The 72,089-nt window shown below is 36.1% G+C and overlaps 4 protein-coding genes and 1 non-coding gene across 5 annotated transcripts; 2 read left to right on the forward strand and 3 right to left on the reverse strand.

Annotated features, from left to right (window-relative positions):
* Positions 1-4,473: 4,473 nt before the first annotated feature.
* On the forward strand, positions 4,474-6,378 carry LOC131644824 (GDSL esterase/lipase At1g29670-like). Its single transcript, XM_058915419.1, has 5 exons — positions 4,474-4,775; positions 4,852-4,976; positions 5,096-5,341; positions 5,520-5,763; positions 5,987-6,378. Exons 1-5 carry the CDS (start codon positions 4,526-4,528, stop codon positions 6,259-6,261), a joined length of 1,140 nt encoding a protein of 379 aa, XP_058771402.1. The 5' UTR covers positions 4,474-4,525; the 3' UTR covers positions 6,262-6,378.
* An 876-nt stretch (positions 6,379-7,254) lies between these two features.
* LOC131593808 (uncharacterized) lies at positions 7,255-8,391 on the reverse strand. Its single transcript, XM_058866204.1, has 3 exons — positions 8,289-8,391; positions 7,402-7,797; positions 7,255-7,311 (listed from the first exon to the last, which is right to left on the reverse strand). Exons 1-3 carry the CDS (start codon positions 8,352-8,354, stop codon positions 7,255-7,257), a joined length of 519 nt encoding a protein of 172 aa, XP_058722187.1. The 5' UTR covers positions 8,355-8,391.
* Positions 8,392-8,500: 109 nt separating this feature from the next.
* LOC131593824 (uncharacterized) lies at positions 8,501-51,275 on the reverse strand. Its single transcript, XM_058866205.1, has 7 exons — positions 50,838-51,275; positions 50,688-50,765; positions 49,231-49,359; positions 10,423-10,977; positions 9,032-9,553; positions 8,748-8,951; positions 8,501-8,647 (listed from the first exon to the last, which is right to left on the reverse strand). The coding sequence occupies exons 4-7, from the start codon at positions 10,972-10,974 to the stop codon at positions 8,501-8,503; spliced, it is 1,425 nt and encodes a 474-aa protein (XP_058722188.1). The 5' UTR covers positions 10,975-10,977; positions 49,231-49,359; positions 50,688-50,765; positions 50,838-51,275.
* LOC131593840 (uncharacterized) lies at positions 11,423-14,274 on the reverse strand. The gene is made up of 2 exons (XM_058866206.1): positions 12,257-14,274; positions 11,423-12,176 (listed from the first exon to the last, which is right to left on the reverse strand). The coding sequence occupies exons 1-2, from the start codon at positions 14,272-14,274 to the stop codon at positions 11,423-11,425; spliced, it is 2,772 nt and encodes a 923-aa protein (XP_058722189.1).
* Positions 42,411-42,517, forward strand: LOC131645367 (small nucleolar RNA R71). The gene has a single exon (XR_009296995.1). It is a non-coding gene; the product is annotated as a small nucleolar RNA R71 (small nucleolar RNA).
* Positions 51,276-72,089: the final 20,814 nt, after the last annotated feature.

Consider the following 72,089-nt stretch of genomic DNA (forward strand, 5'->3'; position numbering starts at 1 on the left):
GACAAATATATGATGGAGTGTGAAAAACTATAGAAAATTTCTTTATCCACCTCCCTATGGGGTCACCCCCAGCGAAAACCCCACTTTACCCCTGCTTCGGAAATGCATTTCCGAAATATTTTTTTTTCTAAATTTTTCCAGACTTCGGATGTTCATTTCAAAAAAAATCCCAAAAATTGGGATTTTGAATAATTCGGAGATGCATCTCCGAAAAAACAAAAAAAAATCTAAAAATCCAAAAAATTAATTTTAGGATATTAATTAATTCATATATCATAAATTTGATATAATTTATGAGTAATGAATAATAATAATTATATATTTTAATATAATTTATGAGTTATGAATAATTATTATTATATATTTCTATTCTGATTCATATTTTAAATTTAAAATAATTTTAATTAAAAAAACTAAAATAATTTCACTTACAAAATGAGTTATAATTTTTTATTTATATATTTATATATTTATAATAATTATCATGTATTTACAAAAAAAATTAAAAAATGAGTGTTTTAATTTATATATTTATATAATAATTATTATATATTTATAAAAATTATTATTTATTTATATATTTATATATTTATATAATAATTATTATATATTAATTATAAATATATTTATATATTTATATAATAATTATAAAAATTAAAAAAATGAGTGTTTTAATTCATAATAATTATTATATATTTATATATTAATTATTATATATTTATATATTATATGTTTATATATTATATATTATATATTTATATATTTCTATTCTAATTCATAAATAAAAATGAGTTATAATTTTTTATTTAGTTTAAAAAAAGATTTTGTCTTAATTTTATTCTATATAATTCAAAATTTACTTATGGAATTAAAATGTTTTTGATTTATATAAGTTAGTAAAATAATTTTTAACTTTAAAATTGTTTATTTTCCGTATACCCCCTACAGGTGTTTATTGTAAGTCCCTCATCCCTAAACTTGTAATAGCATAGGTCTTTACTTTCCGCCTTTACTTTCCTGCAATACTTATCTGCGTGTGATAGTAAATTAGTGTGTGAAAAGACATAAATCTCAATCGTAGATCACTAACTAAAAGATAAAATATTCAAATCTAACACACTCGCACTCACTCACCTCTAGGATACGCCCCTCTTGGTTGCCTTACGAATAAAGGTCGTGTCTCTCGAATATAGAGGTATCTAAAGCAAACGTCTCTCGATAAAAAAATCATCAAAGATCATGGTCTCTCAATGACCCTCGAATTGTTGCCTACGAATGCATGATCTAGTCCCTCAATTTAGATGATTTGTCCCTTCGAATTTGCTAAAGGTTCCTCTACTTGTTGCCTTCAATGACCTCCGATGACCCTTCGACTGTCCCGCACGTCCAATAAAAAGGAGCTACCTGCCCACAAATGGTACGGTTAGTCCTAGGAAATTTAAAAAGCATAGAAAAGACAAAGTATAAGGTAGTGCTCCTAGTTAGCTTACTCAACACAAAGAAATTGTTTTTTCACACCTCTTTCAAAAAACAAAGGCTACGCTTTAAGCTAAAGTCCTTTTCTCTTCAAAAATCTCTTTTTCTAACAAACAATAAACAAACATGAGCTAAGCAAACTAAGAGCCCAAAGAGAATTGTGGATGAAAAGGGTGTTTACACTTTCCCTTTTCATAACTTACCCCCCGAGCCTGTGTCTTTTAAAAAAGGTCTTTTTCTGTTCTTTTTACTTTTTCTGAAATTGGACAAAATAAAAGTCGGTGGCGACTCTTGCTTAACCGCGTCATTTTAAAAGTCAGTTCTCCTACCGTATTACAGCTCTGAAATGTTTATATTTAAGAGAAAGCACGAGACAAATGAATTTCATGCTCACTACAACAAATAACGCTTTTAACCTCGGTGATTAAAAAACTGAGGGGTATAGTTATATGCACAAGAGATGGAACCCAGCAGCTGCACTTTTATTATTTTTAAAACTAGGGTATCTTTTATCTCGATTTATTCAAAATATCGAGAGGTATTATTATTATTATTATTTTAAAGTTGTTACATTGTTTACCAAGAATATTACATTGTTTATCCAATATTACATTGTTTACACGAAATATTAAAATTAAAATAAAGTCAAATTCTCTAGAGTTCAAGATAAAAATAAAATTCCCTAGGAATCTAAATAAAAGTAAAATTCCCTCGAGATCTAGACATTAGATCTTCGAATTATTGAATCTTGGAGAAGATCTTTTATTGGATCTTAAATACAATTGTTTCTGAAAAAATGGTAATATAATTAATATAAGAAATCAAATCATTTTTGGTTCGAATAAATATTTAAGAAAATAAAATTGGAACTCATAAAATTTTCTCCTCTAGCAGTCCATCATAGAGAACTTTTATAAGCGTCCTTAGGTTTCAAGCACTTCATATGTTTCATTTAGGTTAAATTTTCAATGTTCAGTATGCTTTTTTATAATGGATGTCACTTAGATTTCACACACATCACTAATGACAACGTCTTGAGTATTGATAACCATTAAATGGACAACAAAGATTTGTTAATACTGATGTATATGGTAAAGAAAAAATGCTTAACTATCACCTGAGTCATGACAAATCACCAAGGTGAATGCACATTTTATTTTATTTTTACATTATTTTCACATATTATTAAAAATACATTGTATGCAACAAATCTTCGATGATATTAAAATTTATATGCTAGGGATCTCATGCAAGATGCTAGAGATCTATTTCCAAGGCCAATGATAATTTTTATTTTCTGCACTTACAATCCATCCCAAAGATATGTTGTAGCGATGGTAAATATTTCCTCTCTTTAGGGCGGTTTCATATTATTAAGGATTAAGGTAAAATCTATTTAACGAGTTTTTTATAGTAAAATATTATTGTTATTATCCCCTAAGTTTAAATATAAAATCGAGGTAAATTATCATCTCCTTTAAACTATCACCTCGGTTTTTGATTAAAATCAAGGTGAATAATTGGTTTTTAAATATTACGTTGTTTTTATAGAATATTAAGATAATTTTTTTACAATAATTCTTTTCAAAGGTTAAGCTCCTTGCTTTGGGCAAGTTGAAGCTCCCTTCTCTATTTAAGTTCCAACTTCTAAAAGAATCTTGCTTGAATATTAGAATTTTGCATTCAAATTCACCTTTTTTAACAGTCTTTTGTTTGAAAGAGAGGAGTACACAAGAAATGTCGTACTATTTCTTTGGTTGAAAATGTACAACAAATTTTTGAAGCAAGATTGATTTTCGGCACGTGTAATCTATCAAATGACCAAAAATACAACAACAATAACAACAACATCAACACCATTATGTGAGATAGATTGCAACGGCGGAATTTATTTTCTAGATAGAAGAACATTGAAAATTTTTCTGTCTTACAGTCTATCCTAAAGAATGATGCATGCGGGTTTGGGGCGGCTTCATATAAGTAAGGATTAGGTTTAAATCTGTTTTGCGAGTGCTTTTATAGTGAAATCTGAATATTTGATCCCTCGGTTATTTCGACAAACCGAAGGGTTAGTTCATTTAGTTTACACTTATAAACAAATAAAAACATAAATTGCAAAAGTTGGGATTCGAAGCGTGTCCAGATTTATTTTTCCCCTCGGTTTTTAATTTTTATACTAAAATTAAGCATCACACGCCTATGCATAATACCTAATTTTTTTCCTAGCTGAGGTGGAAGCTTCGTCATGAAATGTATTATTTATAGCAGTGGCTATAGCAAGAGCAATAGGTGGTTGTGCAGTATATTATAGGTAATGCATTAAATTCGAAACAATTCTTGGTGATGGAGAATAAAAAGAGAAAAATAAACAAGAAGATCACTAAATTAAGGGATGTTTGTAACCCCCATAATGTAACGCGATTTTTGTAGTCAAACGGGATGTGGGTTCTAAGTGACGTGGCGTGTCATGGTAGCGTCTGTAAGAGGAAGTAGATGGCAAAGACCAAAAATATAGATGAAAAAATTTAAGAGAACAATTATTCTAAGGAAATTGTTATAAAATCTAAAATTAAATGATGAAATATTTCAAAGGATCGCAAACATATTTAACCTAATTGATAACCAATACAATATAAAAGTATTTTTTAGTTTTTAAAATAGAAATTTAAATAATAAAGAAAATTAAAAATTGACTAAAAAATAAAAAAATGATAATTGCATAAATAATTAGATTAAAAATTCCAGAAATGATATTAAATAAAAATACGAAAAGTACTATAATCATTGAATGAGAAAGACATAATGGTCGGTCAATTTATAAAAGGTGCGGTACAATAATAGAAAAATGATGACGTTAGACATTACATGTCACACACGCCACATAAGAACAAAAATAGTATATCCACGTGTTTTTAACGAGGTACTTTTGCAACCAAAAAATATCTTTAAATTATTGATGAATAGTGTGTAAAGTAAATATAATGTTTAAGTATTTATGTAATTTTATTATTTCCTAGATTCAGTAACTTCATTAGATTTTTTCTTTGAAATGGAATCTATGTTCAAGACATGGTTAGTGATGTTTATTCTTATCTTGTCTACGAGCTATTTGCATTATTGTGTCAATGGGAAATCCCAAGTTCCTTGTGTTTTTATCTTTGGAGACTCTTTATCTGATAGTGGTAACAACAACAATATTCCTACTTCTCCAAAATCTAATTACAAACCTTATGGTATGGACTTTCCGATCGGCCCAACCGGAAGATTTACCAACGGTCGAACTGCGATCGACATAATAAGTAACATTATTCCAACTTAACTTTATTACGAAATTTTTTCAGCTCAAACTAAAGAAATATTTTTCAATGATTGCAGCTCAACTTTTGGGATTTGAGATGTTTATTCCACCGTTTGCAAACACTAGTGGTTCAGACATACTCAAAGGTGTCAACTATGCATCCGGCGGGGCTGGAATTCGCAACGAGACAAGCATGGCTATGGTATGCTATACATCAAAAAGGCTAATAATTTCTTTGATTATTTAACCTGTTCTTCAATTGGTTTTTAATAGATGACCACATGATTTATGTTATATTACATTATGTCCATGTGTATATAGGGTTTTGTTATCAGCTTGGGATTACAGTTAACAAATCACAGAGCTATAGTTTCTCAAATTGCTAGCAGACTTGGAAGTATTGACAAAGCTCAACAACACCTCAACAAATGCTTGTATTATGTGAATATTGGAAGTAATGATTACATAAACAATTACTTTCTTCCCCAACTCTATTCAACTAGCCACATTTATACTCCTCAGCAGTATGCAGAAGCTCTAATTCAAGAGTTATCTTTGAATTTACAGGTACATTCCACCTCAATATCTCTTTGCTTCAATTTTTTCATAAATTCATTTAAATAATAATAATAATAATAATAATAATAATAATAATAATAATAATAATAATATGATGGTGGTTTATAATAACATCTAATATGTATTACATATAATATGATGGTGGTTTATAATAACGCCATAACAGGTTCTACATGACATTGGAGCAAGGAAATATGTATTAGTTGCGTTGGGCCTCTTGGGCTGCATTCCAAATGCCATCTTGAATCATGGAACAAATGGAGTTTGTGTTGAAGAGGAGAATGCTCCTCCATTCATTTTCAATGGCGAGCTTAAATCTCTAGTGGATCAACTCAATAATAAGTTCTCTGCCGACTCAAAATTTATCTTCATAAACAGTACATTCGAATCAGATGGCCAGAATTCGGGCGGTAATATCTTTAGTTTTTATTTCTTCTAAAATTTTGGTATATATATATGTACTGGTTTAGTAACTGATATATTTTAGTTTCGGTAGTCAACAACAATTTGATGGATCGATTATTAGTCATTATATAGCAATTTTTCGTACACACTATTATTTAAAACAATTTATTGTATTTGATTGAGGATATAGAATGTATATAACGATGCAGCATTTTCCATGGATTTCAGGTTTTGTTGTTTCAAATGCCCCTTGTTGTCCAGTAAGGTTGACTGGAGGGTGTATTCCCGATGAAAAACCATGCAATAATAGGAATGAGTATGTGTTTTGGGATGAGTTCCATCCCACTGAGGCTTGGAACCTACTCACTGCAAGAAGGTCTTATAATTCACTTAATTCAGGCTTCACTTTTCCAATGGATATAAAGCAGCTTGTTGAACAAGAAATTAAGATGGAAGTGGAATCCACAAATGAAACCACATCAAAGCTTAGTGCCTCTAGTTAAACAAGCTCGAGTTATTAGTATGCATTCATTATATTTCCTACATGCATTTGAAACAATCTTTTCATATTATATCATTATTGTAAACTATATTAAATTCAGCTAAGTGTAATTGGCTTTGACGGCTTAATCTTGTTTTGCTCTGTGTTCGATAACCATATTGATAACTTTAGCATTTCTAATAGTATGAAGTGGTCGCCCTCCAAGTAAACTACAACATTTTAACTATACGAGAACGGGAAAAAACTGTTGTAAAATATTTAAAAACCGTTGCCTTTACATACGGGAACGGTTTTTTGGCTGTTCCAGACCGAGGTGTTGTTGTTGCCTTTCGGAACGGTTTTTTATTCAATAGCAACGCCCTTTTCAGAACCGTTGTTGTATTTTTCTTTTGGGAACGGCCTCATACAACAACGGTTATACTCCGTTGTCAAATAAAAACCGTTGTCGTATTGATTTTAATAAAGAACGGTTATTTTATGGAATACAGCAACAGTTTTACCCGTACTAGATTTGAAACCGTTCTAATAGATAAATATCTGAATTTCTTCTTCAAAGGCTACGACAACGCTTTTACTACTACAGCAACTGTTTAAAACCATTGCAAGAAATTGTTTTTTTTTTTTTACAAAAATGATTTTATTTTGTAAACCTGATAATAACATCACTCATAATGTTTTTTGATATATTAATATTCACATACAAATTTTAAAATGATCTTTCATTTTAAAAAAAAAAACATAATAAATAACATAATTCATTATATATATATATATATATATATATATATATATATATATATATATATATATATATATATTAAACTCAATAATTGATTCAAAATGAACAAAACAACTTCAAATTAGATATCACAATGTCAACCATTAATTCACAATCAACAAAACATCTTGAAATATATTCTATTCTCAATCATCATTCATAATCAAAATGACATATTCAATCTATAAAAACAAAGTGAAACATCTACATCCACATCTAAGTCTCTTCATCTTCGAATGATTGAAAATCTTCATTGATATTATCATTCATGACCTGCAAAATAAAATTATATAATTTAAATAAGATTATTATCTGAAGGCTCTAAAATTACAATGTAATTAACGAATAAAAATTCAATCTTACTTGATCATTAGTTGGAGCATGTGTTGATGTAGAAGAACGTAAAACACTGTTAGCATCAGTTGCAGGAGTTGATATCAAAGCTGCCAGAGCATCTATATTCAAATCTGAGGCATTTTGACTCAAAACGGTCTTAAGAAGAAGCTGAATTTTTCTATCTGTTTCCTCTTTGTCTTGACGACGTTTCTCCTCCATCTCCTGTATCCTATCATTAAATTGTCTAACCTCAGCAGCATGCTCTGTTTTAAGTTTTGCAATTTCTTCATTTCTTTTCAAGAGAGTCGGTGTTGTGGTTCTTCCGTAGCAACGCATTCTCCCAGGTTTTTGTTTGCCTAATACGCTTTCAAAAGCCTCTGATGAAGTTTTTCCATGATTTTCAATCAAGTCTTGAAGCTTTGTCTAACATACATAATATAGTAGTAGTAAATAAAAGGTAAATAATAGAGCAATCAAAACACTAACAGTATGTTCAACATACATAAATATTGTTAAATATTGTTAAATATTATTAGCATACATAATATACTTTCAAAAAATATTATCTTCACAAATTGATATGTAGAACAATAGTATTCAACAAACAAGAAACTTGTTAAAAATTGTTATATAGCATTAATATATTCTAAATAAGCTTGTTAAATAAGCTTGAGTAACATACTACATTCTAAATGTATGTAGAACAATATTTTGCCTTCTATAACAATACTACATTCTAATTAATATCTATTGTTTCACCATGCCATATTTTTTGTTTCAAGTGACCAAAATAGATTAAAGGCAATAAGTTTCAATAACAAATTGATTTGCAAACATAACGTTAGTAGTACACCGGGAAATAAACGAACTAAGGTTAGTAGACACAACAATAACACTTAATAACGATAACTTACAATTGCATGATTGGTTTCTTGATCCAACTCCTTTCCTTTTTTACTTTGTCGTGTAGCAATGAACATTTCAGCTTGAGTCGGAGGTTCTTTATCTTCATTACTTTCACGCTAAACCAAATAAAACAAAAGTATGAGAATATTAATTAAATGGTGACTTCTAGGGTGAGCTATATTAATCAAAAGTATGATCCAATTTCCAAAAGGGTTTCCTTTTAAAATAAAAGGAAGATGGGAGACAAATGAAAGAATAATTTAAAATACAATATCATTTTTTCTCTTATAACAGCAAAGCCTTTATTCCCCATTCGATGTCTCCATTTCAATTGAGCTATATTTTGGGCATTTTGATGACTGACTTCCTACATTCATTGTTATAGAAATTTACTTTAATTTCAAGTATTGAACACAAAAGAAAACTCATTCAACAGTCTATTATTCACAAAAAAAGAAGAAGCTTACTTTAGTGTTTTCATCTCTCCAATACTCCAACAGCTTTTTAAAATCTTCTTCTGGTACTTCTTGTGGACGATTTTTTAGCTGCTCGCGCATGGTTTTATACTTACTAAAATGGTTCTTTTTAAGCAAGCATTTGTACCGCCTCCAAGCATCATTTACAATAGCAATTACAGCTTTCCTTCCTTCCTTTGGGACAATGTATTTTTCCTGCAAAAAATATATATTTAGAAAGATATATACATTAAAATATGCTAACAAACACAAAATCAAATAAAAAAGTTAATTACATTGACAAAATCCCACACAGGATCTATTTTGCATTCCTCCCAATATTTGGCCAAAGCAATCCAACTAGTGAAAGTGAGAGGACAAAAATATGAACTTCTTCCTAGTGTCCCCAAAAAACTACTGAGTTCAGACACTGTCTTGTCATCTGGCCCAATTGGTTGTCCTTCTTCATTCAAGGTGATCTCTTGTCTATCTTTGAATTCTCGTGCATGAATTTTCCGACATAAAGTCTTTCCTCGTTTTTTTATTAATCCCGAGGATGAAGCACCTAATGTATTACCTTCAGCTTTATTTACATTTGTTCCCTCAACTTCCTCACCATCATGGTTGCAACCATTCTCCATATTTTCTTCCATTTCATTTTCTTCTATATCTTCATCGTCAAATTCCTCTACTCCATTTTGTTCCTTATTTTTATCGAGATATTCATTAAGTGGCATGGCTGGACACTTTGGAATACTTTTTTTCTTCTCAAAGGCTTGATGAGACTTGTTCATAGTGTTGTTGAGGCCTTGCTGAATCTGAATTAAAAGAATAATGAACTATATATCAACCAATACTAATTGAAAATAATTTAGATTGTTGCAAGGAACTAGGTTAGATAGTTTAGCCAGGATGCAATTACAAATTAAAGCTTCAAAGTACCCTGATCTTCTTTAGTTGTAATCCTATCAATCACTTTCTTTTTGGTTAAAAAAGAAGAAATATTTATTACCCGATTGGAAGGGACACTCTTACTACTAATAATTGTTTTCTCTGAAATAATGCTCTCACTAGTAGTTTTCTTATAGAGTAAGAAGGAAATTAGGGCAAAAGAAAAGATTCGAAGAGACTTTCCCAACCATAAGCATTCTTAGAAACATAGGATACAACTTAGTAGAAAGAAGGGTAATAAGCTTAAGAAATTAATTTCCAACGACTTTTTGTTTCAGAAATTACAGACATGTTTTGAATTGTTATCAATATCCCCCTCTTCAAGGGAGACATATCCCTTCCTTAGCCCTTTTGGATGAAAAATCAATGTTAACAGAAGAAGTTTTTAAAACAAGATATGTTACTGTGCTTAAGGAAAGTAAAAAAATTGGGAAAGAAAGAAAATAAAGAAAACACTAGGATCCAAGAAATGACAAGCAGTATTATCAAATAGCGGCGGCGTGGCTGCTATGACGGATATACATGATGGTTTTTGGGCTCGCTGTGATGGTAAATATCAGCCTATATTGTGAGTTTTTCCGTCATAATCCACTATAGCGGCACCGCAAAGTGGCTTGTATGCGGGATTTTGGCTCTCCGCCATGGACTGCCCACAATTTTTGGGATTGCAATATTAAAGCTATATTGCATTTAAGAAAACATAGATTAAAGCTATAAGCATTCCTTAATAACTTACCTCTTTAGTTTGCTCATTGGTGTTCTTTGAGACTCGTGATTCAATCGAACCTTTAACTTGATGATCCATTGCAGACTTCAATTTCTTCTTTGTATTATTGTTCAGAACATGCTCTTTTCTCATCTTTGTGGCTTCTACTTCTAGTTGCCTCTTGTTATTATTCTCTTTTGTGGCTTCTACTTCTAGTTGTCTCTTGTTATTATTTAGAATATGCACTTTGCTCAGCTTGGCAACTTTATTAGAAACTTCTACTTCTGATTTGCTTGATTCACTAGTTTTCTTAGAGGCATCTACTTCCAACCGATTCTTATTATTTTTCTGAACAGACACTTTGCTCAATTCAACCATTTTCTTAGAGACTTCTACTTTTGATTGCTTTCGATGGTCCAACTTTTGAATGTTTCCAACATTGGTGTTTGTATGATTGCTTCCTTGATTTGTTGTGTTGTCTTTTAAAGCCTTTTCATTTTCAACCTTGATTTTCATCTTCCGCTTTAAATCTATGCTAGATTTAGCTTGGAAATCAAACACAAAATCATTCTTTTTTGCCATTTCCTGTAATAGAAACAATCAGACAATAAATTTTTTATTACTTTTCATTATAATTGCAAAACAGCATGTCAAAAATGTTGATTATTTAAAAATTATAACTATTAGTCATTTTGATGTATAAACCATGCAACAATAAACATGAAAGGGTTCTGTTAACCATAGGCATGTTCAATACTTAAATAAGCATAAGCATAAAATAGAAAAAGCAGCATGTAAACACCCTAAAACAGAACTATACATGATGTAAAACTTACTACAAGCTTATAAATTGATTTTCATTTCTGAAATTGAAGGAATCCAATACAATTTTATAAAAACAGTTCAAAACTCCTTTGGATAGCAAATGATGCTCATACCTAGATCTCATATTTGTAAACAAATACATATCTAATACATGGATGTATTAATACCTTAATATCATTGAAACACATAACATAAATAAAAATTGTCATGAATTTGAATCATCATCAGATTCTATTACATCTGGCACAGGTATGAAATTATCAACAATTGTGGGTGGAATGTCATTCCTAACAAATTCAGCATCACAAATTTCATCGCTCGAAGCAAGATTCACTGCATGATCTGATGGATCACAATTATACGGCTCATGGGGATTGGAATTTGGTTGTTCATTCATGTTAAAAAAATCCCTCGGAATAGACTTCATAACATAATGTTTATTTGAATCAAAAGGATCTTGAATGTAAAAGCATTGGTGCACTTGAGAAGCCAATACAAAAGGATCATCCACGTAACATCTCTTGTTGAAGTAAACACAGGTCATTCCATATTTTTCCTTTTCAACTTCAAACCAATCACATCTAAATAACACAAACTTCAACTTCCCATAATAGTCTACCTTAATTATTTCAGTAATCAATCCATAGTAAGTTATTGATTGTATTATTGGATTCTCATCTTTGGTACTTGAAAAACTTTCAGTTATTGCCGCTAGTGTCACACCACTGTTTTGTGTTTTACGCCTAGCATCACGTCCTTTTGTATGAAACCTATATCCATTAATCACATAGCCAGAAAAACTCCGTGCAATGTTATTTGGTCCTCTGGAGAGCTTCCTAAGGTTTCCAGATACATCACTTAACATTGCACGCTTCTTAAACCATTCAACAAAATCTAAACCTTGACTCTTTGCTTTGCTCCACCCCTTTCTCTTATTGGAATTTTCATTTTCATGCTCACTACAATTAAAATTACACTGTTAAAGTTATTGTAAAACAATTATTTTATGTAATTGGAACCTACAAGTATATTCATTTACCTTATAAATTTTTGGACATCTTCATGATTGAATAAGATATAACGATGGGCTAAACTCCTTGATTTGCAATCCAAAGAAATTGCTTCACCCTTTCTCTTTCCTCCAATAGGATGACCAACATTAAGACAAGATCTTGGAATTTCATCTTCAACCTCATGAGGATCACATTTATCACTATTCCTTGTCATTTTGGTGAATTTTGTTTCAACACCACTATGCAAATACCGAGAGCAAAATGTCAAACATTCTTCAACCAAATAACCTTCAGCAATAGAACCCTCAGGACGACTTTTATTACGAACATAACCCTTCAATTTTCCTAGATATCTTTCTGGAAAGTACATCCACCGAAATTGAACAGGTCCTCCCATTCTTACCTCATTCACTAGATGTATTGGCAAATGAACCATTATATCAAAGAAACTCGGGGGGAAAATTGTCTCGAATTGGCAAAGTGTTTCTGCAATCTCAGATTGCAAGATATCCAAGTCTCCCACCTCAATCACCTTTTGACACAAACAACGAAAAAATGAACAAAGACGAATTAATGGGTGTGCAACATGGCTTGCCATTGTGCTTCTTACAGCCACTTGAAGCAAGTAATGCAACATGAAATGTGCATCGTGGTTCTTGTATCCACTAACTTTCTTATCAGCAAGTTGAACACATCTTGAAATGTTTGAAGCACATCCATCTGGTATTTTTGCATTTTTCAATACAGAACAAAAAGTAGTTTTTTCCTTTGGAGTCATGGAAAAGCATGCTTTTGCAAACACTGACTTTTTACCTTGATCTACCTCTTTGGGGTGAAGTTTCTTTCTAATACCCATCTCTTGCAAGTCTAAACGTGCATTTTTATGATCTTTTGTCTTTCCTGGGATATCCAACAAAGTCCCAATTATACTATCAAATATATTTTTCTCTATGTGCATCACATCAAGGTTGTGGCGTAAAGTATTATGCTTCCAATACGGTAACTCAAAAAATATTGAGTTCTTCTTCCATGGACCATTATTAATTTTCTTTTGCAACTTCCCAAAAGCATTATTGACATCCTTTAGTTTCTCCGATATTTGTTCCCAAGTTAACAACTCTGGTGGTGGCCTATCTTCTATGTTCCCATTGAAATTCCGAGTATTTGACCTATATTTATGATCCTCAGGCAAAAAAACACGATGATCCATATAACACACCTTTTTACTATTCTTTAAATATATTGAATTAGTGTCATAATTACAACAAGGGCATGCTAGTTTCCCTTTTGTACTCCACCCACTCAACATAGCATACCCAGGAAAGTCACTAATAGTCCACAAGAGAGCTGCCCGCATTTGGAAAGTTTGACTTAGTGATGCATCATATGTTTCTACACCCAAATCCCATAAAACTTTCAACTCCTCTATCAAAGGTTGAAGGTACACATCAATATTATTCCCGGGTGAAAATGGTCCAGGGATTAATAAAGACAACATAGAATACTCAGCCTTCATGCACCACCAAGGTGGAAAGTTATATGGTATTAATACCACGGGCCAAGTACTATAAGACAAATTCATGGTTCGAAATGGATTAAATCCGTCACTGGCCAATCCGAGTCTTATATTACGTGGCTCGTCAGCAAATTCAGAATGACATTTATCAAACTCTTTCCATGCTTCTCTATCTGCAGGGTGCCTCAACTTTCCATCTTTTGAACGCTCTTCATCATGCCACCTTAATGAGCCAGCTGTCTTTGAACACATAAATAGTCGTTGAAGTCTAGGAATCAAGGGAAAGTGTCTCAAAACTTTTGAAGGAACTTTATGAGACTTCTGATTTTTTTCAACTTTATCATTTTCTTTTACATCTTCATTCCACCGTGGAGCACCACAAACATGGCAAGACGCATCATTCTCGTGGTCTTTCCAATATATCATACAATCATTACGGCAAGCATCAATCTTCTTATAATCCAAACCTAAGTCCCTTATCATGCCTTTTGCTTTGTTGAACGTATCAGGGATGTTCAATGAAGGCATAGCTTCTCTCAACAACTCTAAGAGAGCATTGAATGATGTTAGAACAAGATTTGTTCTGATCAATTATCTTAGTTTTGATGATAACAATAATATGAATTTTGCTTAAGATAATATGGTACTCTAATCCAATGCAATTTCCCTTTCAGGAAATATATAAAGAGTACGCATAATTCAGCGCTCAGAAGCTTTGTCTCAAGGGTTTAGCATGCAACATCAGAACATGGTCTGGCAAGACATCAGAAGATGGTCGAAGCAGAATCAGAACATGGGTCTATGGAAGCATCAGAAGAACAAGAGAACAGAAGCACTGAAGTTCTGATGGTATCACGCTCAGAAGCACTTCAAGGTCAGAAGATCAGAAGATGCTATGCACCTAGCTGTTTGACTCTGATGATATTCAAACGATGTATTCACAAACATCAGATCAGAAGAAAGTACAAGTGGCAAGCTACGCTGACTGACAAAAGGAACGTTAAAAGCTACTAAAGGCTACGTCAGTAGACACAGCGTGAACAAGGCTCGAGGTAGTTGACAAAAGCGTATAACATTAAATGCGATGCTGTACGGAACACGCAAAGCATTAAATGCACTCAACGGTCATCTTCTCCAACGCCTATAAATATGAAGTTCTGATGAGAAGCAAGGTTAACGATTCTGCACCAAAACAACTCATATCAAACTTGCTGAAACGCTGTTCAAATCTAAACTCAGAATCTTCATCTTCATCAAAGCTCACTACATTGCTGTTGTAATACATTAGTGAGATTAAGCTTAAACGTTAAGAGAAATATCACAGTTGTGATTATCGCTTTTAAGAAGCAATTGTAATACTCTTAGATTGATTACATTAAGTTGTAAGGAACTAGAGTGATCGTGTGGATCAGAATACTCTAGGAAGTCTTAGGAGTGAACTAAGCAGATTGTAACTAGAGTGATCGTGTGGATCAGTAGACTCTAGAAAAGTCTTAGAGGGTATCTAAGCAGTGTTCCTGGAGTGATCAGTGTGTGATCAGAAGACTCTGGAAGACTTAGTTGCTGACTAAGTGGAAAACCATTGTAATCCGTGCGATTAGTGGATTAAATCCTCAGTTGAGGTAAATCATCTCTGCGGGGGTGGACTGGAGTAGTTTAGTTAACAACGAACCAGGATAAAAATAACTGTGCAATTTATTTTTATCTGTCAAGTTTTTAAAGCTACACTTATTCAAACCCCCCCTTTCTAAGTGTTTTTCTATCCTTCAATTGGCATCAGAGCGCCGGTTCTAAGGTGCAAGCACTTAACCGTGTTTAGAAAAGATTCAGGAAGAGAAAAACGCTTCAGTAAAAGATGGTTGATGAAAGTGAAAAGTCTACACCTACACCTGCATCTACATCTGGCTCTGCTGAGCAATACAACGGTAACAATGGTTATACTAGACCGCCGGTATTTGATGGTGAAAACTTTGAATACTGGAAAGATAAACTGGAAAGTTACTTTCTTGGTCTAGATGGTGATCTATGGGATCTTCTGATGGATGGTTACAAACATCCAGTAAATGCCAGTGGCGTAAAGCTGACAAGGCAAGAGATGAATGATGATCAGAAAAAGCTATTCAGGAATCATCATAAATGCAGAACTGTTTTGCTGAATGCTATCTCTCATGCTGAATATGAGAAGATATCTAACAGGGAAACGGCCTATGACATATATGAGTGAAACAACTGGTTAGAAATCATCAAGATGAAATCAATGAAGTCGCCATCGATTGTTTATTTATCCCAAAAATGGGAAAGGAAAACATCGAGTAAAACCTAAAGGGAAAACAAACAACGGTCTTACGACCCAGAGAACTAGGTAAGGGTGTCGGTTACGCAAGGAGAAGGGGTTAGCACTCCTCACGTCCGTCGTACTCGACGGGATCCGCTCTTGTTAGTCTAAATCTAAGGGTGTTATCTAGAAATATAAAGCTAAAACTAAAGGGAAACGCTCGAAGGAAGAAGAGAAAAGAATAACGGGGAAAAGAAAGAAAATATTTACAAAATTCTGCTCGTTCAGGCCCCGCGACCTAATGCCTACGTATCCCGATTAAGGAATCAGAGCAGCCGTAGTTCGGCTCAAAACATTTTGTGTGTGTGTGATGTTAAACGTCGCATTCCACTGCTGCTCGACCTTTTGAGACTCAAACAATTGTCGTGGAACGGAGTTAACATGTGCATAAAAGAAAATAAAAGAAAATCGAACAAAACATTTTAAAAGAAAATATAAAAGATGAATATATACAAATAAGAAGCTAAAAAAGAAAATAAACAAGTTAAAATATTTTTGTGGTTTTCAATATGAAAATGAAAATAAAGTCTAAATTTAAAAGAAAAGCATGTTTTTGGTATTTTAGAAATATCATATTAGAAATTAAAACAAATATCAAAATAAAACTAAAGTGAAAACAAATATGATAAAACAAAGAAGAAATGGGCTTCAAAGACAAATAAAAGGGAAGGTGTAATGAGAAAGTCGCTGGGCCCAGATTATGTTGGCCCAAAAGAAAATAACAAGCCTGCCAGAGGGGGTGGAGCGCAGGAATTGGTGGGTGTGAAGAGGAAAAACGCATGGGCTACACATAGGAAGCTGGGAATGGGCCGGATTGGACCGAATCCAATTAAAACTAAAAAAACCCTAAAGCTAACGAAGGAGTCCGCCTCCCCTTTCAGTCATTCGGTCCTCATCTTCTTTCTACTACAACGTGAAAACAACAACACAGTGAAATCCACTCTCCATCCTTATCCAAACCGAAATCAAACGCCTCTCTCCTCTGAATGCAACAACAACAAAAACTTCTCTCAAAATCCCTTGCTAACGTTCCTCTCTGCTCTCAATCAATCGAACAAATAAAACAACAGCAAAACTGAAACCAACCTCATTCTCAATCTCGATCTCTCACCGAAACTCCGTCTCAATAAGCTCTGTTTCGTATAACTCACTTCATCTGCTTCCGTGTTCATCTACTTCTAACATGGCAACACATAATACTCTGAGCTCGAACAACAACAACGATGATACTCTCTCACTCGGCCTCTCGCAACAACAATAAACATTCAACTCTTGTACAATATCTCTAACCTCTCTATTTACGATAACAGCAACACGGTTCAAACAAACAGAAAGCTAATAACTAGATTCAATATCAGCAAGCATGGTAAAGCAATAGAAACATGGCAATAACTCAATCAAAGCAACACTAAGCATGGCAACAGTGAGCATATCATGGTAATTCAAATCAAACTATGAAGGTTATAACAAGAATGAAGAAAATTCAGAAAATGAAACTAACCGGCTCCGAATGTTCTCGGAGGGACGAATCCACGATAATCTCGACTCTCCTTTCCTCTGTGATTCGATCTTCCTCCTCTTGTATGCTTCCTCTGCGTTTCACGAAACTGAACTGGACTCGCAAGTTACTCGCGGCTGAGTTGTTGAAGATTGCGTCTGAACCGTTTCCATGAGTGAAGCTCGCGCCGGCGTTTGATTTGTTGCTGCAGATTTATTTAAGTGAAGTGATGAAGATCTGATGTGGATTATATGCAGGTTGGTGCGAATTGAATGGAAGCAGGTTAATGAAACTATAGAAAGTGTGGCTTCGGTGATAACACTTTGCGTGAAATTTGAAAGAGTATGCAGTTGCAGTCGGTGAAAGTTCGAAACGGTGTTTAGATGGATGATTGAAGCAGAGTTACGGTGAGTTTTGGTATGGAGGTTGGATCAAGTTGTGGAGGAGAGTTTTCTGGTGAGATTTTGGCAGCATAACGGTATTCATTTCTCCTCCCTTTTCTGGTATGTGAACTGTTTCTTATATAGAAGAGTGAGGGTGAGGATTGTGTGAAGAAAATAAGAGGGAAATTGAGAAAAAAATGTGGGAAAGTTTGTTACAGATTTGTGAGTGAAAGTTTGCAATCCGTGTGAATTCCTGTGGGTGGATTCTCAGCCCTTGATGAATTTGAATGGATGGACAAGATTGAGTTCTAATGGAATTTGTTATGAAATTGAAACTGAAATATGAAATGTGTGAACCATGCTGATTTTGAATTTCATTAGGATCTCAGGTGAGGTGGTAAAGGCATGAGTTGATGAAGGAATAGCTGAAAACGTGATTTCTCTCTTTGCTGAAAATATGTAATCGTGAATATCCTTGGTGCGGAAACCGTGACATCATTCTTTTGAGGGCCCCATTTGCATCCTTTTTATTCTCTATTTAATTGGGAAAAAACAAAAAGCATAATAATGGAGATATAATAAAAGTGATAATAAGAAATTGGTTAGTTTCATAAAATGGAAATAAAAAGAAATAAAACTAAAAAAAATTGACAATTTCATACTAAAAATTAATATAAAAAATCACAAAATGACCATAAACTTGAAAAAGAAATGAGAAAAAGAAATTATAAATCTTGACTTGAACTTGGACTTGAAATGTTGACTTTAAATCGAATCATTTCTCAAATCCCACTTTTCTTCGATCCAGTCCCTATAACAAAAATGAAAGAGAAACAAGACATATTTTTGCCATTTTTGGTTAATGGTTAGAAAACATATTATAAAACACAATGATGCAAATGAACGAGAATCGTAGGGTAAAAATCAGGGTGCTACAGCTGCCCCTATTTAAGTTTCTTCTATTGGGAGATAGGAGATACTTAAATACAAACAAAGCCCGATTTTTAGCCTAAGATGCCCCAAGAATGATATGAATGTATGAATTCTTTTTTCTTTTTTTGTTTTTGTTTTTGAATGATATGATATGAGACAAACTCGAATCTTCGTGGGGAATATAGCGCCACGAGAGACAAATTGGAAATGGAATGAGTATAAAAAATTGATGAAAAAGATATCTGAAGAAAGGTATCACAACATCCAGGAATGGATCTGAATGAGGTGAGAAATCACAATATCCGAGAATAAATCTGAATAAAGTGAGAACCAAGATGAAGCATGGTTGTAAGGGAACCAAGATGAAGCATGGTTGTAAGGGAACCAAGATGAAGCATGGTTGTAAGGGAACCAAGATGAAGCATGGTTGTAAGGGAACCAAGATAAAGCAAGGTTGTAAGGGAACCAAGATAAAGCAAGGTTGTAAGGGAACCAAGATAAAGCATGGTTGTAAGGGAACCAAGATAAAGCATGGTTGTAAAGGAACCAAGATGAAACAAGGTTGTAAAGGGAACCAAGATAAAACATGGTCGTAAAGGGAACACATCCGGAATAAACATCGGATAAACAAAGACAAATGAACCGAAGGGATAAATCTGAATTAGATAGATGCAAAGTAAGTTGGACTTTGATCTCAAGGTGAAAATGCAAATGAATATGAATTTGTTTTTATGTATGATATGAAATTTTTCTATGCATGATATGAATGATTAATGCAATGCATTTATTTGTGACAACTAAGAGAGACTCTTTTGTGCGGCAGAAAAGGATATCTGATTCCTCAACACATGGAACACTGCCCAAAACTCTTCAATCACATTTGCGAACTGTACTGAACTGATCTTTTGAGAGAGACTAAAAAAATGCCTGGAGAATTCTCTTGAAGAAGATTACCCCAGCTTGACTGATTAATGTAGAACAATTGATCATGGCCTCAGCTTGAGTAATCTGGAATGACAACTTTATTGGGCATTTGGAAACACTTGCCCCAGCATTAGTCTTGAAAGAGATATGATAAACCAAATCTGAGAATAGCTTGTACTGAGATAAACCTTGAACAGGACCTTGAAGTGAAATGCCCCTGATGAGATCACGGACCAATTTCTGAACTGTTTGAAATTCCTTGAGGAGGAATGCTATTTACAGGAAAAAAAGTTTGTTTAAAACTGGTAATCTAAATGCAAAGAACATGCAAGTTTTTGAAATCAACAGGAATAGAATTGTAAAGCAACAGAGAAAGGCAAAGAAACATAGCATTTGAAGAAAAAGGTAAATTAAAAAGATCAAGACAAATGATTGGCACAACTTTTGGAGTCAGGTTAACGCAACCTTGTTGTAGTATGCTTTCAAAATAAACCTGGCCTCAATTAGGACTTTTAAAGGTTGTAACTTGGCCTGGTTCACGGTTTCAGAAACAAATGGTATAAGGCTCAAACTTTATCTGTACCCACCCTTTCTTCGTGATGAACTTCCATCCTACATTCAGTTAATTCAACCTATGCATTCAGGTTTTCAAGAGAACTTGGAATTGCAGCACTTGTATAACAATGATGATTAAGAAGCCAAGGAATATACTTTGAGATGGCTGTCACTTCTTTTACAATATTTTATTGTTTAGGAATTTATTGACTTCTCTTTTTTCTTTTTGTGACTTTTTTTTTTTTTTGATTTCCCTAACTTTTGCCTGAACTGTTTTATTTGAGATTACAGTCAGCGGGATGCCCCAATATATTTTTTGCCTAAGTCTCCTTCAAAGGTTTTGACTTAGCGGGCTTTTCTTGCATTTTTCTTTTTTATTCATTTTTTTTGAAAGATAGTGATTGCCTTGCTTAACAATTGCGGAGAATCATCATCGTTACTTTTGACTTTGAAGGACGTCTTCGACATTTCTTGGATGTGTGCGAAGGAAAACTTGTGATTACAACCTTTATTAAAAGGTATCTTGAATGAAACTCTTGTATTTGAATGCATAGATGAATAAACTGAAAACTACCCATCCCCGGTTTAAAATTGCAGGTTTTTTCATTTAAAAAGAAAACTCCAACTTCGAAGGCTCTGAGGGGTTGACAAGGGATTAACTTCCTTATTTCTCCAGTGTTTGGGAATTGAAACAAGGCCTGTACATCATCAGCAAAGTTTTATTCAAAAGCACACTAACAGCAATCATGGGTATCTTGTTTTCATCATCCTCCCTCAAATCTTTGCATAGACAACATGGTAAATAAAACAAATAAAAGAAACATATTTTTTTGTTTTTTTTTTTTTTTGAAAGAAATAAAGCAGTAAATGAGAAGAATTGAATCAAAACATGCAATGCTCATTTCATTTACAATTAACAGTAGGAAACAAACAAGTTTGAAAAGTAAACAGACATTACAATTGAAAGAAATGCAAACAGTAAAGAAACATGGCCTAGTGACTAATCAACAACAAGGATGAGCTGTCCTGTCAGAAACACTTGGCTTTAGGAGAGAATCTGACTTTGATTGAAACTTCATTTGTTAGGAACTGGAAAAGGGTTGTTGACAACATTTGGAGTACGAGCTGTGAAATCTATCACCTTTCCCCTGACCAAATCTTGCACTCTAGCCTTCAATGCGTAACAATGCTCTAAATCATGACCAGCAGCTCCCTGATGGTACTCACAGTGAAGATCAGCCCTGAATCCAGCAGGAGGAGGATCTCGAGGAGTAAAAGACCTTGTAGTAATCAAGCCTAGTTGAACCAAGTGAGGATACAATTCAGTATAAGTCATTGGAATAGGATCGAACTCTGTTTTAGGCCTTGCAGCACGATTCTGATTCTGACCGGTATTCTGATGAGGAACTTGAACAGCAGCTATCTGAGGTTGATCATAATGTTGAGCTCTCTGTCGAGGCCTTTCAACAGCACTAGTTTCACCTTCTTTCTTCTTTTGGAAACCCCCAAAAGGTTTCTTTGTAGAATCAACAGCAACAGACACTTTTCCCTTCCTGATTCCTTCTTCTAGCCTTTGACCAATTGTTACTAAATCAGTGAAGTTTGAAGACACACTTCCAATCATCTTCTCCCAAAAGAAAGGAGAGAGAGTATCCATGAACAAGCTAGTCAATTCCTTCTCAGACAGAGGTGGTTCAACTTGGGAAGCCAATTCTCTCCAACGTTGAGCATATTCTTTGAAAGATTCCTTTTCCTTCTGAGCCATGTTCTGAAGTTGACGACGATCAGGTGCCATATCCAGATTATACTTGTATTGTTCCATGAATGCATCAGCTAAATCTTGGAAGTCTTGAACACAGCCCTTTTCCAAACTCATGTACCATTTCAAAGAAGCACCACTTAAACTGTCTTGAAAGCAATGAATGAGCAAATTTTGATTATTGGTATAAGCAGTCATCTTTCTGTAATACATGGTCAAATGACTCCTTGGACAAGTATGCCCCTTATACTTCTCAAACTCAGGAACTTTGAACTTGGAAGGCATGACAAGATTTGAAACAAGGCCCATATTATCAGCATTCACACTAAAGAAATTTCTTCCTTCCATAGCTCTTAGTCTCTTTTCCAATGCCTGATATTGCTCACGGACTTCTTCCACTTCACCACAGTCTCCTTGACTAACACTTCGAGAACCAACAGAACGGTAGTCATAAAGAGGATTGTCATAACGAGCCGGAACAACTTGAGCAGTAGTATGAACAACAGGTGGAGGTTCAGAAAAGACTGGAGGTTGAAATACCTGCCTCGAAGTTTGACCCACCATAGAAGCATTGACATATGTTGGAGAGAAATTCTCAGGTAACCCAAATTCTGGCCAAGTAGAAGGTGGCTTCTGAACCTGTAAAGGATCAACAACAGTAGTAGAGACTTCGGAAATAACAGTCCTCTGAGGTGGGTCAGTCCTTGCCATCAACACTTGCATCATCTCAGTAAGCTTAACCATGCCTGATTTCAACTCATCGATTTCCATTCTGACTTCCATGTTATGTTTCTCTTGGTCTGCCATTCTTTGTCTAACAGCAGCTCTAGTTCCGTAGCGGTGTTGAGGAAACAGCTTGACGGTCAACAGTTAACTGGGAGAAAGAACAACTGGAAATAAGATCTCGGGCAACCTGGACAAATGTGAGAACTATGCAATGATATGCAATGCAAGATGTAATGCCGGATGCAAACAAGTAACTAGCAGAACCATAGTAACCAATAGGATCGGAACCCAGTCACCATCAAACAGAAATGGAACCACTTGAACAAGAACCATAGTCACCAACAATGTACCTGTAAAATGATTGATTCCCGCCCCACTCACGGGTGAATCTAAGCCAGGGTAGGTCAAAAAGCCAACAGAGGATCGAACGTAGGCGCCATCATACGATGTTGCCTCGTTCCACCAAGCTCTGCCCGTGGATACGTGATCAGATCAATCAGGCATACGCCTTCTGTCCGTCACGGCCACTCTAGTCCTAGTTCCTATGGTATCACTCATAGCCTGTGTATTGGGCCTTTTACCTCAGTAACATCCCACCCACCAAAAAAACAACAGATCCAGAACAGTATATATACAGAACAGCAGATAACCAGAATATAACAGCAAATAAAGCAATATATACAAATATACAAATAAAGCATGAAGAAAGCAAACACCCAAAGATAAAAACAAACAAGAGCTAGGACTGACACTCAGGATGGGCCTAGCAAAGGTCAATCTTTCCCCAGTGAAGTCGCCAGCTGAAACAACTGGTTAGAAATCATCAAGATGAAATCAATGAAGTCGCCATCGATTGTTTATTTATCCCAAAAATGGGAAAGGAAAACATCGAGTAAAACCTAAAGGGAAAACAAACAACGGTCTTACGACCCAGAGAACTAGGTAAGGGTGTCGGTTACGCAAGGAGAAGGGGTTAGCACTCCTCACGTCCGTCGTACTCGACGGGATCCGCTCTTGTTAGTCTAAATCTAAGGGTGTTATCTAGAAATATAAAGCTAAAACTAAAGGGAAACGCTCGAAGGAAGAAGAGAAAAGAATAACGGGGAAAAGAAAGAAAATATTTACAAAATTCTGCTCGTTCAGGCCCCGCGACCTAATGCCTACGTATCCCGATTAAGGAATCAGAGCAGCCGTAGTTCGGCTCAAAACATTTTGTGTGTGTGTGATGTTAAACGTCGCATTCCACTGCTGCTCGACCTTTTGAGACTCAAACAATTGTCGTGGAACGGAGTTAACATGTGCATAAAAGAAAATAAAAGAAAATCGAACAAAACATTTTAAAAGAAAATATAAAAGATGAATATATACAAATAAGAAGCTAAAAAAGAAAATAAACAAGTTAAAATATTTTTGTGGTTTTCAATATGAAAATGAAAATAAAGTCTAAATTTAAAAGAAAAGCATGTTTTTGGTATTTTAGAAATATCATATTAGAAATTAAAACAAATATCAAAATAAAACTAAAGTGAAAACAAATATGATAAAACAAAGAAGAAATGGGCTTCAAAGACAAATAAAAGGGAAGGTGTAATGAGAAAGTCGCTGGGCCCAGATTATGTTGGCCCAAAAGAAAATAACAAGCCTGCCAGAGGGGGTGGAGCGCAGGAATTGGTGGGTGTGAAGAGGAAAAACGCATGGGCTACACATAGGAAGCTGGGAATGGGCCGGATTGGACCGAATCCAATTAAAACTAAAAAAACCCTAAAGCTAACGAAGGAGTCCGCCTCCCCTTTCAGTCATTCGGTCCTCATCTTCTTTCTACTACAACGTGAAAACAACAACACAGTGAAATCCACTCTCCATCCTTATCCAAACCGAAATCAAACGCCTCTCTCCTCTGAATGCAACAACAACAAAAACTTCTCTCAAAATCCCTTGCTAACGTTCCTCTCTGCTCTCAATCAATCGAACAAATAAAACAACAGCAAAACTGAAACCAACCTCATTCTCAATCTCGATCTCTCACCGAAACTCCGTCTCAATAAGCTCTGTTTCGTATAACTCACTTCATCTGCTTCCGTGTTCATCTACTTCTAACATGGCAACACATAATACTCTGAGCTCGAACAACAACAACGATGATACTCTCTCACTCGGCCTCTCGCAACAACAATAAACATTCAACTCTTGTACAATATCTCTAACCTCTCTATTTACGATAACAGCAACACGGTTCAAACAAACAGAAAGCTAATAACTAGATTCAATATCAGCAAGCATGGTAAAGCAATAGAAACATGGCAATAACTCAATCAAAGCAACACTAAGCATGGCAACAGTGAGCATATCATGGTAATTCAAATCAAACTATGAAGGTTATAACAAGAATGAAGAAAATTCAGAAAATGAAACTAACCGGCTCCGAATGTTCTCGGAGGGACGAATCCACGATAATCTCGACTCTCCTTTCCTCTGTGATTCGATCTTCCTCCTCTTGTATGCTTCCTCTGCGTTTCACGAAACTGAACTGGACTCGCAAGTTACTCGCGGCTGAGTTGTTGAAGATTGCGTCTGAACCGTTTCCATGAGTGAAGCTCGCGCCGGCGTTTGATTTGTTGCTGCAGATTTATTTAAGTGAAGTGATGAAGATCTGATGTGGATTATATGCAGGTTGGTGCGAATTGAATGGAAGCAGGTTAATGAAACTATAGAAAGTGTGGCTTCGGTGATAACACTTTGCGTGAAATTTGAAAGAGTATGCAGTTGCAGTCGGTGAAAGTTCGAAACGGTGTTTAGATGGATGATTGAAGCAGAGTTACGGTGAGTTTTGGTATGGAGGTTGGATCAAGTTGTGGAGGAGAGTTTTCTGGTGAGATTTTGGCAGCATAACGGTATTCATTTCTCCTCCCTTTTCTGGTATGTGAACTGTTTCTTATATAGAAGAGTGAGGGTGAGGATTGTGTGAAGAAAATAAGAGGGAAATTGAGAAAAAAATGTGGGAAAGTTTGTTACAGATTTGTGAGTGAAAGTTTGCAATCCGTGTGAATTCCTGTGGGTGGATTCTCAGCCCTTGATGAATTTGAATGGATGGACAAGATTGAGTTCTAATGGAATTTGTTATGAAATTGAAACTGAAATATGAAATGTGTGAACCATGCTGATTTTGAATTTCATTAGGATCTCAGGTGAGGTGGTAAAGGCATGAGTTGATGAAGGAATAGCTGAAAACGTGATTTCTCTCTTTGCTGAAAATATGTAATCGTGAATATCCTTGGTGCGGAAACCGTGACATCATTCTTTTGAGGGCCCCATTTGCATCCTTTTTATTCTCTATTTAATTGGGAAAAAACAAAAAGCATAATAATGGAGATATAATAAAAGTGATAATAAGAAATTGGTTAGTTTCATAAAATGGAAATAAAAAGAAATAAAACTAAAAAAAATTGACAATTTCATACTAAAAATTAATATAAAAAATCACAAAATGACCATAAACTTGAAAAAGAAATGAGAAAAAGAAATTATAAATCTTGACTTGAACTTGGACTTGAAATGTTGACTTTAAATCGAATCATTTCTCAAATCCCACTTTTCTTCGATCCAGTCCCTATAACAAAAATGAAAGAGAAACAAGACATATTTTTGCCATTTTTGGTTAATGGTTAGAAAACATATTATAAAACACAATGATGCAAATGAACGAGAATCGTAGGGTAAAAATCAGGGTGCTACAATGAGTCCTTGAAAATGACTCATGAAGGAAATGCTCAAGTCAAGGAGACTAAAGCTCTAGCTTTAATCCAGAAGTATGAAGCCTTCAAGATGGAGGATGATGAAGACATTGAAAAGATGTTTTCAAGATTTCAAACTCTTACTGCTGGATTGAGAGTTCTTGACAAGGGATACACCAAGGCTGATCATGTAAAGAACATCATCAGAAGCTTACCCAGAAGATGGGGTCCTATGGTGACTGCATTCAAGATTGCAAAGAATCTGAATGAAGTTTCTCTGGAAGAGCTCATCAGTGCCTTGAGAAGTCATGAAATAGAGCTGGACGCAAATGAGCCTCAAAAGAAAGGTAAGTCTATTGCATTAAAATCCAATATCAAGAAATGCACTAACGCTTTTCAGGCTAGAGAAGAAGATCCTGAAGAATCAGAATCTGAAGAAGAAGATGAACTGTCCCTGATCTCCAGAAGGCTAAATCAACTCTGGAAGACCAAGCAAAGGAAGTTCAGAGGCTTCAGAAGTTCAAAGAAATTTGAACGAGGAGAATCTTCTGATGACAGAAGATTTGACAAGAAGAAAGTCATGTGCTATGAATGCAATGAGCCTGGACACTTCAAGAATGAATGTCCAAATCTTCAGAAGGAAAATCCCAAGAAGAAGTTTCATAAGAAGAAAGGTCTTATGGCAACCTGGGATGAGTCAGAAGATGATTCAGACTCTGAAGATGAGCAGGCTAACTGTGCGCTGATGGCGACAGAAGATGACGAATCAGAATCTACATCAGAATCAGATTCTGAAGAGGTATTTTCTGAACTTACTAGAGATGAGTTAGTTTCCGGTCTAACTGAACTTCTGGAACTCAAGTCTCAAATTAGTCTCAAATACAAAAAGCTGAAAAAGCTATTTAAATTTGAAACAAAGAAGCTTGAGTTGGAAAATTCTGAATTAAAAGAAAAACTTTTAAAATTATCCAATAATGTTGGATCTCCTTCTGATTCAGAAAAATCCACTCCTAGTCTAAACCATATTCTGAAAGAATATGATTTAAGTTTCAGGAAGTTCTTATCTAGAAGTATTGGCAGAAGTCAGCTAGCTTCTATGATATATGCTGTGTCTGGAAACAAAAGAGTTGGCATTGGTTTTGAGGGTAAAAACCCATACAAACTTGAACCTGTTGATGAAATGAAAATCACATACAAGCCATTGTATGATCAGTTCAAGTATGGCCACTCCCATGATATTAGGCACACTTCACATGCTCAAAGTTTTCACATTGCACACACCAAAAAGCATGTGACACAACCTAGGAAATATCATGAAACTCACATTAAAAATTATCATGCTGTTCCTCCTATTGCTTACAATGTTAAACCCAAGTTCAATCAGAACTTGAGAAAATCTAACAAGAAAGGACCCAAGAAAATGTGGGTACCAAAGAAAAAGACTATTTCTTTTGCAGATTCTCTTGGGGACAAAGAAGATAAAAATCAACATGACATGTCACCTGGACTCAAGTTGGTCTTAACACTTGAAGGGAAGAAGGATAGTCTTCCAAGTTCTGGCACCTAAATATGTTGAAGAATCTATGTTCGTAGGAAATCAGAGAAGAAAGCTTATTAGTCTTGGAACCATCTGTTTTGTTGGTCTCTAAAGCATTGTTGTTTCGTTCTTGTTTATTCTGAATGCTCTAAATGGTACAGAATATACAATATTGAAATATTAATTGTGGACGAATCAATAAACATCTGGTTTGATGATAAACTTGTTTCTGATGAAACAAAGAGCTTAAGAATTTCCGCAGATACAGTTTTGTCTTATCAGAAGCTGCAGAACAAAGAAGTGAACCTCCAGAAGCTGTGTATATCAGAAGTAATAGATCAGAAGATCATTCAGATTTATTTCAGCACACTTCAGAAGGAGTGTTTCCAAAAGAGAAAGTTGATCAGATAAGAAGCAGTGATCAGAATCTGAAGGCGTAAAGTCTATTCTGAAATTTACAACTGTCATCTATTATCTGATGGTGAACACGTGTCTGTACGGTTAGTACAAAGCGTGCAGTTGAAAAGACGCCGACCTAGGTAACTGTATTAAATCATTTCATTTACTGTGTTCTCTCTCCTAATGTCATTTCTCATTAAATGCATAATGATTTCTTTTTTAAATCTTTTAAATAACCCGCTTCATCTTCATTCCTTTTTTTTTCTCTCTTTCTCTCTATTTTGTGCATTCACTTCGTTACATCTCTCTTCAAACCCTAGTTCTCTGATCTGATCTCAAAGCATTATCATCATGAACTCTTCCTCTTGTTCATCTTCCTCAAAAGAGAGACTTACTTCTTCACAAATCCGTCTACGAAATTATGAATATGCTCCTTTGAAAACTTGCTTGATACCCACGAAGGACTTGGAGGTTTTATGTGAAACCGCTGTGGACATCAACAACCTTAAAGCTAATGGCTTTCAGTGTGATGCAAGAATCTTTGAGCAAGGATGGTCTAATTATCTTGATAGATTGGTTGGTCCAATTTATCCTGAACTTGTGAAGGATTTTTGGGTACACGCAACGGTTACACCAACTGCCATCATTTCATTTGTGCTAGGGCATGAAGTGGTTATCACTGAGAAGCTCATCAGGAAGCTGTACAATCTTGATGATGAAGAAGGTTGGTCTGGTCTTCAACCCAATACAGTTGACTGGACTCCAGTTGAAAAACTAATCTCTACGGTTTTTGGAATTGATTCTCATAACACAGGCACTTTAAGGCCTTTCTATAAAGTATGGGCTGAGATTATTCTGGGTTCTCTTCACCATAGAAAAAGGATGCTCTTCTCCTCCTACATCAGTCCGACGCACAAGTACACTCTTTTCTGCATTGGCAAAAAGATAGAGATCAACATCTCTCATATTCTGTTTGAGAATCTGAAAACATCTATCTTTGAATCAAGAGAAGATGAAAGGGCGAAGTACCCTCATATTCCAAGAACAACCATTCCTTTCGGAAGGATGATTTCAGACATTCTGATTGAAAGCAAAGTTGTGGACTCTATCAGAAATCGCAATGCATCGCATTCTCTTGGAGTAATTCAAGGTCCCATCTTCAATGGTGTTGATTTGTTCAGACTGGAACTCATTAAGAATGTACCTTTCGTGTGTACAAGCTTTCCTGATATTCTGTCAAGAAGAATTGCTGTTGAAGGATTCATCTCCTTGTTTCATAAAGAACTTGATCATGTTGTCAAGCTTTACTTGGAAGATTGTGTTAGGAAGCAATCAGACGTTGATCCTGCTTGGATCCGTGGCAGAGTACTCCCATCCAAAGATGATATTCTGAAGAAGGATAAGAAGGAACGACAGGCAAGGCTAAAAAGAAAGGCACAAGAAGATGAGGCTGAGAGAGCCAAGAAGTTGAGGGTCACCTATGATCCTGACAAAGTGGACTCTAAAGAACGAAGAGATAAAAGGATCAGAGATTCCTTTCGCAGAACCAGATCTTCTTCTTCTTCTGTACAAATCTCCAGAAAGGTTTTTACTCCACCTCCTTCTGTCTCTAAACCTTCTCCCCAATCACCTCCTTCTGAACCAAAAGTAAACTTCACCTTACCAAATCCTTCTCCATCATCCTTCTCCTCTCCCATTCTAAACCCCACACCTTTAAGTATTCTTCCCCCAACTCCTTCTGATAAATCTTTCTCACCAATTCCCTTTACAAACACTCCATCCTTGTCTAAATCTATCATTTCTGATATTCCATCCTCATTAATCATTCTCTCAGATATCCCTTCTTCCTCATCCACCGTACCTCCACCTTCTATATCTCAACCTTACTGTCTTCTCTACCCTGACTACAAATTCACCTTCAACCCGCCTGAACCTGAACCCTATACCTACCTGGAACTTTTCAGACATAAGCTGATTCGCAGTCTAGACCTTCTGAAGGATGCATTCCTAAATGGTCTGGATGATGTTTCTACAAGAAATCTCTGGAGAAGATTTCGCAAGGTTTTTCAAGTAGAAGCAATGGGAGTACAGAAAAGACTAGTGGCTGCTGCCCCTGGTTACCCTGGTTACCTTCTGGAGGAAGATAATGGTATATACTACCATCCTCTCAGAAATTGTGTTGCTGCTGAGGAGAAGCCCTTTGTGGATGAATTGGAAGTATTAAGACTGGCTGCTGAAATGGAAGCAAATCCATGCAGGGATATGGTTATCTTTATTCCTGACCATCCTGTTCTGCTCGGAGATTTCAAGACTCTCTTTGACTATCTGAGGGAAAACCCATCTGATCGCGACTTTACGTGTCTATAAATCTGGTAACTGCAAGTGCACAGTCGTGTCGTGTAGTTTTAAAAGATATCGAATCCACAGGGACTATGAATCGATCTACCGTTATCTAAGGTTACTATGTAAAGCTAGGAGTACTAAAATTTCGATTGTTCCTAAGGGAAAGTGATTGTGAGAGAATAAAGAATAATAATAAAAGACAGGTATCAGTATGTATTTCGTTTAACTACAGGAAATCCGAAGGTCCATTGGCTTTTGCATAATCAAATTAAAAATCTTTACTAATTCAATTGATTAAAAATCCTCGTCTCAAACTTTCGCTCTGTTGAGTCAGACTACTATCCTAATCCTAATGTACGCTTTCGCCATCCCATTAGATTTTAGAAGAGCTTTTTGGAAACAATGTAATTAATAAAATGCCTATTTTATGAGGTCGTTATCTATTTAAATCTCCTAATCTCAAACTTTCGCTCTGTTGACTCGGAGCAAGCTAATACCCCTAACGTACGCTTTCGCCATCCCGCTCGAGTGTAAAAACAATTTTTGAAAATAAATAAGTTCCAATTAGTTTTAATACGCTTTCGCCATCCTTAAAACTAATGTCCTATGTCTACTATCCAGTTAAAGATCTCAAACTTTCGCTCTATTGATTTTAACCTTTGACCGTCCTAATCCCTCAAACTTTCGCTCTATTGGTTTTAAGACTTACTAATTAAACTAGACATATAAACCAAAAATAAGTGATAATTAATAAAACATAATTTAAGCCAATTTATTTCGGATCCCTACGGTTAACTTACTTTACATACCGACACCTTTAGTATTTTAGCCAGACATATTAATACGATTAAACATACATAAATCGGTTCGGTTCATAATAATAAGCATATTAAATGGCATATAATATATCATGCAAATAAATAATATAAATAAGGCGGTAAATAAAAACCTGAATTAAAATAAATCTGAATTGAATTGAATCTTGAAGTATTCGAACTTCCACCACAGGTTGGCTGGATCGTTCTTCGGAATTTAAATGGCAGAAAATAAAAACAAGGAAATAAAGCGATAAATCTAACGTAAGGCTAGATCTATGAAAAGTTCACAACAATTTCCAGTGTAGAAATCGTTGTGAGAAAATAGACGGTTAAATGAAAACAGAATAAGGAAAAGCAGTTCGCGGTACAATTTCGGCAGCACTTCGTTGGCAGGAAATCGGACCGTTTGGACTGAAGTGACTGCCTCTATTTATAGGTGAGGCTTTGCAGTTGCTTTGCGTGAAAAACGGAACTTTTTGCAGACCGGGACTTGGAGACGTGGGTCTCCGTTTCTTCAGGAAGACTTGAGACGTGCGTCTCAAGTGGAGAAAATCTAGGGCAGTTGGAGACGGGCGTCTCTTCTTGGTGACGTGGCTGAAGAGAACGTGGAGACGTGCGTCTCCACTTGCTTGCAGGTCTGGGCTACGCGCCTTTTGATTCATGGTGGGCTGAATATCTCTTTTGGGCCTTCTGGGTCCTAATTGCACCCTTCTTTCACTTCAGCACTCCCTTTTCATCTTTTAGGCATAAATATTGGTCATTTAAGCTCAATTTTCTTTCCTTTTCGCAAATAGTCGTAATTGAAGTGTAAAACCTGAAATAAAGCAAATACACGCGTAATATCATAATAAATTAACATAATAAACGGAAAATGCTATAAATATCTATGGATTTTAGGCTAAATATACGATATAAAATCGTGTTATCAAATTCCCCCAGACTTGAACCTTTGCTTGTCCTCAAGCAAAATAAGAAGATAAAGATAAATGAAACACACTTCCACCACGTCGTTCAGTCATACTTAGCTACATAGTGTTCTTATTCGGAAATAACGAATCTTAGCAATAAACCTATAGTAACAACACTAAACAACTCCCAGTATGCATACCAATCCGAATCATGCCATTATAGCTCGACCTATTTGACTTGTCATCATGTTTCACCCTTTTCATTCGCGCGCAATCACATTAAGCCCATTATCTTGACACGCACATAGCAGAGTAGTCGGTTAGTGACTATGATCCTTCTCATGGAGTTCTGGCACAATATGTGGTATACTCCTTAGCATTCACTTGTAGATTGTGGGGAATCGGACAATAGTCCTTCCTACCAAGTTCATTACCAGATGACTTCTGAACCAATCGACAGTGAGTTTTTAAATTCTTTGTATATGAGATTTGCGACCGTTAGGTTAAATGATCTTGTGAGGATCACCTTACTTAGTAGGCACATTTCTTCTTATGGCTGAACACATAATTATTATGAGGATCATACACTTATATTCATCGACTCTCTGCGTAGTTTGTATCTAAGACGGTGCCGACTGCTAGAATAAACTACTAAGGGTTATTTCAAAACTTAAAGTCGATGGTTTTGGTATAGCGGGTATTCAAATCGGTTACGCATACTCGGGGGTTTTAGAGTGTTGCGACAATAAGGATATTGACTAATTCAGTTTCGGTGCGTTGAGTGATTGAGTAGCTTTGTATTTCTCGAACGTGTGGGGTTTGCGTTTATCGTTTAGGAGCAAAATTTTTGTTATGGCTCAAGAAAATGGAAGAAATTGAAATAACTACGGAATTATACATATAAGACTTAAATTCCATAAATATTCTTTATTGAATTAGAAAAACATTACAAGGAAGGGAAATAACTGAAGGGAAAAATAAAACTAAAGGAAATATAAATAATACGACTCCCCCAGACTTAGATGATGCAATGTCCTCAGTGCATAAGAACTACTCCTCATTGTTGCGGTTTCGAGAACTGCTCGCGCCTCTTGTACGAACACGGCGACGTCTATCAGGAGAGTCATTAACACGAATGTCAAGATCATGCAAATATGTGGCAATTTCAGCGTATTGACTTTCGTTCCTAATAGCATAGTCACGGTGCTCCTGTTGCATCTCTCGGATGAGCCTAATTGTTTCAGTTTGGTTTGTCTGCATAGCTTGAACGAGTTGATCTTGGCGTTGAATAGCAGCATACATGGCTTCAAGAGTGATAGGCGGAGGGTTGTTTGGAGGAGGTTGGTTGACATCAGCTTGCCCTTGGTTGAGTTCTTCTTCATTTGCATCCATAGGTTCATTAGGATGTTCTTGTTGGTCATCTTGAGGGTTGTCTTCAATAAGCCTCCAACGTTGAACATAACGGATGTTAATTCTTTCAGGACAAGGAAGGATGACATAAGGAATAGGAACTTTGTTGACGACCAAAGTGTATCGGCCATCATGGCGGGGTGAAACCAAGTGGGAATCGCGGCAGTAAGTGAGATCGAGTGACTGAGCAGGCTTCATGAGATGAGAGAGTGATAGGAGCTCGTCACCAAGACCTAAAGCACAGGCCAAGGTAGTAATAATGCCTCCAAGCAAGAATGGATTTGTAGCGGGGGCGTTAACTAAACCTTGGATGTGTTGGAACATAAACGGTGCGGCATTGAAACGGATATTGTTAAGCGCACAGTAAAGGAAAAATAATTCATTTTGGTTTACCTTGTGGTTGTTGGATCTCGCAAAAATAATATGCCCCAAGACACGTTGAAAATAACGTATAGCGGGGTTTTGAATGTGAGAAGCATGAAGAGCTCTCCAACCGGTAGGATTTTCTCCAGTGAGATGGAACCAAAATTCAAAAGCGAGATCCTCCCAGGATCGACCATTGAGTTCTTGAAAGATTGAGCGGTGAGCAATTGGAGCATGATTAAAATGCAAATATGAAGCTACGACATCTTGATCTAGAGCATATTCACGGTTGAACATCCGGAATTGGATGCTACCGGTTGAGAATGGTTGATTAGAGGGAGTGTCGTAGTTGAAGGAACTCAAAAATTCTAAGACGAGCGGCTCATAAGTAGGTACGGGTTCGGTACAAAGATGGTGGAGGCTAGATTTAGTGAGCAAACGGGTGACACCATCAATGAGACCCAAAGTTTCTAGACACTCGGTGTTCACAAATTTTGTGGGAACAACCGAACGTTCGTAGAAAGCAACATATTTTGTTCGTTGAGCATCATCTCGGAAGATAATGTTTGAAAGGTCGGGAGGTGGTCGCTCGGGACGCTCACTACGGATTAATGAACGTGGAGGCATGGTGAGTATGGAAATGAAAAATAAAAATGTAGTGTAGAAGAGTAGAGAATGGTATGATAGTTGTGAGGAAGAAGAGTGGTGGTGGTGTGGTTTTATAGTGAGGTTTGAAAATGGGGTGGTTAATGGAGAATTAAAATGGATTAATGGTGGTGTTTGAAGTTTGAATAGAATAGAAAAATGGGAAATGAATGGAGTTTAAGAGGTGAATGATGGAGGATGAATGAGGTTAATGGAGTTTAAATGGAATAAATAGGGGAAGAATGAGGAGAATGAATTTTGAAATTCAAATTCAAAATTCAAAAATGGGATAAATGTGGTCTTCTGCGTGGTCAAAAAGGCAGCACAGACTGCTGGCCTTGGGAGGCGCGCGTCTCAGGCAGCCAGTCTGCTGGGGGACAGGCATGGAGACGTGCGTCTCCTGTCCTATGCATGCAGACTGCTGGTCCCACATGAATGGAGACGTGCGTCTCCTAGCTCAGGTAAGTGGTTTCCACACGTGCAGGTGTGGACCAATTCTGACAGTAGCAATAATACAGAATACCAGCTCAGTACAGTGTCATTGTATCATACTATAAACGGCAAAAATATGGTATACAGGAATGCATAGCAGTTTAATAGTGATGTAGTAAAACACAGTAGCAGTAATAAATAGAATATTGCATTTAAAATTAAACCAGTACTGAGTGTTAACAGAAGCAGAAAGCAAAAGTGCAGAAAAATATAAATCTAAACTAGGAATAGAAATTACTAAAACTAGAAATAAAAATCTAATAATCTAATACGGTAACATCTAGCCACGTCTATTGTTGTTCTGATTAGACTGAATGTGTTTGAAAACTTCGTCGAACTGAGCATTTACGGTGTCGATAAAATCGAAGAAATGCATTTGCAAAGTGTGAAGCTCGTTGCGCACATGTTGTACATCTTGTTGTAGTGCATTGATTGCTTGTTCGTGCGTGTTCAGATTGGGCATTCTTTGATTCACCGATGCGGTAGATGTAGCGGGTTGTTGTTGCTCGACCTCGACATCAGTCATATCAACAGTGTGATCATCAACGGAATCTTCAGAACGAGTTTCAGGTTCATACTCAGATACAGGTTCATCAATAGGAAGAGGTTCATAATCAGGAATGGGTTCATCAACAGGAAGAGGTTCATAATAACCAGGAGGTGTTTCAGGTTCAGATTCAGATGCAGGCATTTCCTCATCAAAATGTTCATAAGCTTGAGGGGTTTCAGGTGATGGCTCTCTCTCAGGAATCTGACCATAGTAAAGCCAGTTGGTAGGGTTGTGCACACTTGTCCTAGGATTCGGTAAGGTGAACTGATACCAAACTTTGTTATCAATGAGCAATTCAAAACGATCAGGTCCAAGATTACCGATGATACCTCGATTAAAGCAGAAATTGATGTCCATAGAGGTATGGGTACCAAAAGGTGTCAATCTAAGCAAAGGCACTCTCATTCCTATGGCATTAGCGATCATAGTGACAAATCCGCCAATCCTAATGGGTGAAACTTCGTCTTGCGTGATGCGCTCGAAGTTTGTTAGCATGAATGCGATGGCATTGACCGGGCGATTCTGAGATGTACAAAACATGATGAACAACTCTTCTCTAGTAACTTCAGTGACATTATCTGGTTTGCCAAAAATATAGTGAGCAAGGATCTTGTGAAAGTAGCGGAAAGCAGGATTGTGGATGTTCTCAGATTGAAATTCATTCTCTTCAGGGTTGTCGTTTCCAGTGATCTTGCCCCAGTATTTTTCCAACTCCCAGTATGGAAGATTTTCTTCAGCTACTTGGGCGTATGCATCAGGTCCATGAGGTAGTTCTAACATTTCAGCAAAATCTCGGATGCAGAAATTAAACTCCATACCAAAGAGTCTAAAGAGAATAACTCCTTTTTTCAGTCCTTGTCCACAGTTTGGAAGATAGGTCAGGGAGCTCAAGAATTCCAGAGTGAGCTTCCGATAAGTGCTAAACTTGCGGAACAAGTGAGAACCAGTCCAACCGATTTGGTTAAGCAGGTGTAGGATGCTTTCTTCGATACCAAGCTTCACCATAGTTGGTTGGTGAGGATAGCAAGTCAATTCCATGTGTCTTTCAGCCAGCTTGTTAAATCTTGCTTCTTGTCCTCTACCACGGAACACAACTTCCATATTATCAACTTCTTGCATCGTAGTTAGTAGTTAAATGAAAAACCTAGAAGTTGAAAATATTGAGATTAAGTTAGAACTAGGCTAGTGTTAATTTTTAAAAAAAATAAAAATTAAATATAACAAGTTATAATAATAATTATAATTATAAAAAGGAAGTATTTTCTCGAATGAAGAAAGCGGCTATAATTATAATAGTTATTATAAGATGTATGAAAAATAGTAAGAAAATTAAAATCTAGAATAATTAAAAATAGAATAGTTAAATGGAAATTAAAAATTAAAAATTTTAAAAATAAAATAGAGTAAAAATAAAAAATAAAAATAAAAAATAATAAAAGAATAAATAAATGTGGGTTGTCTCCCACCAAGCGCTTTGTTTAATGTCGTAAGCTCGACGATTTTAAAAATAGAAAACTATTTTTTCGAAAGAGCGGGCAGTTCGTCAAGTTTAAAAACTTCGATGTTTTCATCGTATTCGAGATGATGGTAATACTTAAGACGTTGCCCATTTACGACAAAAGGTTTGACGGTTTCTCCTTTGATTTCTATCGCTCCACTCGGAAATATGTTAGTTATTTCGAAAGGGCCAGACCATCTAGATCGTAACTTACCAGGAAATAATTTTAGTCTAGAATTAAATAAGAGCACTTTATCGCCTATGCTAAAATTTTTCCTAGATATACGCTTGTCGTGCCATTTTTTCGTTCGCTCTTTATAGATTTTGGCGTTTTCGTAAGCGTCTTGTCTAAGTTCTTCTAATTCGTTTATGTCTAGAAGTCGTTTCTCACCAGCGGCAGTGTAGTTTAGGTTTAAGTTCTTAATGGCCCAATAGGCTTTATGTTCTAACTCTACTGGTAGGTGGCATGATTTTCCATAAACGAGTTTGAATGGGGTAGTTCCTATTGGAGTTTTGAAAGCTGTTCTATAAGCCCATAAAGCTTCATTTAGCTTGGTTGACCAATCTTTCCTAGATATAGCAACAGTTTTCTCCAATATTTGTTTTATTTCGCGGTTAGATACTTCTACTTGACCGCTTGTTTGTGGATGGTATGGTGTGGCTATTCGATGATTTACTCCATATTTTCGAAGGAGTTTCTCAAGTATTCTTGAAATGAAATGGGAACCACCATCGCTAATTACCAATCTTGGCACACCGAACCTAGGAAAGATGACGTTTTTGAAAAGTTTAATAACTACTCGTGTATCGTTTGTAGGAGAAGCAATAGCTTCTATCCATTTTGAAACGTAATCGACGGCTACGAGTATATATTGATTTCCAAACGATGACGGAAACGGTCCCATGAAGTCTATTCCCCAGACGTCAAATATTTCTACTTCAAGAATGCCTTTTTGAGGCATTTCATCGCGTCTTGAAATGTTTCCAGTTCGTTGGCATCTATCACAGCTTAGTACAGCAAAATGGACGTCTTTCCACAGGTTGGGCCAGAAAAGTCCAGATTGAAGGATTTTGGCGCAGGTTCTAGATGTGCTATGGTGTCCTCCACACGGTGCAGAATGACAATGTGTTATTATGCTTCTTATCTCTTCCTCGGGTACACAACGTCTAAAGATTCCATCGGGGCCTCTTTTGAAAAGGAGTGGGTCGTCCCAATAGTAATGTTTTAGGTCATGGAAGAATTTCTTCTTCTGTTGGTAGCTTAGATCAGGAGGAAGCACACCAGCAGCTAGGTAATTTACGAAATCTGCATACCAAGGTGCGTCAGATCGGGCTAAAGCTATTTCAGCTAATTTCTCGGTTTCAGAGTTTGGACGGTATGGTTCGAATTCATTTGCTTCTAATTGGGCGATGAGTCTTTCATAAGGGAAATCATCGTCAATTGGTACTTGTTCGGGTTTTAGATTTTCCAATCGAGAGAGGTGATCTGCTACGACATTTTCAGTGCCTTTCTTATCTTTAATTTCCAGGTCGAATTCTTGTAGTAACAAGATCCATCTCAAAAGTCTTGGTTTAGCGTCCTTTTTGGTTAGGAGGTACCTAATGGCGGCGTGGTCAGTGTATATGATTATTTTGGCTCCTACCAGGTAAGAACGGAATTTGTCTAATGCGAATACGACAGCTAATAATTCTTTTTCTGTCGTGGCATAATTCATCTGAGCTTCGTCTAGGGTTCTACTCGCATAATATATGACATGTAGTTTCTTATCCTTTCTTTGTCCTAGAACGGCTCCTACAGCATAATCACTTGCGTCACACATTATTTCGAAAGGCTCATTCCAGTCGGGAGGTTGCATAATTGGCGCAGAGATCAATGCTTGTTTAAGCGTTTGAAATGCTTCAGTGCATTTATCGGTGAAAATAAATTCGGCGTCTTTCATGAGTAGTTCAGTTAAGGGTTTGGTTATTTTAGAGAAATCCTTAATGAAGCGTCGGTAAAAACCAGCATGTCCCAGAAAACTTCTTATTTCTCTAACGGTTTTGGGAGGTTGAAGGTTTTCGATAATTTCGATTTTTGCTTTATCAACTTCGATTCCTCTATCGGATACGATGTGTCCAAGTACAATTCCTTGTCGAACCATGAAATGGCATTTTTCCCAATTAAGGACTAGGTTTACGCTTACGCATCGTCTAAGCACCATTTCAAGGTTTTCTAAACATGTTTCAAAACTTCCTCCACAGACAGAGAAGTCGTCCATAAAGACCTCCATTATTCCATCTAGGAAGTCGGCAAATATTGCCATCATGCATCTTTGGAAGGTCGCGGGTGCATTGCAGAGTCCAAAAGGCATTCGTCTATAAGCGAATGTACCATAAGGACAGGTGAATGTGGTCTTCTCTTGGTCGTCAGGGTGGATAGGAATTTGGAAAAATCCGGAGTATCCATCCAGATAACAAAAATGTGAGTGTTTAGCTAGGCGTTCGAGCATTTGATCTATGAAAGGTAAAGGGAAATGGTCTTTTCGGGTAGCTTTATTTAGCTTCCTATAGTCAATGCACATCCTCCATCCAGTTTGGGTACGTTGTGCTACAGATTCTCCTTTTGCGTTAGTGATTACAGTGACTCCTCCTTTCTTTGGTACGACGTGAACAGGGCTAACCCATTTACTATCGGATATAGGATATATTATTCCGGCTTCTAGCAGTTTTTGGATTTCCTTTTTAACCACATCGCTCATAATAGGATTTATTCGCCTTTGATGTTCCCTAGAGGTTTTACTATCGTCTTCGAGCATAATGCGGTGCATACACAGAGAAGGGCTTATACCTTTCAGATCTGATATGTTGTATCCTAAAGCGGTAGGGTATTTTCTTAGGACATTAAGTAATTTTTCAGTCTCGGTTCGTCCTAAGTTGGCGTTCACTATAACTGGTCGGTTTAGTTCTTCGTCTAGAAATTCGTATCTAAGATCGGTAGGAAGTGTCTTCAGCTCTATAGCAGGTTTCTTAGGTCCAGGTATAGGATCAGGGGTTAAAGCTAAGCATTCACTCAGGTGGTTATCTTGATATTCCTCACGCCAGTTGTCATCTTCAAAAATTGGCGGCATAGGAATTCTTAGGATTTCGGTTTCCTTATTTGGTTCGGATTTTATTTCCTTGACACACTCGTCGATTATGTCAGCAGAACAGCATGTGTCAATTATAGAAGGTGCTTTTAGGAATTGGGAAAGGATAAATTCTATTTTCTCTTCTCCTACTTCGAAAGTAAGCTTTCCTCGCTTTACATCTATAATTGCACCAGCGGTCGCTAAAAATGGTCTTCCTAAAATGATCGGGATGTTAGAATCTTCTTGGATATCCATAATGATGAAGTCAGTTGGGATGTAGAATTGACCTACACGAACAGGGATATTCTCTAACATTCCTACAGGATATTTAACTGAACGGTCTGCTAGTTGAAGAGACATTCTTGTTGCTTTAAGCTCACCTAGATTGAGTTTCTTACAGGTTGAAAGAGGCATCAAACTAACACTAGCTCCTAAATCGCACAAGGCTTTCTCTATGATGGTTTTTCCAATTACGCAGGGTATAGAGAAACTACCAGGGTCTTTCAGTTTTGGAGGCATGTTGTTTTGGATGATAGCGCTACATTCAGCGGTAAGCGTTATAGTTTCGTTATCCTCGAGTTTCTTTTTGTTTGATAAGATTTCTTTTAAGAACTTAGCGTACGAAGGCATCTCAGTTATGGCTTCTGTGAATGGTATGGTTATGTTTAATTGCTTCAGAAGTTCTACAAATCTTTTAAATTGCGCTTCGGTTTTTGATTTGGCTAATCTTTGAGGGTAAGGAATTGGTGGCTTATAAGGTGGTGGTGGAACATAAGGTTTCTCTTTTTCGGGTTCCACTTCGTTATTGTTCTCATCAGTCTTAGCAGTTTGTTCGTCGGTTGTTTTCTTTTGGGTTTCCTTTGGCTCTTGTTGTGACATGGGTACGTTTTGGGTTCTAGGATCTATGGGTCCATCGTAATTAGTTCCACTTCGTAGTGTTATCGCGTTCGCATGTCCTTTAGGATTAGGTTGTGGTTGAGCAGGAAACGTGCCAGCAGGGGCAGCAGTAGGTGCTTGTTGTTGAGCTACTTGTGAGATTTGAGTTTCTAACATTTTGTTATGCGTAGCTAAAGCATCTACTTTGTTCGATAGTTGTTTTAGTTGCTCGCTATTGTGGATGTTTTGATTCAGGAAGTCTTTATTGGTTTGTTGTTGGGAAGCTATGAAGTTCTCCATCATGATTTCTAGGTTTGACTTCCTAGGGGTGTTTTGAGCAGCTACAGGCGCTTTTTGGTAGCCAGGTGGTACAGCAGGTGCTTGTCCAGGCGCGTACAACGCATTGTTGTTCTTATAAGAAAAGTTCGGGTGGTTTTTCCATCCAGGGTTGTACGTGTTAGAATAAGGGTTTCCTTGAGCGTAATTTACTTGATCAGATGGGACTCCAGTCAAGAGTTGGCATTCAGCAACTACATGCCCAGTCAATCCACAAATCTCGCAGTTAGGTGCTACAGCGGCAGCGGTGGCTGAAGGAGTGATGGTCAAATTCTCGATCTTTTGAGTTAAAGCGTCTACTTTAGCGTTAACGCGGTCTATACCACTAATTTCGTACATTCCTCCTTTGGTTTGGGCTTTCTCTAGAGCGGCGCGTTCTCCTCCCCATTGGTAATGGTTTTGTGCCATGTTCTCTATGAGTTTGTATGCTTCATCATGGGGTTTGTCCATTAATGCTCCGCCAGCAGCGGCATCTATAGTCATTTTAGTGTTATATAAGAGACCACCATAAAAGGTATGGATGATCAGCCATGGTTCGAGTCCATGATGAGGGCATATTCTAAGCATGTCCTTGTAACGTTCCCAAGCTTCGAAAAGCGATTCGTTATCTTTCTGGGTAAATCCGTTGATTTGACCTCTAAGCATAGCAGTTTTGCTAGGCGGAAAGTATCTTGCTAAGAATACTCTCTTCAATTCGTCCCACGTAGTTATGGAATTGGAAGGCAGGGATTGAAGCCACGCTCTCGCTCTATCTCTCAAGGAGAAAGGGAAAAGGCGTAATCGAATAGCTTCGGAACTAACGTTGTTGGCTTTGATAGTGTCGGCGTATTGCACGAACACAGATAAATGGAGATTGGGGTCGTCTACAGGGCTTCCAGAGAATTGATTCTGTTGAACAGCTTGGACCAGTGAAGGTTTCAGTTCGAAATTGTTCGCTTCAATCGCAGGTGGTGCGATACTTGAATGCGGTTCAGCGCGTGAAGGAGCGGCATAGTCTCTAAGAGGACGAATAGCAGCCATCTCTAACTTCGGGGTGATTTGATTGATTTGATCAGTAAAAATCAATTCCTGATTTATCGGAATTTCTGCTACTTCGGGAAGGTTGCGAGCTCGACGTTTAACGTTAATGAAACGTTCGATCTCGTTAATTCGTTGTATTAAGTCTCCTCCTTGTGAACGAGTATTTGGCATACAATCGTTCAAAAAGAAAGGGAAGAATTATCCTAGTCTCTACGGTGTAACAGTGAGTTACGATATCGACTTAAATAGTCCCCGGCAACGGCGCCAAAAACTTGATCGCGACTTTACGTGTCTATAAATCTGGTAACTGCAAGTGCACAGTCGTGTCGTGTAGTTTTAAAAGATATCGAATCCACAGGGACTATGAATCGATCTACCGTTATCTAAGGTTACTATGTAAAGCTAGGAGTACTAAAATTTCGATTGTTCCTAAGGGAAAGTGATTGTGAGAGAATAAAGAATAATAATAAAAGACAGGTATCAGTATGTATTTCGTTTAACTACAGGAAATCCGAAGGTCCATTGGCTTTTGCATAATCAAATTAAAAATCTTTACTAATTCAATTGATTAAAAATCCTCGTCTCAAACTTTCGCTCTGTTGAGTCAGACTACTATCCTAATCCTAATGTACGCTTTCGCCATCCCATTAGATTTTAGAAGAGCTTTTTGGAAACAATGTAATTAATAAAATGCCTATTTTATGAGGTCGTTATCTATTTAAATCTCCTAATCTCAAACTTTCGCTCTGTTGACTCGGAGCAAGCTAATACCCCTAACGTACGCTTTCGCCATCCCGCTCGAGTGTAAAAACAATTTTTGAAAATAAATAAGTTCCAATTAGTTTTAATACGCTTTCGCCATCCTTAAAACTAATGTCCTATGTCTACTATCCAGTTAAAGATCTCAAACTTTCGCTCTATTGATTTTAACCTTTGACCGTCCTAATCCCTCAAACTTTCGCTCTATTGGTTTTAAGACTTACTAATTAAACTAGACATATAAACCAAAAATAAGTGATAATTAATAAAACATAATTTAAGCCAATTTATTTCGGATCCCTACGGTTAACTTACTTTACATACCGACACCTTTAGTATTTTAGCCAGACATATTAATACGATTAAACATACATAAATCGGTTCGGTTCATAATAATAAGCATATTAAATGGCATATAATATATCATGCAAATAAATAATATAAATAAGGCGGTAAATAAAAACCTGAATTAAAATAAATCTGAATTGAATTGAATCTTGAAGTATTCGAACTTCCACCACAGGTTGGCTGGATCGTTCTTCGGAATTTAAATGGCAGAAAATAAAAACAAGGAAATAAAGCGATAAATCTAACGTAAGGCTAGATCTATGAAAAGTTCACAACAATTTCCAGTGTAGAAATCGTTGTGAGAAAATAGACGGTTAAATGAAAACAGAATAAGGAAAAGCAGTTCGCGGTACAATTTCGGCAGCACTTCGTTGGCAGGAAATCGGACCGTTTGGACTGAAGTGACTGCCTCTATTTATAGGTGAGGCTTTGCAGTTGCTTTGCGTGAAAAACGGAACTTTTTGCAGACCGGGACTTGGAGACGTGGGTCTCCGTTTCTTCAGGAAGACTTGAGACGTGCGTCTCAAGTGGAGAAAATCTAGGGCAGTTGGAGACGGGCGTCTCTTCTTGGTGACGTGGCTGAAGAGAACGTGGAGACGTGCGTCTCCACTTGCTTGCAGGTCTGGGCTACGCGCCTTTTGATTCATGGTGGGCTGAATATCTCTTTTGGGCCTTCTGGGTCCTAATTGCACCCTTCTTTCACTTCAGCACTCCCTTTTCATCTTTTAGGCATAAATATTGGTCATTTAAGCTCAATTTTCTTTCCTTTTCGCAAATAGTCGTAATTGAAGTGTAAAACCTGAAATAAAGCAAATACACGCGTAATATCATAATAAATTAACATAATAAACGGAAAATGCTATAAATATCTATGGATTTTAGGCTAAATATACGATATAAAATCGTGTTATCACCATCTGTGAAAGACCCAAGCTTGGTCATTCCAGAAGTTGTTGACCCACCAGTAGTTGAAGGCCCTTCTGCTCCCAGGAATCTAGCTGCCATCCTTCAGGCACTTGAAAATGGAGACTCGGAAATTCCTGCTGCAGAATATGGAGATGCTTCTATGCAAGAAGCAGATGCTGAAGATCATGTTGCTAAAACTGTTCATGTTGAGGAAATCCCTGCAAATGATCTATCTATGGAGGCGGCAGATCAACATGTTATTCCTGTGGTTGAAAGCGGTGAAGCTTCTTCTGGTGAACCTTCTCGTCTTGCAAGGACTCTAGAAGAAATTCAGAAGAGACAGGATGAGCAAAGCTCACTCAATGATCAGTATAGTGCTTTCATGGTGAGGCAAGAAGGACACAACAATATGGTTCAAGAGATGCTGACCAAGATCTTGTCAAGACTAGGGCCATCTTAGATTGAGTCTGTGTTGTTTCTTTCTTCTCGTTGCATCTGTCTTTGTGCATCTAATCTTTCTTATCTTCATGTACTTCTGTACCTGCTGTTTGAACTTTAATGAAATCATCTTCTTCCTCCGTGTGTTTCGTTGGTTTATCTCTGAATCTTTTTGCTTTTTGATGATATGACAAAAAGGGGGAGAAGATAAATGATAAATGATTTGATTAATCTATCAGTTGCTGGGTAAAGCTCCCACACATTTACTAACAAGAACTGCAAGTTCTATATGGTTTAAGTGTTTTGCAGGTATAAAGAAGTGAAGAAAATCTTCAAAGCAAACACAAGAAGCAAAACCATGGAAACTGAAGCAAGCCGAGTGCTGTCAAGCTTCAGAAATAAGAAGCACTGATAATAGAATTTGATCCATATTTTGTCTATTTTGATCTGACAAAATTCTATTTGCTCTGATACATTATTTTAGCCTATATGGCTCTGACACATATAATGTTATAGCTCTGATACATATAATGTGTTAGAATATACATTTTATGCTCTGACTCGTTCATGCTGACTTTTGTCGTTTAGTTTTTGTTCTGTAACATTTCAGGATGTAGAGATGCTCTGATGATGCTCTGGTACATTCAACAATGTTCTGATACAAATCTAGCATGAAGTGATGTTGGTAGAAATTCAAGCTCTGAAGCTATCCGAGGGAAGCAGAAATTCAAAGCTATGAATGTTCTAAAGATCCAGAAAACTCAAGTTCTGAAGCTGTCCTAAATGGAAGCAGAAATCAGAAGCTGTGAATGTTCAGAAGATCAAAGAAATTCAAGTTCTGAAGCTGTCCTGAATGGAAGCAGAAATCAGAAGCTGTGAATGTTCAGAAGATCAAAGAAATTCAAGTTCTGAAGCTGTCCTAGATGGAAGCAGGAATCAGAAGCTGTGAGTGTTCTAGGGATCTAAAGAAATTCTAGTTCTGAAGCTGTCCTATGGAAGCAGAAGTCAGAAGCTATGAATTCTCTAAAGACAGAAGCTTATATGATCGTCTCTACCGAAATAATCAGGGAAGTCTTTTATTAAAGTTCTTCGAGTATTTATTTCAGGGGGAGATTATTTATCTCAGGGGGAGATTGTTAATCTCAGGGGGAGACATATTCATATGCTTATGCTATAGCTGTGTAATTTGTCTTTTGCCGTCTATTCTTTCTGATCGCAAATTCATATCATTTATATATGTTTTTGTCATCATCAAAAAGGGGGAGATTGTTAGAACAAGATTTGTTCTGATCAATTATCTTAGTTTTGATGATAACAATAATATGAATTTTGCTTAAGATAATATGGTACTCTAATCCAATGCAATTTCCCTTTCAGGAAATATATAAAGAGTACGCATAATTCAGCGCTCAGAAGCTTTGTCTCAAGGGTTCAGCATGCAACATCAGAACATGGTCTGGCAAGACATCAGAAGATGGTCGAAGCAGAATCAGAACATGGGTCTATGGAAGCATCAGAAGAACAAGAGAACAGAAGCACTGAAGTTCTGATGGTATCACGCTCAGAAGCACTTCAAGGTCAGAAGATCAGAAGATGATATGCACCAAGCTGTTTGACTCTGATGATATTCAAACGATGTATTCACAAACATCAGATCAGAAGAAAGTACAAGTGGCAAGCTACGCTGACTGACAAAAGGAACGTTAAAAGCTACTAAAGGCTACGTCAGTAGACACAGCGTGAACAAGGCTCGAGGTAGTTGACAAAAGCGTATAACATTAAATGCGATGCTGTACGGAACACGCAAAGCATTAAATGCACTCAACGGTCATCTTCTCCAACGCCTATAAATATGAAGTTCTGATGAGAAGCAAGGTTAACGATTCTGCACCAAAACAACTCATATCAAACTTGCTGAAACGCTGTTCAAATCTAAACTCAGAATCTTCATCTTCATCAAAGCTCACTACATTGCTGTTGTAATACATTAGTGAGATTAAGCTTAAACGTTAAGAGAAATATCACAGTTGTGATTATCGCTTTTAAGAAGCAATTGTAATACTCTTAGATTGATTACATTAAGTTGTAAGGAACTAGAGTGATCGTGTGGATCAGAATACTCTAGGAAGTCTTAGGAGTGAACTAAGCAGATTGTAACTAGAGTGATCGTGTGGATCAGTAGACTCTAGAAAAGTCTTAGAGGGTATCTAAGCAGTGTTCCTGGAGTGATCAGTGTGTGATCAGAAGACTCTGGAAGACTTAGTTGCTGACTAAGTGGAAAACCATTGTAATCCGTGCGATTAGTGGATTAAATCCTCAGTTGAGGTAAATCATCTCTGCGGGGGTGGACTGGAGTAGTTTAGTTAACAACGAACCAGGATAAAAATAACTGTGCAATTTATTTTTATCTGTCAAGTTTTTAAAGCTACACTTATTCAAACCCCCCCTTTCTAAGTGTTTTTCTATCCTTCAAATGACACGTTGCTCCAACCATAAAGACATTTCAATAAATAAAGACGAATGGTGAATGACAATTTAGAGAAATTTTTGCAACCCGGATACAAGTCTTGTTTGGCTTCTTCGACTAGATTGTAGAACTTTTTTGCATCTTCGTTGAGGCCTACACTTTCTTCATTTTCCTCTTGTACAACGTCTCTAAATCTTTCATGCAATAATCCACCGATATCGTCAATTTGATCCTCTTCATGATTCATATTATTATCATTAAGATCACCAGGTTTTGGTTTCTTCTCACCATGTCGAACCCAAACATCATATCCTTTTTGAAATCCAAATGCGATTAAATGATTTCGTACTTCATTCCTTGTAAACCAGTTGCTATTATAACATTTTGAACAAGGACACGAAATCTCTTTCCCGCGGGGTTTTCCTTTGTTGTCTGCATAATCTAAAAAAAAATCAAGACCATTTTGGTACTCTATACTTGCGGGATTTAACTTTGTCCATTCCTTGTCCATCAAGTTTACGAAGAGACTACCATATATGTCAATAAAAAGTATAAGCACAAGACTAATTAAACAAAAACACAAAGGTGCAAAAACTTATTCTCAAAAAATTACAATTAAATAAGTGTTATATATTATAGTTTAAAATTGCAGTAGTGAGTATATTGGATATCTAAAACAATTTTCATAAATATTAGAATTGACTTATGAGAGAATGAACTAGGGTTATTTTTCAAGAGTATGTCAAAATATCTAATATATCTTAGAATTCATGTAGGGAAATATGTCTTATGTTTTGGCCCTACTTCTAATAAAAAATAATTCAATTGGTATGTCACACTCACACAACTCTAATATTAAATTGAAAATAATATTATTTCATATTATCATCTCTCTCATATCATATCATCTTATCTTTTATTTATTTTTTATTAATTTCTCTTACAAATCACACTAAAGTCCTTATTCTCTCTTTTATTTAAATTATTGGTGGGGGTGGTAAGTACTATGTCCTCCTACAATCCAAAGAATTGCTACTTAAAAGATATCAGATCCTAAAATGCAAGTTTTGTTCTCTCTCTATAAAAAGCAATGTGGTACAAAACTAATGGGGTCAATGGACCATACTTTGTGAAAAAGAAATATGTAAGAAATTATCTAGTAAATTCAAGCACATTAGTTTATAGATACAATCCAAACACACATGGCAGACTTAAGTCAAAAGACTAAACAAGAAAAAGATGTAAGAAATTATTATTCTCAAACTCGGCACATGAAAATATATTCATACAAGAAGCATGTGAACTTTATCACCCACTAACAGGGAAAAAACATGATTATTATGTAAAATGGATCTCTTTTCAATATACTTGGTATGGGATACACTAAGAGTTGTAGCAGAAAGAGTTAAACTTTACAAACCTGGTATAATGTTAGTTGGGCAGAAAGAGGTGTAGCTTTAATTTGTAGGGTCTAAACTTTAAGCTCTAGATCATGTATATAACAAGCATTTCTTTTGATCGAGCAGCAGATGTAGATTCGCAAAGTATTCTATTTATAGCAACAGAATCAAAAAGCAAGAAATGAGTAATTTTGAAAGGAAAAATAGAAATGCTATGAACAAATAAAAGGTATGCTTGTATTTGTACAAAATCAACTTAGTTAATTAATAAATGAACTAAGATTGTTAGAAACATAGATGTTAAGTTTTGTCTTAAACTTAGACAAGTGTTTCACTTATTTCATCAATAGATTAACTGAGCTAGTTCAAGCCAGCTCATTCGAAATTAGCTGAATACGCAATAAATAAGATAAATTTATAAATTTATAAAATTAGCTATTTCAAATTACATTACAAAAAATGTCCAATGATACAGAAAACTCCAACTTGGAGTAAATGGAGATGCATAAGCCCCCTCATCTAATAACTTCAACACCCCACTCTAAACTCAATACAAGTTCCATACATGCATGTATTTTGAATCCTAATTCCATTAGTTCTCTCAACATCATTCCTATTCAATTTTATTAATAGTTCTCTCAACATCATTCCTATTCAATTTTATTAATATACTTATAGTACAGACTAATGCCACCATTTAGTACACGATTTTTAAGAGACAACTAATTCGCACAAGATCGGAGCGTTGTTGATGCCCGCTAAAGAATGTAACAACTCTGAGGATAGGCCATAGCAAACCAAAATGGTAGTGTGAATAGCTTGAAGCAGAACAAAACTACATCGTGGATAGGCCCACCTGACCGAAAATCTCACTGCACTAAAACAAACAGAAACAACAAACTCCACTGGCTGCTGCAAACCAAAAACTTCATTGGCTGCTTGATGACTCATTGAAATAAATATACTAATTATTTCTCCCATTGCCTATCTCCCTCAAACCTACCTACATTTTTGATATAAATATGCATACAATTTCATTGATAAATTCACTAGACCTTCTAAACAAAACATCTAGACTATGTAGTAGAGAGTATGAAACTCATAACATCAAATGCTAGTTTCATTCATTAGAACTAGTAAGTCTCATTCATTCACACTTGATTTTTAAATTCATATTAAGTTGATAGTGTTTTATATAAATAATACATCATTTGAAATCCTTGAAAAGAAACACTAAAATTACACAATTATTTGGAACCACCTCTTATATATAATATGCAGAATTACAAACACACCTGCACATGTCATCATCTGACAGAAAGTAGATAGATCAAGGACAAAGAGAGAATCAAAAGATTTTACACAAAGAACACAAATAACACATTTATCAAGTAAGTTCATATCACAGATCTTAAAATAAAATACATGTAACAACTAATACAAACAATTTTGAGTTCTGTTCAGAATATAGTATCACCTTTTTACCAGGATGAATCAAAAACTCCACACTGTTGAAAACCCGCACACTGTTAGTATCACATACGCAAATTGATACCTAGTAAAAAGAAACAGTTAGATTTGTATGCAGAGAAAAGAGAAAATTGAAGGAGAGCATTTACACACATACACAAGTTGAATGAGAGCTTGTAATAGAAGGGAGCTTTAGATGGGGCGACCAATCCTACAAAGGAGAAGAAAGAGAAGCTTGTGTGCTGAAGAAATGGTTGGGGTTCGGTTTGTGAGAACCTCCTACGAATAATATATGGGTAGGGTTAGATTTGGGATGAAGAAGAAAAGGTTTAGATTTGGGATGAATAATATATGGGTTAGGGTTGGATTTGGGATGAAGAAGAAAAGGGTTAGGGTTACCCAATCAAGAGTCGGATTTGGAATGAAAATTTCTTCTCTCTCGATGCAACAACCGTTTCAGAATAAATTTGGGAGGGAACCGATAAACATTTTCTTTTCTCTCGGTGAAAAATCCGTGCTTCAGGTTTGGGAGGGAAAGTGAAAATTCAGAAAATAGGTTTCGGAGCGAATAATTATCATTCAGGTTTGGGAGGTAACAGTGAAACCTCTGTAAAAAAATACTCCCGCTCAAGACATTTTTCAGGGAGGGAGCGAATAATTATTGGTGATCTCAATTCGATTCCCACTGAAGACATTTTTAATAAAAAATTTGTTTTAGTGATACTTATGAGAACGGTGGTAAATAATTGATATTTAATTAAAATAATTAAAACTTATATTAGAACTGTTCTAACATGTTGTTAATGAGAGTTGTTCTCTACAAGAACAGTTTTATGCCGTTATAGAAAATTTTAAAAAAATATATAAGCTACAGCAACAAAATATAAAGGTTGTTGCCTATTATTCTCTATGGGAACAGTATTTTTACCTCTCAAAAATTAGGCGTTGCTATAGGGTAAAAATGTTGTAGTGATATAAATATGAATTTTCCATTTGGAAGCAGTTGAGTTGCATCCCTATTCCTTTGTCATAATCAAGTTAGACAATTTTTTCATAATAACTTAATGGGTTAATAGTAGTTTACCTCTGTAATATGCGCGTGTTTCGGTTTATCTCCCACCGTTGTCAAAGGCATGTTTTGGCAACGGTTTTTTTTTTAAAAAAAACCGTTGCCAAAAGTTAGGGAAGGGGGAAAAGTAAAATTCGCTAACATTACGGGGGAGTGAACTACTATTAACCCTAACTTAATTAAGGGCTTATTTTATAAGTATTTCTCATATATGTGTTAATAATAATTCATGTACAATCCTCTCCATTCACAATCCTCTCTAGTCCTTGAACTAGTTGGGTCTTGGTTTATCCTATGAGCCATAAGAGATTCAAATTTCTATGTGAAACAATTGGTCTATTCTTTATGAGGCCCTAAAAGATTTAACACTACAACATTTTAACTATACGAGAATGGAAAAAAATCGTTGCAAAATATTTAAAAACCGTTGCCTTTACATATGGAAACATTTTTTTGGCTGTTCCAAACCGTGACATTGCTCTAGCCTTTGGGAACGGTTTTTTATCCAATGGCAACGCCCCATTCATAACCGTTGTATTTTTCTTTAGGGAACGGCCTCATACAACAACGGTTATACTCCGTTGTCAAATTAAAACCGTTGCCATATTGATTGTATTAGAGAACGGTTATTTTATGGAATACAGCAACGGTTTTACCCGTAGTAGATTTGAAACCGTTCTAATAGATTAATATATGAATTTCTTCTTCAAAGGCTACAACAACGATTTTAATACTACACCAACTGTTTATAACCGTTGCAAGAAAGTTTTATTTTTTACAAAAATAATTTTATCTTGTAAGCCTGATAATAGCAACATTCATAATGTTTTTTGATATAATAATATTTAAATACAAATTTTAAAATGATCTTTCATTTAAATAAAATACATAATAAATAACATAATTCATTATATATATTAAACTCAATAATTGATTCAAAATGAACAAAACAACTTCAAATTACATATCAGAATGTCAATCATTAATTCACAATCAACAAAACATCTTAAAATATATTCTATTCTCAATCATCATTTATAATCAAAATAACATATTCAATCTATAAAAATAAAGTGAAACATCTACATCAACATCTAAGTCTCTTCATCTTCGAATGATTGAAAATCTTCATTGATATTATCATTCATGACCTGCAAAATAAAAATTATATAATTTAAATAAGATTGTTATCCGAGGCTCTAAAATTACAATGTAATTAACGAATAAAAATTCAATCTTACTTGATCATTAGTTGGAGCATGTGTTGATGTAGAAGAACGTAAGACACTGTTAGCATCGGTTGCAGGAGTTGATATCAAAGCTGCCAGAGCATCTATATTCAACTCTGAGGTATTTTGATTCTAAACGGTCTTACGAAGAAGCTAAAATTTTTTATCTGTTTCCTCTTTGTCTTGACGACGTTTCTCCTCCATCTCTTGTATCCTATCATTAAATTGTCTACCCTCAGCAGCATGTTCTCTTTTAAGTTTTGCAATTTCTTCATTTTTTTCAAGAGAGTTGGTGTTGTTATTTTTCCGTAGCAACGCATTCTCCCAGGTTTTTGTTTGCCTAATGCGCTTTCAAAAGCTTCTGAAGAAGTTTTTCCATGATTTTCAATCAAGTCTTGAAGCTTTGTCTAACATACATAATATAGTAGTAGTAAATAAAAGGCAAATAACAGAGCAATCAAAACACTAACAGTATGTTCAACATACATAAATATTGTTAAATATTATTAGCATACATAATATACTTTCGGAAAAAATTAGCTTTACAAATTGATATTGTAGAACAATAGTATTCAACATACAAAAAACTTGTTAAATATTGTTATACAGAAATACTACATTCTAAATAAGCTTGAGTAACATACTACATTCTAAATGTATGCGTAGCAACCTGCCCTAAAAATTTAGCTTTTAGAGTCGCCACCTATTCTGAAGGGCGAATAGGAAACCCTACGCAGTATAGAGATCAGGGTAAGATACTATATTCAGGTCGAGGGAAGGTGTTAGGCACCCTCAACCCTTTCCTATGGCTTTGAATCTAAGGTCAACAATTTTATGGCTAAGAGTATTAAGGTAAGGTTTATGCTTTCGAGGGTTAAATAATTAAGGGAAATAAATCGGGAAAAATGAGATTTAGAAGGAAGGGGACTCGCCTTGTTGCCAAGTGCCTACGTACCTCCTTATGGAGGATCAGAGTCTACGTAGTTCGGGCACAGGGTTGTACGCCTTAGAATTGAATTTGATTGTATTTGAAGTTGTTTTGAAATGCAAAGGTTCAAAGGTATTTTGAATTACCTTATCGCAGTTGTGAACATCGCAGTGTTGAAAAACTGTAGTATCGTGGTTTAGTGTGTTTTGAAGGTTTTGGGCGTACAACCCTGATTTGATATGGCACTATTAACCGCAATGATCAATAGATTCGATCACCATAGTTAACAGATTAGTAAAGGATTGCTGGCAATTCTAATCGATTGATTCGATTATCACTTTTAGCAAATTGAAGTATTTTAATTATTAATTTATTAATTTATCGTTACCCCTCATAATCGATAGATTCGATTACAAATAATAACGAATTGATAAGGGGAAATATGCTAATCATCATAACCAATAAGATGGTTAAAACCATTTAGCAAAATAAATTTATTTGAATTTTAATTTATAGGATTTGATTAATTAAATTAATCGATTATTAACCATCGCGACCAATAGATTTAGTCGGAACGAATAATAAATTAAATCCTAATATCTTTGATACTTTGGGAAAATGGGATGGAGCAAACCCTAATATCTTAATGTATTTTATAGGATTTTTATGGTTAAAATAATTAAATAAATTAATCGAATAATGACTTTAAATCCTAATTATATTATTAATATGATTTTCAAAAGTAAATTATGTGTATAATAAAAAAATTAAAACTAATTATAATTATATAAACAATATAACAAGAATAAATAAAAGAAATAGAAGGATAAAACCTGGGTGTAATTCTGTGTGGTGGCTTTTGAGGGTTCCATGATGCTTGTGTGCTTCCAGGGCCTTTGGATCTTCATTAGCCTTGATCTAATGGTGAACAATTGAGGGTGTATTGTGTGCGTACGTTAATGAGCAGTACCGGATCTGTAGGTGCATTGTTATTGAGGAAAAGAAAGAAAAATAATGTCGACCCCTATGGATCGAACCGGCGCAGCTTGCGTCACTCCTTGAACGCGCCTTCACCAATTGGACTACATGCGCTAGCTGTTAGTAAAAACGAATGAAAAACATTATGAACAGAAATTTGAAATAAAGAAACACGCGCCCAGCAGCCATGGCCTTCTTCTTCGCTGCGTATTTTTTCAGAAAAAGAACAAAACCTTCAGCAACGGTTTTTTCCCATGGCTATTGACCTGCAACCACCCAATTCATCATACACGCAGTATAAATCGTATGTAAATGCCTATGTCCATTAAATATTGCATCCTGAACAGCAAGGCACCGTTAATTCGGACTAATTTCATCTTTAATTGAAAACCCCAATTCTAGAGCTTACAAACCCTAGTAATGGCAACTAGAAGAATCCATATCCAAATTAGCAATTACCGATCTAGAAACAGCCCCCACACCCGTAAGAATTCATATATATGATCATAAAACACTCATGATGCGTTATTTGGTACAATCGAAGAAGAGAAATATTTGCCCAAACCGTGAGAGTATCGTAAGTGATGCGCAACGCTTTGGATGTTGGTCGATGTTGTCTTCGATTCAGAAAGGGCCTGGGAAACTATTAGAACATTCAAATCTCCTTGAAAAGGGCCCTAATCTTGAAATCGATTTTCAAGTTTTCTTGCAGTTTTGGAATTCGGCCACGGCTTTTTTTGGAGACCGAAAGGACCCCTGCTCCCTTCTTATTCTTCTGCATATATAGTGTATCAGATTAGGTTAACAAATTTGATATGAAATTCTTATTCTTTAATGCCAAGATCTTTGATTTTGAATCAATCCTCTTTTGCCATTTTTGATCCTCTTTCTAGTTCTCAACCTTCCTTTTCACGTTTCTTTTGGTAGTTTTGGGCCTTGGAATGTTCACTAACAAAGTCATGTTTTATTTTTATTTGTTTCATGCTTTTTTGCATTGTACTTAGTATTCAAAAGATAAATAATAATTAAAACTAATAAAAAGAAAGTAAACCTATTAAAATTAATAATAATAGTTAGTACTAATAATATTCAAAAATAAAGATAATCCTAATAATAACTAACACTAATTAACAATAACAATAATTAACAATAATAAAAATAATCACACCAAATATTAAAACTAATAACCAGTCAAAGCTAATTTAAAAATGATCAAATCAAATATTGAAATAGTCCGACACAAAATCATAAGCTATATGATCAATTGTGAAACGGACTAAAAATCTCGAAGATGGCACAGATGGGTCAGATGACTAGGCTCCAGCACCTTCTAACTTTAACCCTCGTTTTAACTCAGGATATTCTATAAGAACGCAGGTTTGACAATAGGAATGTCAAACCCCATGATTCTTAATTTTGATCCTTGATGAATTAAAAGACATGGATTGACCGGGCAAATTTTGGGGTATGACAGCTGCCCCTGTTCAATCTTCTTGAACCTGAAGAGTCGGATAGGCACGTCTGCCTATCGTGATCTAAAGGTAGAAGATGATTGAACACTGAAAATGCCCTGAAATTTGCTTATGTCGGGAAGAAGTTCTGTGAGAGATGGGCTTACATATGCCACCCAAGGTAAATACCATTTCTCAGGATTGTGAAGCGTATGCTTTCGAAAGGAACCACCTGCTTTGATTGTGGTACGGCCTAAAAAGGCAACCTGAATTTTATGCAATGTTATGATGCATGTGATGCCTGATGCAGTGAGCTTCTCAAAATAAATGAGAGCCATGTATGTATATGCATAATGTATGAATGAGGTATGTTAATTGAATGATGCATGACTATTAGCTATGTTAGTAATTCTGAAAAGAAAGATAAAACCTTTTTTTGTTGTTGAAGTTTTCTTTGGAGAAGATCACTGCCGAGGGACTAACGTGACAAACCCAGTTGAGGAATCGTTTGAAAAAACCTTGCGCTTAAGTGTGAGAGAAGAGAACCGTCCTGCTAAAGCCTGAGTCTTACATAGCGAGGATTTGTAAGAGAGATCACTTGTTATGATTCTAACAAGCTCACCTGCACCAATAGGATCATTTGTGAGGGTTATCGCAAACTCACCTGCACCATTAGGATCCTTCGCGAGGGTTATCGCGAGTTCGCCTGCACCATTAGGGTCATTTACGAGGGTTATCGCAAATTCACCTGCACCATTAGGATCCTTCGCGAGGGTTATCGCAAATTCACCTGCACCATTAGGGTCCTTCGCGAGGGTTATCGCGAATTCGCCTGCACCATTTAGGATAATTTGCTATGCTCATAGCAACTTCGCCTGCACCATTTAGGATCATTTACTATGTTTGTAGTAAACTCACCTGCACCATTTGGATCATTTGCCCTGGTTCAGACAAATTTCACCTGCACCAAAGGAATTACCTGCCATGGTTCTGACAAGCGTACCTGCATAAGAGTAATCATTTGCTATAGTTCTAGCAAACTTACCTGCATGAAAAAGATTCACCTGTTTGGAGACTCACGACTCGAAGGTCGGAGAAAATACACCTTTCACAACACGAGGGTTGGAAACTCACGACACGTGGGTCGGAGACTGGGCTGTTGTCGCAGTCAGACGGGAACTGACTACCAGACGGGAACTGGATTTTGATGTAACAGTCAGACGGGAACTGACTACCAGACGGGAACTGGATTTTGATGTAACAGTCAGACGGGAACTGACTACCAGACGGGAACTGGATTTTGATGTAACAGTCAGACGGGAACTGACTTTGAAAATGATTTTCCAGGACGAGAACTGGCCTTTGTAATGACTTGGATTGCCAATAAAAATTGGGCTTTTTGTGATATGTATATGCTAATGCTAATGCGTATGTATGTATGCTAATGCTGATGCAATCCCAAGATTTTATCTCCTTAAACCCATTGAACTTTGTTTAAACCATATTTGCACCTATACCTCGGCTATGCTTATGCTGGCTTGGATAATGCTCATGCATATGTGTAGTTTGTTTATGAAATGAGTGGAACGAAGTAATGTCTTCAGTAAGACTACCTGAAAAGGTTTTTTTTGGAATGGATGTGAATGTTTGTCTTAAAGAAGACTACCTGTAAAGGCTTTTATCAAGGATGAGGAATGTCTTAAAGAAGACTACTTGGAAAGATTGAACAATGTCTTAAAAGACTACCAAAAAAAAGGTTCTTAGAAAGTATATAAATTTTATCTTAAGGAAGACCACCTAGAAAGGCTGAAAGATGTCTTAAAAAGGACTACCTAAAAAGGAATGTCTTGGAGAAGACTACCTAAAAAGGTTCCTGGAAAGGACAATGAATGTCTTAGGAAAGACCACCTAGAAGGGTTCGTAGAATGTCTTAAAGAAGACTACCTGAAGAAGTTCCTGAAAAGGATGACAATTTGTCTTGAAGAAGACTACCTAAAAAGGCTCTTGGAAATAGCGATGATTGTCTTAGAGAAGACTACCTAGAAAGGTTCTTAGAAAAAGAATGTTTTTTAAAAAAAACCTACCTAAAAAGGTTCTTAGAAGGGATCGTAAGATTTGTCTTAAACAAGACTACCTGAACAGGTTGGAAGATGTCTTAAAAAGACTACCTAAAGAGGTTCCTAGAAAGGACCGTAGGATTGGTCTTAAAGAAGACTACCTAAAAAGGTGTGGTGTAATGTACCGACCCATGTATGTGATGCATGATTTGTATGTATTTGCATGATGCCCCAATGATAGGTTGTTGATAACCAAGCGTATATAGCTCGCCGATGTTGGATGATTGTTGGATGCTAGCGCAATTTCCCAATCCCTATTTTTGAGTTTTGAAGATCGTAGTTAGGAGAAAGATTGCTCGGATATTTGTAAAGTGTGAGAACACCCTTTTCCCTTTGATGTGTATCTTGCCCCAGTTTGGGCTTTTGAATTACTCCACACCTTTAACCTTTTGAGGTTCTCCTTGTTTTTCACCTTTGTGGTTCTCCACACCTTATGGATTTGATATCCCATGCCGCAATGCTTAGTGGAAAAAGATGCCTATGATCTCCAAGTTATGAGGGAGGTGCCCCGAGGAATAACCTTGTCATGTGTTTTGCCATTTAGATTGGAGGGTATACCCTTGATCTCCAGGATATGGAGGGCTATCCATAGTGTTCTATCTTTTTGAATTTGAATTCTTCCCATGTTTGACATGCCCCTGTTTGTTATTGCTTTGAGATGTGCCCCAAGTCGATTGAACCTTTAGGAAGATTGCCCCTAGTAAATAGGATCTTTGATTGTATGCCCCTGCAATTCTTGAAAGTTTGCCCCTGTTTAGGAGAACCCCCTAGATGTGGTTCCCCCATTCCAGAGTCTTTATTAGAAAGGATCACCTTTGATTAACCCATTTCGAGATCTCCTCGATGCTAAGTGTATATTCGTAGACGGTGTTGTACCTTTCGAGAAGTAACCCCAATGCGATGCGTATGCAAGTTTTGAAATCGAAGTCCGTTATGAATTAGGACTGGATGGTTTTGAAAAGAATGCTTGAAGAAGCATAGTGATTAGAAGTAGTTTTAACAAACATAGGAGTCAGTATAACAAATCCTGCTTAATATGCTTTCATGATTAACCTTGCCTCAATTAGGACTTTAAATGTTATAACTTGGCCTGGTTCATGTTTTAAGAAACAATGGATATAAGGCTCAAAATTTTATTCGTCCCACCCCTTTCTCCTTGATGTTCTCCAGATCCTAAAAATTCGCCTAATCCAATGAATGTGCTTTGTTTGTAAGAGAATCATTTTTTTTTTGATGTTTAAGCAAAAGCCTTAGTAGAGATCCAAGTATTGATGAAAAATTTTGTAAAGCATTGTAGGGAAGCTTCGATGATTTAGCAGTCACAATATTATCTTGTGTATTTCACCTTTGTTTTTATCCCTTATTTTTGCATGAGCTAATTCTTTTGGATTTGACCCATCGGGATGCCCCAATTTTGCCTAAGTCTTTTTTTATTTCCTTTTATGGAATTTTCCATTTTGACTTAGCGGGCGCTTTATTCTTCTTTTCTTTTGAATACCCCTTTGAAATATTGATCTTGGGATTTTGGATATTGTGACTGCCATGTTGACTCTGATTTGTGAGCTTCGCCTTAGATACTTCCTCGATCTTGAATGATCTATTGAGGAAGAAGATATGCTTGAACTTTATGCTTGAACCTTGCTTGAATTCTTGCTTGGATTGACTGATTCTCTTAACAACCAAAATACACCATTGAATTAATTGAAATCTACCCTGCCCCTGGTTAAAATCAAGGTTTATTTGACAAAGTAGAAACAAACTCCAACTCCTGGCTCGAGGGGGTAACTAGGGATTAACATCCTTATATCTCCACTGTTTGGGAAATGAAACAATGCCTGTACATCCTCGGCTCGGTCTTACTTTGAAAGCATATGTTTAGCTGGACTTAGTTATTTGTATTCGTCATTCTCCCTCAAGTTTGTTAATAATTGAAAGTTGAAATTGAAATAGAATAGAAGGGTGCGAGTGGAGAGTCGTAGTGGTGAGCGAATGGAGCGAATGAATTGATTTCAAAACATGCATGAGTATTTTATTGAATTACTATTTGAGAGGTACAACGTTTTATATCAAATAGCATTTTGTGATCGTAGGAAATACAACTTGAAATGGTAAAACTATTGATCCTAGGGGCAATCTCCTTTGTGGATCCATTGATCTTGTTTTACTCCTTAGCTCTTTAGACTTGTAGAAGTAACAGGGTAACCTCGAATTCTTCTTGGGCACGTCAAACCTGTCGGAAATAATTGTAAGCGGTGGGTTTTCGTCATATCGGAACTTCATGAGTTTCCTTTGACTGAACCTCTTTTGCTCTTTTTTTTTTAAGGATAGCACCACACCATTTGCGGCCTTCAAAGTTTGTAGATTGATAGAAAAACCTATGGCCCTTTTGCCCCTTGGTATGCAGTTAGCATATGTCGCATTCCCTCCATCATAGTCACGCATTTTTGTTCAGGGTATTGCCCTAGTTGGATTAATCCTTGCCCCCGGATTATCGTAGAGCGTCCTCGAAAGTTTGATATGTTCTAAGATGAACCCCTTTATGACTAGATACATCTTGAGTGTATCTATGAGGGAACTCTTTGTTGAACTGGTCCTTGCTCGATGAAAACCTTTATTGTATTTATAATCCTGTTAAGCCAAGGCATGGACACGTGGCTGGCACGGTAAAAGACGTCCCCTTTTTTTAGCAAGACCAAGATCTTTTATTCTCCTTTCTCCATAGTTTTTTTTTTATCCTTTGATTTTTTTGGCGAGTTTCGGGAAACCGGCTAGCACGGTTGGTATGGATGCGGGCGAAGATAGAAATGCAAATGTGAATGTATGAATGCATGAAAATGCAAATGCATGCGTAAGCGAGAGACTCCTTATATTGTAACTCTGTGTATGCAATGCAGACGTGTAACCTATGATCCTAGGGATAGCCTTAGAGGCGACATTAGACCCTCTTGGCATCTTTGCAGGGTAAACGTTATGACACGCTAAGGGAAATCCCTTGGATTCGAGAGTATGCAGAAGATAGCGGCTAGTGACCGTTCAAGACAGTCACTAAATCTCATGGTCATCGAGAGGCCAATCAATGTGTACCAATGACTTTGTCCCTCGTGGGAAAGTTCTTTATGCGGAACACAACCTATCTAAGGACGATATGGACGAAGAGAAATCCCTACAGGCTAGGGATGTGATGTGTAAATGGAGATCCAAACCCTACAAGTTAGAGGGTGTGCGGGAATAAGCATGGAGTGACCGTTCAGGACAGTCACTAGATTTCATAGCCATCGAGAGGCCAATCGAACGCATGCTAGTGAAGTTGTCCTTCGGGGAAGGACGCGTCGTTGTGAAAACACACGGGTGTGAAAGAAAATCCCTATAGGCTAGGGAGTGCGTAGGTGTAGGCACGAGGTGACCGTTAGAGACAGTCACTAGATCGCATGGCCATCGAGAGGCCAATTGACGTGCGTTAATGGAAATGTCCTTCGTGGGAAGGACGCGTAGTTGTAAGAATACAAGGATATAAAAATAAAATCCCCGCAGGCTAGGGGATGCATAGATGGTGATGTCCTTCGTGGGAAAGACATGGTCTTTAGAAATTAGAGTCCCTACAGGCTAGGGACCACGTGGGGATACCTGCAAAATCGAAACGCATAGATATTCGAAGTATATAAATTGCAAACATATAAAGAGCACAGAAGCACAAAAGTCCTAAGTTCATAGGTCCGACGTAGCGGCTCTTGGGAGCCAACCTTTTTATAGGGGGGTTCTAGAAAGTCTCATGGGGTCGTTCGTAGCCTCCGAGACTTTTTGTCTCTTTGGATTTTAGAACAACTCATTTTATCCATGAGGTTCGAATTTTTGGGGTAGGTTCTCGGAGAGATCAGCCAAGTATCCAGTCCTGCCCTCAACAAAGTCAAGCCTCGTTTTGGACATTTCCGAATACTCAACCCACTCCGAGTGGAGTTATCAGTGAGACTCGTAGGCGATTCATGTCCCCTTTTGATCTCAAAGTTAACTCCCACACTTAGGTTTAACAACAATCTTATATATCCCAGAAGATGCAATAGAAATAAAAATATGCACCTAAATAAATATTAAATTGCAGTGATGAAATTGCAGAGGAAAATAAATAAATAAATAAAATTTAAATATTTGAACTAACCTCGAAATCCGGCTGCTTACGATTTACAAAATGCAATGCACATCCAATATTTAAATAAACAGTCATTATTTAAATAAACAGGTATTTATTAATTGATGTAAAAGGTGAAATTTTAAATAAATAAATAAAATAAAAATTTTAAATATTTACATATAAAGAAAAATAAACCCTAATTTTGGCTAATTAGCCAAACCCTGAAAATTTCGCCAAAAACCTAAACCGTTTGCCACAAACCTAAACCTAAACCCTCTCAAGCCTTAGGAGCATAGTAATTCACTGTTAAGTTATCCCCAGCAGAGTCGCCAGCTGTAGCAACCTGCCCTAAAAATTTAGCTTTTAGAGTCGCCACCTATTCTGAAGGGCGAATAGGAAACCCTACGCAGTATAGAGATCAGGGTAAGATACTATATTCAGGTCGAGGGAAGGTGTTAGGCACCCTTAACCCTTTCCTATGGCTTTGAATCTAAGGTCAACAATTTTATGGCTAAGATTATTAAGGTAAGGTTTATGCTTTCGAGGGTTAAATAATTAAGGGAAATAAATCGGGAAAAATGAGATTTAGAAGGAAGGGGACTCGCCTTGTTGCCAAGTGCCTACGTACCTCCTTATGGAGGATTAGAGTCTACGTAGTTCGGGCACAGGGTTGTACGCCTTAGAATTGAATTTGATTGTATTTGAAGTTGTTTTGAAATGCAAAGGTTCGAAGGTATTTTGAATTACCTTATCGCAGTTGTGGACATCGCAGTGTTGAAAAACTGTAGTATCGTGGTTTAGTGTGTTTTGAAGGTTTTGGGCGTACAACCCTGATTTGATATGGCACAATTAACCGCAATGATCAATAGATTCGATCACCATAGTTAACAGATTAGTAAAGGATTGCTGGCAATTCTAATCGATTGATTCGATTATCACTTTTAGCAAATTGAAGTATTTTAATTATTAATTTATTAATTTATCGTTACCCCTCATAATCGATAGATTCGATTACAAATAATAACGAATTGATAAGGGGAAATATGCTAATCATCATAACCAATAAGATGGTTAAAACCATTTAGCAAAATAAATTTATTTGAATTTTAATTTATAGGATTTGATTAATTAAATTAATCGATTATTAACCATCGCGACCAATAGATTTAGTCGGAACGAATAATAAATTAAATCCTAATATCTTTGATACTTTGGGCAAATGGGATGGAGCAAACCCTAATATCTTAATGTATTTTATAGGATTTTTATGGTTAAAATAATTAAATAAATTAATCGAATAATGACTCCAAATCCTAATTATATTATTAATATGATTTTCAAAAGTAAATTATGTGTATAATAAAAAAATTAAAACTAATTATAATTATATAAACAATATAACAAGAATAAATAAAAGAAATAGAAGGATAAAACCTGGGTGTAATTCTGTGTGGTGGCTTTTGAGGGTTCCATGATGCTTGTGTGCTTCCAGGGCCTTTGGATCTTCATTAGCCACGATCTAATGGTGAACAATTGAGGGTGTATTGTGTGCGTACGTTAATGAGCAGTACCGGATCTGTAGGTGCATTGTTATTGAGGAAAAGAAAGAAAAATAATGTCGACCCCTATGGATCGAACCGGCACAGCTTGCGTCACTCCTTGAACGCGCCTTCACCAATTGGACTACATGCGCTAGCTGTTAGTAAAAACGAATGAAAAACATTATGAACAGAAATTTGAAATAAAGAAACACGCGCCCAGCAGCCATGGCCTTCTTCTTCGCTGCGTATTTTTTCAGAAAAAGAACAAAACCTTCAGCAACGGTTTTTTCCCATGGCTATTGACCTGCAACCACCCAATTCATCATACACACAGTATAAATCGTATGTAAATGCCTATGTCCATTAAATATTGCATCCTGAACAGCAAGGCACCGTTAATTCGGACTAATTTCATCTTTAATTGAAAACCCCAATTCTAGAGCTTACAAACCCTAGTAATGGCAACTAGAAGAATCCATATCCAAATTAGCAATTACCGATCCAGAAACCACCCCCACACCCGTACGAATTCATATATATGATCATAAAACACTCATGATGCGTTATTTGGTACAATCGAAGAAGAGAAATATTTGCCCAAACCGTGAGAGTATCGTAAGTGATGCGCAACGCTTTGGATGTTGGTAGATGTTGTCTTCGCTTCAGAAAGGGCCTGGGAAACTATTAGAACATTCAAATCTCCTTGAAAAGGGCCCTAATCTTGAAATCGATTTTCAAGTTTTCTTGCAGTTTTGGAATTCGGCCACGGCTTTTTTTGGAGACCGAAAGGACCCCTGCTCCCTTCTTATTCTTCTGCATATATAGTGTATCAGATTAGGTTAACAAATTTGATATGAAATTCTTATTCTTTAATGCCAAGATCTTTGATTTTGAATCAATCCTCTTTTGCCATTTTTGATCCTCTTTCTAGTTCTCAACCTTCCTTTTCACGTTTCTTTTGGTAGTTTTGGGCCTTGGAATGTTCACTAACAAAGTCATGTTTTATTTTTATTTGTTTCATGCTTTTTTGCATTGTACTTAGTATTCAAAAGATAAATAATAATTAAAACTAATAATAAGAAAGTAAACCTATTAAAATTAATAATAATAGTTAGTACTAATAATATTCAAAAATAAAGATAATCCTAATAATAACTAACACTAATTAACAATAACAATAATTAACAATAATAAAAATAATCACACCAAATATTAAAACTAATAACCAGTCAAAGCTAATTTAAAAATGATCAATTCAAATATTGAAATAGTCCGACACAAAATCATAAGCTATATGATCAATTGTGAAACGGACTAAAAATCTCGAAGATGGCACAGATGGGTCAGATGACTAGGCTCCAGCACCTTCTAACTTTAACCCTCGTTTTAACTCAGGATATTCTATAAGAACGCAGGTTTGACAATAGGAATGTCCAACCCCATGATTCTTAATTTTGATCCTTGATGAATTAAAAGACATGGATTGACCGGGCAAATTTTGGGGTATGACAGTATGTAGAACAATATTTTTCCTTCTATAGCAGTACTACGTTCTAAATAAATATTCATTTTTTCATCATGCCATATTTTTTGTTTCATGTGACCAAAATAGATTAAAGGCAATAAGTTTCAATAACAAATTGTTATGCAAACATAAGGTTAGTAATACACAGGAAAACAAACGAACTAAGCCTAATTTCATTCGGGAATGACTATACAAAATGCTAATATGCCAACTCATAAGTAAAAGCTTCTTAGTAGATTTTGAATAAATTGCAATACCTATGAACTCAATATATGGTACTGCATTTTATTATATAGCAGTACTATATTCTAAAATAAATATTGATTGCACATGTATATTATATAACATAAATGTTGGGCACAACAATAACACTTAAAAACGATAACTTATAATTGCATGGTAGGTTTCTTGATCCAACTCCTTTCTTTTCTACTTTGTCGAGTATCAATGAACATTTCAGCTTGAGTCGGAGGATCTTTATCTTCATTACTTTCACACTAAACAAAATAAAAAAAAGTATGAGAATATTAATTAAATGGTGACTTCTAGGGTGAGAACATTTATGTAAAGCCTATACGTTACTATATATTTCTTTATGGGAATTATGATTCAATTTCAAAAAGGGTTTACTTTTAAAAGAGGAGAAAGATGGGAGACAAATGAAAGAATAATTTAAAATAGAATACCATTTTTCTCTTATAACAACAAAGCCTTTAATCCCCATTCGATGTCTCCATTTCAATTGAGCTATATTTTGTGCATTTTGATGACTGACTTCCTACATTCATTGATATAGAAATTTACTTTAATTTCAAGTGTTGAACACAAAAGAAAACTCATTCAACAGTCTATTATTCACAAAAGAAAAGCTTACTTTAGTGTTTTCATCTCCCCAATACTCCAGAAGCTTTTTAAAATATTCTTCAGGTACTTCTTGTGGACGATTTTTTAGCTGCTCGCGCATGGTTTTATACTTACTAAAACGGTTCTTTTTATGCGAGCATTTGTATCGCCTCCAAGCATCATTTACAGTAGCAATTACAACTTTACTTCCTTCCTTTGGGACAATGTATTTTTCCTGCAAAAATATATATTTAGAAAGATATATACATTAAAATATGCTAACAAACAAAAAATCAAATAAAAAGTTAATTACATTGATAAAATCCCACAGGATCTATTTTGCATTCCTCCCAATATTTGACCAAAGCTATCCAACTAGTGAAAGTGAGAGGACAAAAATCTGAATTTCTTCCTAGTGTCCCAAAAAAACTACTGAGTTTAGACACTGTCTTGTCATCTGGCCCAATTGGTTGTCCTTATTCATTCAAGGTGATCTCTTGTCTATCTTTGAATTCTCGTGCATGAATATTCCGACATAAAGTCTTTCCTCGTTTTTTTTTGTTAATCCTGAGGATGAAGCACCTAATGTATTACCTTCAGCTTTATTTACATTTGTTCACTCAACTTCCTCACCATCATGGTTGCTACCATTCTCCATATATTCTTTCATTTCATTTTCTTCTATGTCTTCATCGTCAAATTCCTCTACTCCATTTTGTTCCTTATTTTTATCGAGATATTCATTAAGTCGCATGGTTAGACACTTTGGAATACTGTTTTCTTCTCAAAGGCTTGATGAGACTTGTTCATAGTGTTGTTGAGGCCTTGCAGAATCTGAATTTAAAAGAATAATGAGCTATATAACAACCAATTAAAAAAACAATATTGCATAAGAAGTCATGGGTACAGAAGAAAGAAACCAAAACTTGTCCACAATTTTAGGGACTGCATTATTAAAGCTATATTGCATTTAAGAAAACATAGATTAAAGCTATAAGCCTCCCTTTATAACTAACCTCTTTGGATTTCTCATTGGTGTTCTTTGAGACTCGTGATTCAATTGAACCTTTAACTTGATGATCCACCGTAGACTTCAATTTCTTCTTTGTATTATTGTTCAGAACATGCTCTTTGCTCATCTTTGTGGCTTCTACTTCTAGTTGCCTCTTGTTATTATTCTCCTTTGTGGCTTATACTTCTAGTTGTCTCTTGTTATTATTTAGAACATGCACTTTGCTCAGCTTGGGGTGCAACAATTGGCCCCCATCTTCTTGGTGGACTTCTGATTATTTTCTTGACATGTTCAGCTTTTGTATACCCTTTGTTTAGAACTTTTAAGCCAGCAGTCAGAGTTTGAAATCTTGAGAACATGGCTTCAATAGATTCGTCATCTTCCATTTTGAATGCTTCATATTTCTATATGAGGGCCAGAGTTTTTGTCTCTTTGACTTGAGCATTGCCTTCATGAGTCATTTTGAGTGACTCAAATATATCATGTGCTTTATCTCTGTTTGTGATTTTCTCGTATTCTGCATGTGAGATAGCACTTTCAAATGAATTTCACAAATTTTGTGAAGATGAAGGTGTTGAAAGACAACTCACTGTTGGCTATACTCCTCAACAAAATGGTGTATCTAAAAGAAAGAACCAAACCGTGATGGAGATGGAGAAATATATGCTACGTGAGAAAGGTTTACCTAAAACCTTTTGGCCCGAGGCTGTTAACACTGTTGTGAACAGGTGTCTAACAAAGGCCTTGGAAAAAGACTCCATTTGAAGCATGGAGTGGAAGAACACCGTCGATGAACCATCTTAAAATTTTTGGATGTGTTTGTTATGCTAAAATTCCTAAACAAAAAAGGTCAAAGCTGGAAGAAATAAGTGAAAGATGTGTCTTTATTTGCTATAGTTCCATGTCAAAGGGCTATAGACTTTAAAACTTGAAGACAAACAAGGTGATCATTAGCCGGGATGTAGTATTTGATGAGAACATTTATTGGAATTGGGAAGAAGACAAAATGAAGGAGAAAACAGTCCCTGCAATCATATTACCACAACAAAATTCAGCAGCTGAGAATGAGCAACCAACCCCATGTACACTAAGTTCCTCATCCTCTCCAAGTTTACCAAATTCAAGTTCATCATCTCCCAGCTCAACTCCAATAAAATTGAAGGATTTGAGTGATATTTATGCAAGATGCAACTATTGTATTATGGAACCAGAAAATTTTGATGAAGCAATCAAAGAAGATGTTTGGAGGAATGCGAAGCAAAAAGAAATAAATGCCATCGAAAAATACAAAACATGGCAGCTAGTTGAAAAGCCAAATGACAAAGAAGTTATTGGAGTAATGTGGGTGTAAAAATTGAAGTATAATCCAGATGGGTCAACTCAAAGAGCTAAGTCTAGATTGGTAGTAAAAGGCTATGCACAACAACCTAGAATTGACTATAGTGAAACTTTTGCCTCAGTTTCGAGATTGGATAGTGTACGGACAGTTATTGCATTAGCAGCTCATAAAGGGTGGAACCTGTACCAACTTGATGTGAAGTCGGCTTTCCTGAATGGATAATTAAAAAAATAGGTATATGTGCAGCAACCTCAAGGCTTTGTGACTAAAGCCCAAGAATAAAAAGTTTACAAGTTGAAGAAAGCTCTCTATAGGTTGAAACAAGACCCTAGAGTGTGGTATAATTAAATTGACAACTACTTCATTCAACAAGGAATTCAAAGAAGTCAGAGTGAGCATACCTTGTATGTGAAGTATCAAGGTAAAGATGGTATACTTCTCGTTGCCCTCTATGTAGATGATTTGGTGTATATGGGTAACAAAAAGAAAATGGTTGAAAATTTTAAAATAGAAATGATGAAAAAATATGAGATGAGTGATCTTGGCTTGCTGCATCATTTTCTTGGTATTGAGGTTTACCAAGATGAATATGGAGTTTTTATTTGTCAAAGGAGATATGCTGAAAATATTTTGAAAACGTTTGGCATGAATGGCTGCAAACCTGTTGATATTCCTTAAGTAGTGAATGAAAAATTAAAGAAGGAAGACGGTGGAAGATTAGTAGATGCAAGCATGTATAGAAGTTTGGTTGGAATTTTTTTTTATCTAGTAGCTACACGACCCGTTTTAATGTTTGTTGGTAGTTTACTTTCAAGGTGTCGATGACATGAAAAGCACCTGTGGTTATGTGTTCTGCTTGGGTTCAAGAGTAATTTCTTGGTGTTCGAAGAAACAAGACACTGTAGCGCAATCTTCAGCTAAAGCAGAATATTTGGCAGCTGGTTTGGCTACACAACAATCATTGTGACAATAAATTTGAAGAATACTTGAAGATATCGGAGAAAGGCAAGAAGAAAGTCTGTTGCTTCACTATGACAATAAATCAACAATAGCCATGGCGAAGAATCCCCTTTTCCACAGTCGAATAAGAAATATTAATATAAAGCGCCACTTCATTCGAAGTGTGATCGAAGATGGCGATGTGCAGTTAGAGTTCTGCAATTCACAAGAGCAACTTGCAGACCTTTTTACTAATGCACTATCAAGAGGAAGTATAGTGCAAAAAGTGACGAAATTTAGTTTTTCTCTACAGAATCCTGCAACACTATAATTTATCACATAACACCTCTAGAATACCACTAACAATCGGCACTTGAGCGAAATATCAACAAAAACGGTCCGACACCAAAATTCAACATATGAATAATAATTAATTTCAACAATTTGGAAACACAAATCGATACATGAAATTTGTTGAAGAAGCTTGTTAACGTTGTTGTGTGTTCTTGAGTTTTATGATGAACTTGATGAAGATTGAAGAACAATTGAGAGAATTGGGAGAAAGAGGATTTTGATCTTTGAGAGAGAGTGAAAGTGTTTTTAGAGGTTTGTGAGTTATTAGTTGAAGTTTATTTTTGTAAATTGAGATGGAGGGAATATATAGTATGGAATATGGATCTCAATTAACCAAAAATATAGTGCAGAATTTAATGCCCAAAGAGTTCAACAAGTTCGAGTCGATATCGTAGGGTGCTCGGAGCGAAATCAAAAATCGGGATATGAACCAAAATCGTAGGCGGCACAATTTGGGACACAATGTCAAAAGATGAGCTCAATCTGATAAGAATCAATGGAGATATGAATATTTTAATATCAGAAAGTCAACATAAAAACAAATTGCACAGTATTTTGTGTCTGTACAAAGCTTTTACAGCTTTTTGCGATAAAAAACTAATACTTCTTGGAGCAGAATCCGAACTCGACTGTGCCACCAAAGTTGTAGACATGGATGTCCTTGTCGTCATGTATAAATATGAGCGTGATACGATAAAAAATGATCGAGTTATGAATTTTCTGGTGAAAGGCCAATTAAAATCTGAAATTCCTTTTTTTGGTTAAGCACCTTTGCTATGCGAAATAAACCAAAAACGAAGCACTTCAGAGCACGGTTCGAACTCGGGCTTGCTAGTGAACTTGTAGATAATAAGATTTCTAATCTTGTGTCAAAATATTAGCCCAACACTATAAAAATCGACCGAGTTATGTTTTTTGCAAGATTGAGAACGAAAGAGGGCGTCAAGATGGAATTTTAGCAAAAAGAACCGCACAAAAACGATTTTCTAGTCAAAAGGTATGAATTTTATAAATATCCAAAAAAGACGGTGGTTCAACACACCGTTTCCACAGTACAACTTCAGGAAATTGCAAATTCGGAGATCTTCTTCAAAGAATCATTTCTTGACCCAAACACATGAAATGCAGTAGACATCAAGATGGTTCTTTTGGCTCAATAATCGTATCAAAATGACTTGGCGAACGGAAGTTATGAATTTTTGAATATCTACAGAACAGTGGACCAGCGAAACCAAAATTACTGAAACAATTAATTTCCACCACTTTCTTTGGTGAATTGGCCTCTGGGCCTAACAAATGAATTGGAGATCATACCAAGTCGGATCTAACTGTTGGTTATAAAGCCAAAACGAGTTTTAGGGTGAGAGTCATGATTTTCAGCAAATGCACTGTAACACTGATTTTCTGACCAATTTCTCCGAAGCAACCACAACGCTTAATGTTTCTGCAACTTTAAGCATGTTGGAACACGAGGAATTTAGCATGATGATAACTTGGCCAACCATTGGTTAACTAGCTTGGTGAAACCCTTTAATTGCATTAAACGAAGAAATAAACGTCTTCTGTAACCTGATGAATTAGGTCTTGATGGAAAGGGAAAATTTTCGGGTGCAATAGCTGTGCAGCGTCGAGGACGAGACTGTGTTTCATTTGTTCGAGGGATGCATCATTTTGGACGGTGTTTTGAGGAACATTTATAGGTTGTTGGGCAGTGAGTTATAGGTATCTCTGTTGGAGTTTAAGAACTTCATCCTGAATTGGTCCAAAGTGGAAAGCAAGTCAATTAAAATAACCGTAGCGGTAAGCTGGCATGCCACAATGTGGAGTTTGTGGCTGATTCGGAATAATATTATATTCAACAATTCCAAGTTCGTCTTTGAAAATTGCAAGCCAGCTATTGTTTTGAGATCTTGGAAGTAGATGTCCTTTTATTGTAAAAGTTTTGTTGTTTGTTATTT

The sequence above is a fragment of the Vicia villosa genome, linkage group LG1 (genome assembly GCF_029867415.1).
Source record: "Vicia villosa cultivar HV-30 ecotype Madison, WI linkage group LG1, Vvil1.0, whole genome shotgun sequence".
Taxonomy (NCBI): Eukaryota; Viridiplantae; Streptophyta; class Magnoliopsida; order Fabales; family Fabaceae; genus Vicia; species Vicia villosa.

What these genes read in the sequence shown, in the direction of transcription:
- LOC131644824 (XM_058915419.1), top strand. Translation starts at nt 4,526, where the DNA reads ATGGAATCTATGTTCAAGACATGGTTAGTGATGTTTATTCTTATCTTG. An exon ending in AGTTATCTTTGAATTTACAG is followed by an intron (nt 5,342 to 5,519) that starts GTACATTCCACC and finishes ACGCCATAACAG; the next exon opens with GTTCTACATGACATTGGAGC. An exon ending in AGATGGCCAGAATTCGGGCG is followed by an intron (nt 5,764 to 5,986) that starts GTAATATCTTTA and finishes CATGGATTTCAG; the next exon opens with GTTTTGTTGTTTCAAATGCC.
- LOC131593808 (XM_058866204.1), bottom strand. Translation starts at nt 8,354, where the DNA reads ATGTTCATTGCTACACGACAAAGTAAAAAAGGAAAGGAGTTGGATCAA. An exon ending in AAGAAACCAATCATGCAATT is followed by an intron (nt 7,798 to 8,288) that starts GTAAGTTATCGT and finishes TATGTATGTTAG; the next exon opens with ACAAAGCTTCAAGACTTGAT. An exon ending in ATGCTCCAACTAATGATCAA is followed by an intron (nt 7,312 to 7,401) that starts GTAAGATTGAAT and finishes TTTATTTTGCAG; the next exon opens with GTCATGAATGATAATATCAA.
- LOC131593824 (XM_058866205.1), bottom strand. Translation starts at nt 10,974, where the DNA reads ATGGCAAAAAAGAATGATTTTGTGTTTGATTTCCAAGCTAAATCTAGC. An exon ending in CTGTGTGGGATTTTGTCAAT is followed by an intron (nt 8,952 to 9,031) that starts GTAATTAACTTT and finishes TATTTTTTGCAG; the next exon opens with GAAAAATACATTGTCCCAAA. An exon ending in GGAGAGATGAAAACACTAAA is followed by an intron (nt 8,648 to 8,747) that starts GTAAGCTTCTTC and finishes CAATGAATGTAG; the next exon opens with GAAGTCAGTCATCAAAATGC.
- LOC131593840 (XM_058866206.1), bottom strand. Translation starts at nt 14,274, where the DNA reads ATGCCTTCATTGAACATCCCTGATACGTTCAACAAAGCAAAAGGCATG. An exon ending in GATGTCCAAAAATTTATAAG is followed by an intron (nt 12,177 to 12,256) that starts GTAAATGAATAT and finishes TTTTAATTGTAG; the next exon opens with TGAGCATGAAAATGAAAATT.